This window comes from Salvelinus alpinus, chromosome 10 (genome assembly GCF_045679555.1).
Source record: "Salvelinus alpinus chromosome 10, SLU_Salpinus.1, whole genome shotgun sequence".
In the NCBI taxonomy this organism is placed as follows: Eukaryota; Metazoa; Chordata; class Actinopteri; order Salmoniformes; family Salmonidae; genus Salvelinus; species Salvelinus alpinus.
Window position 1 is genome coordinate 32879405 of NC_092095.1, and position 65416 is coordinate 32944820.

At 42.5% G+C, this 65416-nt stretch overlaps 3 protein-coding genes across 13 annotated transcripts; 1 reads left to right on the forward strand and 2 right to left on the reverse strand.

Moving 5' to 3' along the window:
- Positions 1 to 1693: 1693 nt before the first annotated feature.
- On the reverse strand, positions 1694 to 3609 carry LOC139531931 (transcriptional regulator Myc). Its single transcript, XM_071328946.1, has 2 exons — positions 2967 to 3609; positions 1694 to 2650 (listed from the first exon to the last, which is right to left on the reverse strand). The coding sequence occupies exons 1-2, from the start codon at positions 3607 to 3609 to the stop codon at positions 2067 to 2069; spliced, it is 1227 nt and encodes a 408-aa protein (XP_071185047.1). The 3' UTR covers positions 1694 to 2066.
- Positions 3610 to 12887: 9278 nt separating this feature from the next.
- Positions 12888 to 60690, reverse strand: LOC139531929 (uncharacterized). 11 transcript variants are annotated; one of them, XM_071328934.1, is made up of 12 exons: positions 60562 to 60690; positions 59303 to 59389; positions 58969 to 59221; positions 57872 to 58534; positions 57552 to 57746; positions 55168 to 55455; positions 54950 to 55035; positions 54718 to 54824; positions 54304 to 54447; positions 53885 to 54007; positions 52940 to 53209; positions 50352 to 51419 (listed from the first exon to the last, which is right to left on the reverse strand). In XM_071328934.1, the coding sequence occupies exons 3-12, from the start codon at positions 59121 to 59123 to the stop codon at positions 51204 to 51206; spliced, it is 2247 nt and encodes a 748-aa protein (XP_071185035.1). In that variant the 5' UTR covers positions 59124 to 59221; positions 59303 to 59389; positions 60562 to 60690; the 3' UTR covers positions 50352 to 51203. The 11 variants fall into 11 exon arrangements, with proteins under 11 accessions (XP_071185045.1, XP_071185043.1, XP_071185035.1 ...); XM_071328936.1 differs by having other exon boundaries at positions 60550 to 60672; XM_071328935.1 differs by lacking the exon at positions 60562 to 60690 and adding an exon at positions 59957 to 60194.
- LOC139531930 (progressive ankylosis protein homolog B-like) lies at positions 23584 to 50316 on the forward strand. The gene is made up of 12 exons (XM_071328945.1): positions 23584 to 24169; positions 29371 to 29587; positions 29840 to 29958; positions 30404 to 30487; positions 32905 to 33075; positions 33381 to 33515; positions 34330 to 34422; positions 34550 to 34642; positions 41222 to 41351; positions 41797 to 41920; positions 48946 to 49045; positions 49480 to 50316. The coding sequence occupies exons 1-12, from the start codon at positions 24074 to 24076 to the stop codon at positions 49588 to 49590; spliced, it is 1473 nt and encodes a 490-aa protein (XP_071185046.1). The 5' UTR covers positions 23584 to 24073; the 3' UTR covers positions 49591 to 50316.
- Positions 60691 to 65416: the final 4726 nt, after the last annotated feature.

A 65416-nucleotide genomic window follows, 5' to 3' on the forward strand; every position in this document is an offset into this window, starting at 1 on the left:
AACACTATTATTGCACAAAGAGTGAGTCCAAGCAACTTATGTTAAGCACATTTTTACTCCTGAACTTTTTTAGGCTTGCCATAACAAAGGGTTTGAAAACTTACTGACTGACATTTCAGCTTTTCATTTTTTATTAATTTGTAAACAATTCTAAAAACGTAATTCCACTTTGACATTATGGGGTATTGTGTGTAGGCCAGTGACACAAAACCTTACTTAAATACATTTTAAATGCATGTGTGTCCATATGTTACACAGGGCCAGTGGAATGGATATAGGAATGACAACTCATATGATGGTCATTGGTGATGAAAGAACTAAGGATAGTAAAGATTAATTCCTGCAAGAATTAAGAGAATGCTGTGGATGTCACTAAAAGTCAATGTATGCTTAATCCAAAAATGTGGACGGAATCTCCATATGGAGGTTGTGATGCAATTGTGACGCCTCCGGAGGCATGCAGAGGCCAAACTGGGCTCCGTACAGCATCTCCGATCACCTCCCAAATTTTGAAACAATGCGGAGGGCTCCGTATAGCACTGCATTGACATGATTGGTCAACGGTAGGTAGGGGCGGGAGGTCCTGCATAAACAATTCCTTCCCAACAGCTATGCGCTGCTCTGCGAAACGCAAGAAGTATGAATGACCTGACTTCGGCAGATGCCATATCACCGTAAATGCTGCACGGCCAATGCAGATTTTGGATTGACCATGCAGGGCCTTTTTGGCTACACTTCATAATTTAATCAGTTATAGTGATTATCTGTCATCTGCAATATGGCTACGGCATACCAGCTAAATCAACTGCATCTTGTGATTAGTCGTGTACTGAAATATAGAAAAATGGAATTGTGATGAAAGCGGCCAATCCTGAAGATACAACCATTACCAGTGAGTGACAGCAAGAAAAATGGTGTGTTGAAGATAATTTTGGCAACCCAGAACAAAATCTCACGTAACGTTTTCGGTCACAAGAGACTAGTCAAAGATGATTTCAGGCCTATCTTGTAAACTTCAGAGGTCAGCAGGTTCAAGGCTTTAGTTAATGAAGAGGGTTGCATCCCAATTCTCCACCCCAATTCTGTACTACTTCTTACATGGATTTAACAAATGGTTGAAAACTCCCTCCAGCCAATGCTTACAACATTCCTATGCTTTTGAATCCATAACAGGAAGTGTGCAAGTGCACAATTCTAAAAGGGTGGAGAATCATGACAGCCCAGGTCCTTTTTCAGCTTACCTTGGTTTTCTTCCATCTGGACCATGCAGGTTAAGACATCACTAATTCTTGCAAGGACTACACTAATCTAATATAGAAATAAGGCATAAAATACCAAATTGCCTTCAATAAGAAACTGGTTCACCCTAAATGTATTTTACCCGTGACTCTTAAAATGTCTGTTGGTTTTGCTAGTCACCTCTGGATAGAAATAGTTTATATTTTTTTTGTCAAATTCCTGACACATGTGAATGTGTAGGCAAATAAAGGTGATTCCGATTCCATTGGTCTTTTATAAATTAAGACTTCAAAGAGAATAGTGGTGCAACCTGTGTCCCATTTAACAGTTTGACACCATCTGCACCTTATAATAGGTTCATCTATTTTATAGGAGTGTATTTATGCTGTCATCAAGTGTTAATGCAAACAGAGCTCATTCAAGTGTCTCCATAAGTAAAACAGACCGAGGCATGTTCAAAAAGAAATGCATTTATATTTCAAATGAACCTAGGAACATAATATGGAAAACCATACAGTGAAAACAAGTGTCAGAACTTCCAGACAATTGTGATCCAAAAATACATTTCAAGAAATATGCAGTAATTATATACAAAACATAAAAATTCATATTTTAGATCAGGCATGCAACATGTGTAGCCCTATTTTTTTTTATATTTTATTAATAAAAATAAACTTTAAATATTTTACTGCCCATAACTTCAATTGAGGCAGTTTAACATTGAAATCAGACAGCATCCCCCCCACCCCCCAAAACATACTTTCGCATTTCAATATCAACTATACACACCAAGTCTTAACTTGCATAAAAATGTGGAACCCAATAAGTCAATGCCGCTTTGAGCTCAAACATGAGTTCTGCAGTTGTGCCAGCTTCTGTTTCAAATGTTCACTTTTCCTCCTTAGTTGCTCTTTGAGGTTGACTAGTCTCTGCTCATCTGTCTGCATGCTGTAAATGCACTCTGTAGCCTTCTTTAGGATGACCACTTTGGCTGCCTTCTCATTGTTGGCCACATCCGGTATCTCGTCCCGTAGAGCGAAAAAGCTCAGCTTGAGCTCGTTCCTCCGCTGGCGCTCCAGTACATTATGAGTCCTTCTTTTGTCGTAGTCCTCCGTGTCCGACGTCCGGGGACTTGAGCATTTGCGGTTGCTGCTGATCTGCTTGAGGACCCGGCTGCTGCTGCTCTCCAGCCTCAGCCTTTTGACAGCTGGCTGCTCGTGCCGTGTGGAGGGGTGGGCGGCGTAGTTGTGCTGGTGGGTGGAGACATGGCACCTCTTCAGCACAAGGGGACTGTGATGTCTGGTATCTGACGTGCTGGGGTCGGACCGCTTCACCGCTTGCCTCTTCTCCACAGTCACGACATCTATCTCCTCCTCGTCCTCCTCCTCATCATCATCATCTTCCTCATCTTCTGCAATGATATTAAATAAAACTATTCAGCATTTACATTCTTTTTGAGGAGAAACAGTAACCACAAATAACACATCATGCCCTAGTCAGAAAAAAAAAATCACTGCATTCCACCCCACCCCCTTTTCCACATCAGCTGATTTCTCAACATTGCAGCCTGAAACCCTCCCCCTCAACACAGACTAGTCCTTAGGCATATTCGACAGCATCATAAATCTAGGGAATGCATTTTGCTCAAATAAAAACTGCCATTACACAAAACGGTCATGTCATAAATCCTAAATAGCAAGAAATTATAAAACTGCTATTCAGCTTACCGGAGTCACTACCACTGCTGCTGCTGCTACCACTGTTGGGTGGGGTGTCCAATGCCAAATCGGTGGGTTGTGCCACCTTACTTGGTTTGGGAGTCTCAGTTATTGGGTAGGGGAAGACCACTGAGGGATCAATGCATTCTGATGCGGAAGTGTTCGGATCCTGCAAGTAGTTTGCGTTCAACCGAGTAGGACACTCTGCGTTGTCGCCAACAGCTGAATCTTTCCTAGCAGCCTGGAGCGAAGCGAGTCTTTCAGACACCACTTTCTCCAACTTGGCTGTAGCAGAGAAGCCGCTCCACATACAGTCCTGAATGATGATTGACTTGAGGAAGGTTTGGGAGTAGTCGGCATCGCAGATGAAACTCTGGTTTACAACATCGTCCCCGAGAAACTCGGTCACCATTTCTAGTTGGTCAGCAGTCGATGGGAAAATACTAGACAGTGATGGTCGGCTCGGGGAGAGTGGAGGAGTGGGGAGCAACTCAAATTTCTTCCAGATGTCCTCGCTTGGAGCCGGTGGCTGAAGCTGTCCTGGCTGCTGGTGATAGAAATCCTCATCTTCGTTGTCAACATAAAAATATGGCTGGATAGAATCATAGTCGTAGTCGTAGTTTTTACTCGCCAAACTTGAATTCAGCGGCATGGTGGCTCTTTTCTGAGTGAAAAAGATGGTTGAGGTAAATTAGTTGCTTAAAAAAACTAATTCTAATGCATTGCATGCAAACTGATATTGGTGCATGCACATAAAATGCCACAGTTCATAAAAGCTCTGTCAGACAGTTAGCAAGCATGCAAAACCAAACAGCAGCAGCTGATACAAGTACTAAGTAGTTAGTCGGTGTGTGGTGCCCAGGACATTTAAACCGAGCAGACATCGCAAAAATACAGAGTAAAAGTGCATTTATTATATAAGACATCTGCAAACATGTAACATATCTTAAAGTTCACGAAATCTTTACCAGATAGATACCAAGCAAGTCTACTTAGCCAACGGTCATCTACACGGAGAATGCAATGTCATCAACACCTTCCTTACCTTAATTTTGAAAACAAAGTGGAGAGTACTTCACTCCGAGATGTCGAAGTCGAAAACGCGAAAAATGCAGCTTGTAAGAAGTATTCCAACAAGATAGTTACGTTAATCCCTGCCAGCGTGTGTGGCAGTGAGATGTTGTTTTCCTAGTAAAATGATTGCTGGCTGAGAAGCATTCATAAAGCGCTCATGCTTGGTCGGTCCGCGATGTAGAAAGATGCGTTGCCTATCAATTGCTGCATGAGAATCACAGCTGAGTATTCCGCGGGGTTCAATAAAAAGGTTGTTGTGCTCTACATTCGACGTATCCCTCCGCCACAATTTTCCCGCCAAACACCTATTGCATTTTTAAGTAAATAATGAAGAGTACCGTGTTGACTCTATCGATGATAATTATCGTTACAATCTTCAATATATGTTCGAATTCACATAATTCAGTCATCGGAATTTATTTCAGGAGATCCTCATTCAACTGGAACTATTTGTTGCGGAAGGAGAATTAAGTGGGAGGAGTTTCAAAAGTGCATTATTCCACAGTGCATTCATTATACACAAAATCAGAAGTAGATGAGAAGTAAAAGAGTGCTTATTGGAAATTGGATACATGCATAAAAGTACAGATTGTACTGCCCACTGCTGACCTAAAATTTGGCATTTACAATTTTATGGAGTTATTTAGCATACTTACCTTGCCAAAGTTGAGCTAAATCTGATGCGAGAATGAGAAGATGCACGACCAGTTCACGTGCACAACACTTCAAAGCCTGTCATCAAATATATCAAAATAAATGTTTCAAACAGGGTTTTCAGTAGGCCTACATGTTTCCCCCTGTTAATTCCCAAAAGTAAAGGTGACTATAGAGGGGATGAAATATTTTGCCTGTGGTGTATTCATTACCTTTTGCAACAAAACCGTTTGCAGTTTAGGAAGGAAATGGGGGGGGGGGGGGCTACCTGAATTTGTCAAATATGAACTATTTTTCGTTGCAAAACGTTTTCCAAGACCAAACGTTTTGCAACATAATCGGCATAATGGATACACCCTTAATTGACAAGACATGCAACATACAGCAAGAAGACATGCTTGTTTAGGTAGGCTACTGCTGCAGGTGAACCCAGTTGATAATTTCTGATATGTGTTGGGCATGAGCTTTGCCTTTGGCCACACCAAGGTTAATATAATCAGTAGTGAGGAGATAAGATGTTGGCTTCTAACAGGCCAGTTATAAATGTACTGCTAAGTTTCGTTTAAAAAAATGAGCACCGACACAAATAGGCTAATAAGCACATTGAAGGAGAAGAACGACATTGGAATGTCCTCAATGAAAACAGGCGGTTGTTCGATTGACATGGCACTGTAGCCTACCTCTTATCCATGCAGCTTCGCTACTGCCATGCTGCGGTCAAACAGACGTGGTAGTGATGTGCTAGATATGAGAATGGTTCCGTTAAATTGATAGAACGCACCATTGGTGCGTACTGTGAGAAATAAATTGTACGGTTGTAGAGCACCCCCTGGCATCTAAAATTCGACAGTGCAACACCAGAACAGGTGGTGTTTTAGATTTTATTTTATGAATATAGAGACAAATGGTCTTAAAACACGATTTTAAAAAGGTGTTTATGATGAAAATCGATAAACAATGCATGGAAGATAGGGGCTATCTAATAAATGCAGGTGGAGTCAGGGCCAGTTGATGCTACTGGATTTGGATTCTTTTAAATTCCGATTTAATAAAATGTGTATACAGACAATGTATACAATCAGTCATGTCCATTGATAATGCAGGTGGTATACAATATATTTGACAGAATATTTTTCAATATTCATAAATGAATGTGCTTTTATTTTTATTAAATCAAAATACTATTCTAATATTACAGAGCAAGCCGTGCTTTGTAGCACCTACGGATACAACATTATGGACTCTTAAAGGAAGCCCAGGTAAGGCCAAAATGTAATAAATATGGCAACTATTATTAATTACTTCTCAATTATGCTTTTAGATAAACAATTCTAATAAATGTCAACAATCCTTGCTCCAAAGGACCATTAAATGACTTCCTTTTGTGAGAAAAAAAAAGTTTGGTCCTGGTTTCATATGGAATCACTCATATCATTCAGCTTGGGACCTAGTCCTTGCAGAAGTAAACATAGCTCGTTACATAGGTTCCAACTACCCAGGGGCCCACACAGACTCTTTTTTAACTCACTGCCACTGATTCAACAGTTGTTTAGGGCCATTTCACAACTCAGTGGCCTTGTGGTTAGTGTTAGCCCTGAGATTAGAATGCTTGGGACTGCCCTTACTGAGTTCTTGTCCTTGGGATACAATGTTGTAAGTTTACAAGTATATTATTGCACCAATTTCCTATTTAGGTTCCTGACATATTCATTTTGCTGGGTTTTTTTCTCTCCAAAGGCAACCATTTTTTTACTGCACAACCCCCATAAAAAGTTGTGGTGGAGGATACTGTCAAAACATTTTATGTAGGCTAGTAGTGTGTTTTAAAGTTTATTCAGCTGACTAACTTCATCCTCCTGAGACCGAGCAACAACAAAAAAAAGGTTTTGGATTATGATAAAACATGTTTTTACATCATAAGTGTTGGGGTGAAATATTTATTTATTTTTTATTGAATGTGCACTGAATTTGCCATTTGGACTCGGTTGAGGGTACATATGAAAAATCAAACATTACAGTAAATGGGGACAATAGAAAAAAACATATCCTGATGTCCACTACAGAGGACATTTATTAACAAGCTCTTATTTAAAGTTTAAAACAATATTACACTGGTCTGCAAACTCACCAAACTATTCCTGAGATATTTACCTATTAGAAACAATTTGAATATCAAACTCACAAAAATTATCATACACAATTACACACACTTACCATAAAATGTGCTAATTATGATGGTAATTGTGATGGTAGCCATTTTGAAGAACCAGAAAAAAAACATTGGGTACGTTCGAGTGGATCACTTGTCAAGTCAGTGACCATCATTGGTCACATCTTTCAAAGTGTGTTGCATTATGGAGCTAAAAATTGTCCGACTTAAGCCTACATGTCGAATGAACGTTACAAAAAATCCTGTGATCAAATGTCATGAAGTTTTGACTGCAAGTTTCTGCAATTGCTCTTCACCAACTTCATCCTGCAGCCAGAAAATAAAAAAATAAAAAAATGGCAACACTGCCATGTTGATCTGAGCCTTGCTGTTGGAAAACCACATTAGTGTCCGACTTTCGACACGCAGGTTGAAATATCAAAACTAACTCTGAACCAACTATATTAATTTGGGGACAGGTCGAAAAGCATTAAACATTTAATGGCAATTTAGCTAGCTGTTGCTAGCTAATTTGTCCTGGGATATAAACATTGGGTTGTTATTTTACCTGAAATGCACAAGGTCCTCTACTCCTACAATGAATCCACAGTTAAAAGGGTAAACTGAGTTTGTTTCTAGTAATCTCTCCTCCTTCAGGCTGCTTCTTCTTCGGACTTTATATGGCGGTTGGAAACCAACTTTAAGGTACATTAACACTACTAACTGGATTGGAGTGTGGACCTCAGTGTGGACCTCTTTCAATCACCCACGTGGGTATTTGCTCCTAAAAAACTATTAGGTAATGGGAGAAGCGCGACTTGCAGTGAGTCAAGCATCACAAAGAACAGAGTTCTATTTTTATGCTGACCAGACCGGACACGTCACAAAATAAATGTACACATACATGTTATTTAATCATTGCACCCAAACTGCTTGCGCGTGCCAGCGAGTGTCTGCGTGGCCAGCGCTAAAATAGAACTTGATTATTTTTGTGCAAGTCCTGCCTATTTTCCTGCAAGTCCTGCCTCTCCAATCTCCTCATTGGCTTTTAGGAGCATATACTCACGTGGGGAATTGAAAAATAAACTGAGGTCCACACTCTGGTCAGATGTGGCATTTCAGGTAAAATAACCTCCCAATGTTTATATACCAGGACAAATTAGCTAGCAACAGCAAGTTAGCTAGCTAAATTTGCCATAAAATGTTTGTTTTTCAACCTGTCCCCAAATTAATATAATTGGTTCAGAGTTTGTTTTGATATGTCAACCTGGGTGTCCTGACTGTGTCTGGTGTGGGGGGACAAAAATCAACCTACGCGCGTGTCCGGTTTGGTCAGCATGTACCACATCTGTGTGCATGTTGATTTTGTTCACCCACACCAGAATCAATCTGTCAGGCCTGCTCCTGCTCCTCCTCTTTTGCACTCGAGGGCGCCAGGCTGCCCATCATTACACACACCTGTCACCATCATTATGCGCATCAGCGCTCGCTGGACTCCATTACCTTGTTGATTGCCCCTCCTATATCTGTCTGTTCCTTGGTTAGATCCCGGTGTCGGCATTATTGTCGTTTTTGTTTTCCCCTGTCCGTATTCTGTTCCTGTCCGTGTTTCATTAAAATGTTTGCTCCCTGTACTTGCTTCTCGTCTCCAGCGTCTGTCCTCACACGATCAGGACATGCAGGTTGAAATATCAAAACAAACTCTGAACCAATTATATTAGGTTGGGGACAAGTCAAAAAACATGAAACATTTAAGGCAGGTTAGCTAGCTAGCTTGCTGTTGCTAGGTAATTTGTCCTGGTATATAAACATTGGGTTGTTATTTTAACTGAAATGCATAAGGTCCTCTACTCCGACAATTAATGCACAGATATTCGGTTTACCGGTTTTAGTTTCTCGTCATCTCTCCTCCTTCCTTCAGGCTTCTTTTTCTTCTTTGGACTTTATATAGACAGCATTACTACAACTGACCCGAGTGTGGACCTAAGTTCATCTTTCAATCACCTACGTGGGTATATGCTCCTAAAACCAATGAGGAGTTGAGTGAGGCCGGACTTGCAGTGTGTTGAGCTCACATATAGAAACAATTTCTATTTTAGCGCCTGGCCACGCAGATGCTTGCTGAGGCGCGCGAGCAGTGTGGGTGCAATGATTGAACAACATGTAGGTGTACATGTATTTTGAGACACTCGCGCACGCGACGCCAGCGGCGTGTTCAGCATGTTACCGTTCAAACGCGCTCATCATCAAGGTGACACCCTCACACATGTAGAGTCATTGAAAAGCCGAGAATGTTCTGTCCTCTCAAACGGACATGACCTAAAACAGTGGCATGAATGGCCTTAGCGATACGGACCAAAAACTAAAGTCCATTAGAGAGGACAACAATTAATTGCTGGAGGATATAGTTTTTGAAAAGTCGTATACATAGACCTACAAACTGCCCACCTAAGAATAGAATGAATGACGTCAGGAGTCGGCAGAGGGAGGGGGCTTTAATGTGCCGACCCACGTGTGGCGCGATTTGGTTGTGTGTGTCGTGAACAACATTAGCGTGAACAACAACAGTAGAATTGGCGGTTCGCATTCAAAATAAAAGTCCCCCATTGAGCCTGCCGCAAATTTATAAAAATTGTGGAATCATGACAGAATTGGATTAGATCATGAACAAGTTTGGAATGTTGTTATATAAATTCAACAAAAGACAAAAATTAATTAAGTTGACACAAAAATAACAATAATCTGTTGAAATCAGACTTCAGAATTGCATTGGGGTTATCCTTTTATGCAATGTTTTGGCCACTGAGAAAATTCAGTGCAACTTCCAGCGTTTACTGTGAACACTGAAGCTGTACCCACTTTAAGTTACAGTTTTAACAGTGGCCATTTGATCATAATGTAGGCCTACCAGAGTGGCTTACCATCAAACACAATGGAGAAAATGCATCCCATAACATTTTAACATGGAAGTAGCTGTTCTACAGCTCTACAGTAGCAGCCAATGTGTGGTGTTCATTGTAGGCCTACATTCCATTACGGTTTACACTTTTGAAGAAAAAAGATGCAGGGCATGCATTAACCTGAGATAAACAAGGAGACAAGGAGGAGACTGAAAATGTTGTTGTGTTGTTTGATGCAAGAAACCATTTTACAAAATAAAATGCATTATTATTCCCATACCATTATTACAGAGATTCAGACAGATTATGCTACCCTCTGCCTATTGGCTACTTAGCTTATTCAAGCCTGTCTCAAATTACAACACTGCCCCTTTAAGACATAAAAAAGCTCTTCAGCTGACTTAATTTTCACAGATGTACATGTTTTGTGCTCTTGTAGGAAGCAATCACTCCCTTGTTGCTTACTACAAATGATATATAACTGGGCTAATAACTCACTAACTAGCAAAGGATATGAACTAAATGGCTACATGCAGCTCTCGCTTTGATTTCAAAACAAGTGCATCTCCTCACGACCACTCATGCTGTAAACACAGTGCAGTTCAAAGTAAATGGCATAGATCCATATATGGCAATTGTCTATTTGCATATAGCTCTACTGCATCTCTGATTGTTTATGCCACACTGGTCTGTGTAAAGTTTGGGCTGAGTAGTATTTGTATTTATTATGGATCCCCATTAGCTGCTGCACTCTTCCTGGGGTCTGGCAAAATTAACGCAGTTATACAATTTTAAAAACATTACAATACATTCATAACAGATTTCACAAGTCAGTAAGTGTGTGCCATCAGGCCCCTACTCCACATATCTACAACACAAGATCCATGTGTACGTGTGTGTATAGTGCATATGTTATCATGTGTGTGTATGTGTGCCTATGTTTGTGTTGCTTCAAAGTCCCCGCTGTTCCATAAATGGTATTTTATCTGTTTTTTCAATCTGATTCTACTGCTTGCATCAGTTACCTGATGTGGAATAGAGTTCCATTTAGTCATGGCCTATGTAGTACTGTGCACCTCCCATAGTCTGTTCTGGACTTGGGGACTGTGAAGAGACCTCTGGTGGCATGTCTTGTGGGGTATGCATAGGTGTCTGAGCTGTGTGCTAGTCGTTTAAACAGACAACTCGGTGCTTTCAACATGTCAATACCTCTCACAAACACAAGTAGTGATGAAGTCAAGCTCTCTTCCCCTTTGAGCCAGGAGAGATTGACATGCATATTATTAATATTTGCTCTCTGTTTACATCCAAGGGCCAGCCGTGCTGCCCTGTTCTGAGCCAGTTGCAATTTTCCAAAGTCCCTCTTTGTGGTACCTGACCACACGACTGAACAGTAGTCCAGGTGCGACAAAACTAGAGCCTGTAGGACCTGCCTTGTTGATAGTGCTGTTAAGAAGGTAGAGCAGGGTTTTATTATGGATAGACTTCTCCCCATCTTAGCTACTATCAATATGTTTTGACCATGGCAGTTTACAATCCAGGGTTACTCCAAGCAGTTTAGTCACCTAAACCTGCTCAATTTCCACCTTATTTCTTACAAGATTTAGTTGAGGTTTAGGGTTTAGTGAATGGTTTGTCCCAACTACAATGCTTTTAGAAATATTTAGGACTAACTTATTCCTTGCCACCCATTCTGAAAACTAACTGCAGCTCTTTGTTAAGTGTTGCAATCATTTCAGTTGCTGTAGTAGCTGACGTGTATAGTGTTGAGTCATCCATATACATAGACATACTGGCTTTCCTCAAAGCCAGTGGCATGTTGTTAGTAAAGATTGAAAAAAGTAATGTGCCTAGACAGCTGCCCCAGTTATTTCCTGATTCTACCTGGATTATGTTAGAGAGGCTTCCATTAAAGAACACCCTCTGTGTTCTGTTAGACAGGTAACTCTTTATCCACAATATAGCAGGGGATGTAAAGCCATAACACATGTTTTTCCAGCAGCAGACTATGATCGATAATGTCAATACCAGCACTGAAGTCTAACAAAACAGACCAATCTTTTTATTTTAAATTGCTCTCAGCCAATCATCAGTCATTTGTGTAAGTGCTGTGCTTTTTGAATGTCCTTCCCTATAAGTGCGTGTCGATGCAATAGAATCCTACTCTGGTGCGTTCTGCCTACAACAAACTCTTTTACATAGTTCGTTTTGTTTCAGTATGTTGCATTGAAAGTGGCTAATATTGCATTGATTCGATCACAATTGCCACAGTAAAGGGAAACGTTGACAGTGTTAAGAGAAAACCACTAGAACAGTGGTCACCAACCTTTTCTGTGTCAAGATCACATTCTGAGTCAAAATGCAAGCTGAGATCTACTGCTCAGATTTTTTTTTTAATATGACTTAAAAAATGTAAGCCTATGCAACATTAACCAATTAAAAACAGTACTGTAGCAATTAAGTTTGTGCAGTAAGCTACAGTGTAACGGCAGCCTTCCTTCTCTTCAAGAGAAGGTGTAGCAGGGATCAGACCAACACGCAGCGTAGCCAGTGCTCAACATGTTTAATTAAACTATAAACAGAAAGCACTTACAAATACAAAATAACAAAAAGTGACAAACCGATACAGTCCTAGCTGGTGCAGCAAAAACACAGAGACAGGAAACAACCACCCACAAACCCCAACACAAAACAAGCCACCTATATATGATTCCCAATCAGAGACAACACAAAACACCTGCCTCTGATTGGGAACCATATTAGGCCAAACACAGAAACAGACAAACTAGACACACAACATAGAATGCCCACCCAGCTCACGTCCTGACCAACACTAAAACAAGCAAAACACACAAGAACTATGGTCAGAACGTGACATACAGGCCCAATACATTATTACCGCATATTGTCTTTACTTGAATTGCCCTGCCAATGCATTGTTGTTCAGGCAATTTAGAGACAATTATATTTTCAAATTTGAGGTAGGCTATATGACCACATCAGTAATTGATCCGTTATTGTATTACTTGCGAAGCACATCTGAGTTAGCATACATTTAAATAATTTGCTTTTTTATTTTACTGGGCTGATGCTGCCTGAATCTGATGGTCAGTCTCAGTGGAGGGCGAGAGCAGCAGACTGAGGGTCCGCCTCTCAACATCCCCCACTCTCCCTTTCCTCCACTGACACTGACACTGACCAAAACCGGACACCGTCTTCCAGCTGATGGCGAAACTCGAGTTGCATCCCATTATTTCTGCCTCGTGCACAAATTCATGTTGTTACTCCTATGAACAGAGAAAGTGAAATATTCCTCAATATTAAAAAAGACCCAAGCCGCTAATAATAACAACAATGCAAGCCTATAGATACACTTGCCTACTCATTCATTACTGCCTCGTTTCTTGTTATAGCGCTGAGTGGAAATAGGAAGAACCCGCATTTTATGGCTTATAAAAATGTTGAATACAAAGTGTTGACAGTGCTGAGTAAGAACTTAAACATGAATTCACTCATAAAAACAGCATTGCTTTGTTGTATTGGTTGACAGTCTCTCTCTAGTCATGGTATAAAACGATTGAAATCTCACAGTATCAACTTTTCTGTAGCTTTCTTTCATGCCTGCCACTTCACTGCAGACATGTTCATCTGAGTCAACCGATTGGCCAGCGTCAGACCTATAGTGCACTTGATTTGCTCACTGGGCCCGCCAGGAAGGCATAGTTTGTACCTTCAGACACATGAAATGGAACAAAATGGCAACAGTTTGCCTACCAGGCGCGCAGGGCAACTGAATCGGGTACACCTACGGTCAAAAGCACGTGATGATTACAAAAAATAGGAACACTATCGCTGGGTTTTTTACAGAAATGTTTGGCGATCGACTAGGAATGCCACTAATCTAGAAAATTGAATGAAATTATATTTTGTGCTTCTCTCTGTGGGCGGATATTTCTGCACGGCAGTCCCGGGGAGCTGGGGATATCGGGGCTCACGCGCATTTCAGAGGGAACATTGCTTGTACGCACTGCACTGTACAGCCTTACCTATGGATATTGGTGACAATTCTTAAGAGTTTACGTTGTAGCTCTTATTGCGGGACTAGCTGTAAGAAATCACCTCACTATTCAGCCTATTGTGCATATTGAAGATTCATATTGCAATGTACAGATCTTGGGTACATGAAATGGGGCATCAGCCCGTTTCATATAATATTTGTGTAAACTCCTCACAGTTGTGTTCTGTGGGTGTCATTGAGTAGGCGGATACCCCAAGAAGACAGTGAATGAATCTGAGTGGCCTAGTTACAGTTTTGACTTAAATCGGCTTGAAAATCTATGGCAAGACTTGAAAATGGCTGTCTAGGAATGATCAACAACCAACTTGACAGAGCATGAATATTTTTTTAAAATAATAATGTGCAAATATTGTACAATCCAGGTGTGCAAAACTCTTAGACACTTACCTGGAAAGACACAGTAGTAATCGCTACGAAAGGTGATTCTAAAATGTATTGACTCGGGGGTATGAATTCTTATGCAAATCAATCAAATGTTGTTTATAAAGCCCCTTCTTATATCAGCTGACGTCTCAAAGCGCTGTACAGAAACCCAGCCTAAAACCCCAAACAGCAAGCGATGCAGGTGTAGAAGCACGAAGAAGAATTCTAAACTAAGGGACCAGCTATTGTCACGTTCTGACCTTAGTTCCTTTTTTATGTCTTTATTTTAGTTGGTCAGGGCGTGAGTTGGGGTGGGCATTCTATGTTGTTTTTTCTATGTTTTGTTCTGTTGTTATATTTCTATGTGTTTGGCCTAGTATGGTTTTTAATCAGAGGCAGGTGTCAGTCGTTGTCTCTGATTGGGAGCCATATTTAGGTAGCCTGTTTTCTATTGTGTTTTGTGGGTGGTTGTTTCCTGTGTTAGTTTTTGCACCATACGGGACTGTTTCGGTTGTTTGTTTGTACGTTTGTTTGTTCAGTGTTCTGTTGATTTATTAAATATCTCATTATGGACACTTACAACGCTGCACATTGGTCCGATCCTTGCTACTCTTCCTCAGACGAAGAGGAAATCCGTTACAGAACCACCCACCAACAAAGGACCAAGCAGCATGGGAAAATGGACTCCTGGACATGGGAGGAAATTTTGGACGGCAAAGGACCATGGGCACAGCCGGGAGAGTATCGCCGTCCGAAAAAGGAGCTGGAAGCAGCAAAAGCGGAGCGGCGACGCTATGAGGAGTTGGCTCGAGGAGAAGTACACGAGAGGCAGCCCCAGATTTTTTTTTTGGGGGGGGGGAACACGGGTAGATTGGCGGACTCAGGTAGGAGACCTGAGTGAACTCCCCGTGCTTACCGTGGCGAGAGAGTGACTGGGCAGGCACCGTGTTATGCGGGGGAGCGCACGATGTCCCCAGTGTGCACGCATAGCCCGGTGCGCTACATCACAGCTCCTCGAATCGGCCGGGCTAGAGTGGGCATCGAGCCAGGAGGGATGATGCCGGCTCAGCGCATCTGGTCTCCTGTGCGTCTCCTCGGCCCGGGGTATACTGCACCAGCCCTACGCACGGTGTCTCCAGTTCGCCAGCACAGCCCAGTGCGGCCTGTTCCAACTCCCCGCACTTGCCGGGCTACAGGGGGGATCCAGCCAGGACGAGTGGTGCTAGCTCTGCGCTCGAGACCGCCAGTACGCTTCCACGGTCCAGTGCATCCGGTGCCTCGGCCAAGGACAAGGCCTCCTGCATGTCTCCCCAGCCTGGTGAGTTCTGTGTCTGTGCTAAGCACTAACCCTCCTGCATGTCTCCCCAGCCTGGTGAGTCCTGTGCCTTCTCCCAGAGCCAGGCCTTCTGTGTGTCTCTCCAATCCAGTGAGAATCCATGGCACGAAGCCTCCAGTGATGATCCATGGCACGAAGCCTCCAGTGATGATCCATGGCACGAAGCCTCCGGTGATGATCCATGGCACGAAGCCTCCGGTGATGATCCATGGCACGAAGCCTCCGGTGATGATCCATGGCACGAAGCCTCCGGTGATGATCCATGGCACGAAGCCTCCGGTGATGATCCATGGCACGAAGCCTCCGGTGAGGATCCATGGCACGAAGCCTCCGGTGAGGATCCATGGCACGAAGCCTCCGGTGAGGATCCATGGCACGAAGCCTCCGGTGAGGATCCATGGCACGAAGCCTCCGGTGAGGATCCATGGCACGAAGCCTCCGGTGAGGATCCATGGCACGAAGCCTCCGGTGAGGATCCATGGCACGAAGCCTCCGGTGAGGATCCATGGCACGAAGCCTCCGGTGAGGATCCGTGGCACGAAGCCTCCGGTGAGGATCCGTGGCATGAGGCCTCCAACGAAGGACGTCAGTCCGGGAGCCTCCAGCGACACCCTCTAGTCCGGGAGCCTCCAGCGACGCCCTCTAGTCCGGAGCCTCAAACGCCGCCCTCTAGTCCGGAGCAGCCAGAGTCTCCCTCTAGTCCGGAGCAGCCAGAGTCTCCCTCTAGTCCGGAGCAGCCAGAGTCTCCCTCTAGTCCGGAGCAGCCAGAGTCTCCCTCTAGTCCGGAGCAGCCAGAGTCTCCCTCTAGTCCGGAGTAGCCAGTGTCTCCCTCTAGTCCGGAGCAGCCAGAGTCTCCCTCTAGTCCGGAGCAGCCAGAGTCTCCCTCTAGTCCGGAGCAGCCAGAGTCTCCCTCTAGTCCGGAGCAGCCAGAGTCTCCCTCTAGTCCGGAGCAGCCAGAGTCTCCCTCTAGTCCGGAGCAGCCAGAGTCTCCCTCTAGTCCGGAGCAGCCAGAGTCTCCCTCTAGTCCGGAGCAGCCAGAGTCTCCCTCTAGTCTGGAGCAGCCAGAACCCCTCCCCGTCGCTCCCCCGGGGTCAGAACCCCGCCCCGTCGCTCCCCCGGGGTCAGAACCCGCCCCGTCTCCGTAGGGTCAGAACACACTGAGATATTTCTGTTTTTCATTTTCAATACATTTGCTAAAATTTCTAAAAACGTGTTCACTATTGTGTAGATGGGTGAAAAAAATTAATACAAAAACATTACATTTTGAATTCAGGCTGTAACACAAGGGTTCCCAAACATTTTTGGCCCACGACCTCATTTTGAAATCTGAAAATTCTAGCGACCCCAACCATGTGAAAAATGTAATTAACAGCCAATGTTTACTTTTTTTGGGGGGGGGTGCTATGGCAGTCAATTGAAAAACATTCAAACAGTATTTCTGATTGTCTTCTCAACTCACCATCACATACTTTTAACGTGGGGCTATGACAGTCAATTGCAAATTAGTCTGACATAATCTTATCTCACCACTACTACTAATGAGATGGCTGTTTTTGATAAATGTTGCGCCAGAGCTTCTCAAATTCAGGGGCCGTGGTCGACAGTGCACACCTCATCTCTGCTGTCACATCCAACCTGGATCGATATTTGGTTATAATGCAGACGAGAGCACTGAATCCAGCTTCACACAGATATGAGCTGGCAAAGGGTAGGCTACCATGAGTTTTATGGTGCTTTCAAGACAACTAAGAACTCAGAAAAATACGAGGTCAAATCATGACGTCAGTGATCTTTAGGTCGGAAAGTCGGAGCTCTAGAAAGAGGCCCGAGTTCCCGAGTTGGGATTCCTAGTTAGACGACCATTCAAAACGTTTTTCCCCAGCCGAAGCTAGTTTTTTTCAGAGATCCCAGTTGTCTTGAACACACTCAAGTTGGAAGTCTGAGTTTTTAGAGTACCAAGTTGTTTTGAACACGGCATTAATGCTCAGGAACCAAAACTCCTCAGTAGTGACCCATGAATGCGTTGTCTGCAGCATTCGGTCACATGACAGCTCGATCAGCTGTTCGATTTGACTTACCGGCATGTCAACTGAGCCAGGATCACAGTCACACGGATCGGGAAGTAGGTCCCAAAGTGCTCTTCCAAGCGTTGGATGGGAGTAGTCATCACTTGTGTGGGACACTTACTGAGGCTGTTTTCTGTTAAAAACATGCACAGCCGAGGGAAGGGGGCATGGTTCGCTTTTGAAAGAGCCTATCCAATAAGAAGTCTTTCCTCTGAATCGGTAACTCATCTGTAGAATGTTTTTGTATTTCCCCTGCATGCTTGCGCTCAGTTCGTACAGTTTCCCAAATATGTCTGTTTATTTGTATTGATTAAGGATCCCCATTAGCGGCTTCCAGGGCAGCAGTTACTCTTCCGGGGGTCCAGCAACATAGGCAAGGAGACACATTTTATTTTAATTACACAGAAAGTCAACCGAGTCTTTATTTTATTACATCCATTGTGAGTGACAACACACCTCTCAATGCGAAAAATCTTTCCAACACTCCCCCTCGATAACCACCAAGCCTCGGTGTGAAATAGAACATTGTCATGCGCCAATCCCATATCTCCACATAGTTTTGCGAACAGGCGTGCGCACGGTGGATGTGTTTTTTTGGTATTTCATTAAGATCCCCATTAGCTGTTGCAAAAGCAGCAGCTACTCTTCCTGGGGTTCACACAATATTTTTATTTATTTAACCTTTATTTAACTAGGCAAGTCAGTGAAGAACAAATAATTATTTACAATGAGGGCCTACTCCGGCCAAACCCTAAACCGGATCACGGCCAGTTGTGATACAGCCTGGAATCAAACCAGGGTCTGTAATGACGCCTCTAGCACTGAGAGTCAGTGCCTTAGACCATTGGGCCGCCCGGGAACCATGAAACATGACCTAATACATAAGATTAATAGACAAGAACAGCTTAAGGACAGAACTACATCAATAATTTAAAAAAGGCATATGTAGCCTACATATCAATACATACACACAAACTATCTAGGTCAAATAGGGGAGAGGGATTGTGCCGTGAGGTGTTGCTTTATCTGTTTTATTATTTGAGCAATATGAGATGGAACGGAGTTCCATGCAATAATGGCTCTATATAATACAGTACGCTTTCTTGATTTTGTTCTGGATTTGGGGTCTGTGGGGTCACAGCTAACGTCCATTTGGAGAGCATAAGCTGTGGAGTTTTTGAGTCGTTCAGTCAGAGTTTCCTCATGATTGTTAGCAATAGCTTTAATTATTTGTTTAACAGTGTTATCTGACAAAGGTATTGATGTGAGTTTCTGTAACTCTCTCCCATATCAATTGCGGCCGGTAATATCAAAGTCTCTGCAATAGTGTGTGGTTTCATAGGTTAGCGGGCCTAGCCATTAACCATGGGAATGATTCAAGTGCAACAGTCAAGTGTGGCTTTTCCCATGAGGGCGAATTTGATCTTTTAGATTTTAATAATTTTCATTTTTAAGGTTAACCACATTACAATGATTTTGAGATACAAAGACAATATTATAATATATATATATACAGTACCAGTCAAAAGTTTGGACACACCTACTCATTCAAGGGTTTTTCTACATTGTAGAATAATAGTGAAAACAACAAAACTATGAAATAACACATGGAATCATTTAGTAACCAAAAAAGTGTTAAATTAATCAAAATATATTTTAGATATGAGATTCTTCAAAGTAGCCACCCTTTGCCTTGATGTCAGCTTTGTACACTCTTGGCATTCTCTCAACCATCTTCACAAGGAATGCTTTTCCAACAGTCTTGAAGGAGTTCCCACATATTGTTGGCTTCTTTTCCCACACTTGTTGGCTTCTTTTCCTTCATTCTGCGGTTCAACTCATCCCAAACCATCTCAATTGGGTTGAGGTCAGGTGACTGTGGAGACCAGGTCATCTGATGCAGCACTCCATCACTCTCCTTCTTGGTTAAATACCCCTTATACAGCCTGGGGTGTGTTGGGTCATTGTCCTGCAGAATGCTGTGGTAGCCATGCAAGTTAAGTGTGCCTTCTAAATAAATCACAGACAGTGTCACCAGCAAAGCACCATCACACCTCCTCCATGCTTCACGGAGGAAATCACACATGCAGAAATCATCCGTTCACTTAAAAGAAATCTCACATTTTGACACATCAGACCAAAGGACAGATGTCCATTGCTCGTGTTTCTTGGCCCAAGCAAGTCTCTTCTTATTATTGGTGTTCTTTAGTAGTGGTTTCTTTGCAGCAATTCGACCATGAAGGCCTGATTCATGCAGTCTCCTCTGAACAGTTGATGTTGAGATGTGTCTGTTACTTGAACTCTGAAGCATTTATTTGGGCTGCAATCTGAGGCAGCAGTTAACTCTAATTAATTTTGTCGTCTGTAGCAGAGGTAACTCTGAGTCTTCCTTTCCTATGGCCGTCCTCATGAGAGCCAGTTTCATCATAGCGCTTGATGGTTTTTGCGACTGCATTTGAAGAAACTTTCAAAGTTCTTGAAATTTTCCTGATTGACTGACCTTCATGTCTTAAAGTAATGATGGACTGTCGTTTCTCTTTGCTTATTTGAGCTGTTCTTGCCATAATATGGACTTGGTCTTTTACCAAATAGGGCTATCTTCTGTATACAACCCCTACTGTATCACAGCACAACTGATTGGCTCAGACGTATTAAGAAGGAAAGAAATTCCACAAATCAAATCAACGAAAGGTGATTGGCAGCTTCATTAAATAGTACCCACAAAACACCAGTCTCAACGTCAACAGTGAAGAGGGCGACTCCGGGATGCTGGCCTCCTAGGCAGAGTTCCTCTGTCCAGTGTCTGTGTTGTTTTGCCCATCTTAATCTTTTATTTGTATTAGCCAGTCTGAGATATGGCTTTTTCTTTGCAACTCTGCCTGGAAGGCCAGCATCCCGGAGTCACCTCTTCACTGTTGACGTTGAGACTGGTGTTTTGCGGGTACTATTTAATGAAGCTGCCAGTTGAGGACTTGTGAGGCGTCTGTTTCTCAAACTAGACACTCTAATGTACTTGTCCTCTTGCTCAGTTGTGCACCGGGGCCTCCCACTCATCTTTCTATTCTGGTTAGAGTCCGTTTGCGCTGTTCTGTGAAGGGAGTAGTACACAGCGTTGTACGAGATCTTCAGTTACTTGGCAATTTCTCGCATGGAATAGCCTTCATTTCTCAGAACAAGAATAGACTGACGAGTTTCAGAAGAAAGTTATTTGTTTCTGGCCATTTTGAGCCTGTAATCGAACAAACAAATGCTGATGCTCCAGATACTCAACTAGTCTAAAGAAGGTCAGTTTTATTGCTTCTTTAATCAGAACAACAGTTTTCAGCTGTGCTAACATAATTGTAAAAGGGTTTTCTAATGATCAATTAACCTTTTAAAATTATAAACTTGGATTAGCTAACACAACGTGCCATTGGATCACAGGAGTGATGGTTGCTGATTATGGGCCTCTGTACGCCTATGTAGATATTCCATTAAATATCAGCCGTTTCCAGCTACAATAGTCATTTACAACATTAAAAATGTCTACACTGCATTTCTGATCAATTTGATGTTATTTTAATGGACAAAAATTTAGATTTTCTTTCAAAAACAAGGACATTTCTAAGTAACCCCAAACTTTTGAACGGTAGTGTACGTGGTTCAATGCACTAAAGAGGAACAATGGGTACATCTTGAAGATGTGCAAGCTCATCCCCAGAATCATTTTACATGTCTATTTTCTAAGGATAAAGATAAAAACATCAACAACTTCATAGTTAAGAACACTATAACAATATGAAAGAAAATGAAACGTATTCTACAGGAACCAATATCACCCCCTAAAAATATAACCCTATGGAACACTCCTTGGATAGCTTTTCAGAATTCATCAATAAATTGGTCTACATGGAAAACTAAAGGCATAGAAGCGGTTTTAAAAAGGCCCTACTGCTCCCCTCCTCTCCACCTAAATTTCCCTCACAGTCCCTTCAGTGTCCCTTGAGTGCCGTTAGTTTGGCTGTTCAGCTTACCTTAATTATCTCTCACCCATCATAGCCCTGCCTTTCCCAACCAATCAGAGCGCATCTGGACACTGCACCCACCCATTCAGGTCAGTGTTATTGTTGAAGAAAGAAGACACATTTCTGAGGACTATTTTTATTGTGGACAGTAACAAGAATACCCGAATGTGGTGCGTGCATCGAAATGTAAGATGCCGGGGGGGTTTCTTGGGTTTCTTTTTACATGTTGTTTAATAATGGGTAATTACCACAAATCACTTAGTAACTTTGATCAGTTTGCAGCCATATGTTCTATTGTACAGCTATTTTTTTGTGTGTGTATTTTATTGTCTCATCGCTGCAACTCCCCAAGGGTCTCGGGAAAGGCGAAGGTCGAGTCATGTGTCCTCAGAAACATGACCTGCCAAACCGCGCTTCTTAACACCCGCCCGCTGCCTGCTGCACTAATGTGTCTGCGTAAACACTGTTCAACTGAAGATCAAAGTCAGCCTGCAGGCCCGCCACAAGGAGTCACTAGAGAGCGATGAGTCAAGTAAAGCCCCCCGGTCCAACCCTCCCCTAATCCGGACGACACTGGGCCAATTGCGTGCCGCCCTATGAGACTCCTGGTTACAGCCAGTTGTGACACAGCCTGGGATTAAACCCGGGTCTGTAGTGACACCTCAAGCACTGCGATGCAGTGCCATAGACCACCGCGCCATTCAGGAGGCCCAGGAATTACTATTCTTTAATATTGGAGTTGCCAATACTGCTTGGCATATTGTTTATAGTATGTAGCATTGTGCCCGTTGCCATAGATGCCATTGTTTTATTGGTAAACATAGTTTTCATATGAGCATGATACTGTAGCGCTTTCCATAGTGGCCTTCCTTAAAGTGGTTGTTGTGCTGCCATGGGCGACCTTCTAGAACCCTCCCAGACGGGTCTTGGAGCTCACGCATGTACAGTGTAATTTATGACCCTGTGGTGCTGGGGCAGATCAAATAAGACCTCAGCACGGCAGGCTCTCGCACTAGGCCAGAGAGCGAGAGGGTGCCATAAATCTTTATCTTGTCAGTCTCAGTAATTGGTTTCTCTCTCTCCAACAAGAGGTTCATCTCATCTTTAGGTTAATGTTCATGCTGCTAAGTTTATAGCCCTGTTTATAGCTGTGTTGTAATAGTGTACTATTATGCTTATTCATTCATGTTTATATCTATATTGCATAATTATGACACTTTACTGTTATGTTGTGCATGTTTTTGCCTTATAGAACCACAATTCATTCGGAGTAACTCAAGTACTATTCCACCAAGATTCACTCCCAGTTAAGATTCATGTTATATGACCAAAAGTGTGTGTGTGTGCGCTTAATGTGTGTTGGTAAAGAAAAAAAAAATCTTGAAAAGAGAAGCATCAGCATTGTTCTTACAGAACATCCTGTGGAGGGTCAAATCACAGTCAGCATAATTGTACTATCGTATGATAAATACGATATACAAAACCTTGCAGAGAGCCTTTCCAACTGATAATCTCTTAGAAAAAAAAAACTACTGTAACCAAGACTTAAAAAGAACTGATATTGGCATATGTATGCTTAATCGATTATAAACTAATGTAATTTATTACACAAGAGACAAAATTCACGAATTCTACAGCACACTGGCTGAGTCATGTCTTAAGTGTAAAACTAACAATGCCTCAATAATAGATGCCTTGGGTTTCCTAATAAGATCTAAGATGTTAATATTTCTGTACACTTTAGAATTGTAATCTGTGGGTGTCACTGAGCAGGCTGATACTCCATTTCATGGACCCAAGATCCAGAGGTAAGGCTGTCCCCAATGCAATTCTAAAGTCTAACACATCCACAGTGCGATTTCAAAAAAAACAATTGTGTGTCAAATTAAGTCATTATTGTCTTTTGTTGCATTTATATAACAACATTCCAACCTTGTTTAGCATTATCTAGTCCAATTGTGACATGTTCCACTATTTCTATCCGTTTGCATCAGTTTCAATGGGGGGAACCTTTACTTTGAAGGCGAACGGTCGATTTCACTATTGTTGCTCACGCTAATGTTGTTCACGACACACACGTGGTTTGACGCCAGTCAAGGCGGGATGGCAGGCTGTCGAACGCTCAGAATATTATACTACAAGAGCTGTCTCTGGAATTCCCGATTATTGTTATGATTCAAGTCGAGACCTTATCGCTGGATTTTCTGTCTAATTTTCATGCAGCTAGCTGTCATTTTCTCCTTCACCGATGTCGAGCAATGGAGAAGCGCCCATCTGCAATTGCTGATGACCTTCTCCTCTGCACACCGAAGCATATTTCTTGGAAACTGCGATGCGGGGAGCGTTCTGACTTGTAACGTACAGTATCGTCAATTGAATTGACATTTATTTCACGAGAAGTGAAGTGCCTACAATCTATTCTACCAACACATTTTTTTTTAAATAGTCAAGACAGAGGCAGATGCCCCTCGTTCTGTCACCCCGGCTACACTATGGTGGAATTTCCATCTCTCATTCCTTATTGGCCTCTCATCCGCTTTCTGGTGCCTTTGGCTATTACCAATGTAGCCATCGACCTCGGCGAACAGGTAGGTTTGCGACATCAAATTGACATGATACAACCTAGTTTGCGTAGGATATGTGTCAGTAGCCAACATTGGGGGTGAGGCAAGGCGATGAACGTCAAGCAGCTAACTAGCTACCTGGCACGGTCAAAATACTGTCGCGCTAACTAAACCTTGCTTGCTTGATTTGACTACTATGTTGACTTGAGCTAAGCTTTCAACATGGTACAGAATATTTTTATCTATCCACAAGACCACCACCAATACTAGTAGTAGTGGCCAACAGTTACATCATTTGACCATTCTAAGGCTAGAGATTCCAAAACAGACGCGTGCATAAATGTATGTTAATGCGACTAGATATTTTGATGTTGGTAAACAGTAAACAAATTCTGCTACAGAGAAATTATCTAGCTAGCAGCTGATGTAACACATATTTAGACAATGGCTGCTCTTCTGTGTTTATACCAGTGGAGGCTCATCAGAGGAAGGGGATCATCATCCTCAGTGAATTTCATAAATAAAAATATTTTTTGATAAAACTATGCTAAATATATTCACATGTCACCAAATAATGGATTAAAACACACTGTATGCAATGAAGGTCTACAGTAGCCTGAGCAGCACTCTAGGGTAGCACCATGGTGTAGCTGGAGGACAGCTAGCTTCTGTCTTCCTTTGGGTACATTGACTTCAATACAAAACCTACGAAGCTCATGGTTCTCACCCCTTCCATAGACTCACACAGTAATGACAACTTCCGGAGGACGTCCTCCAACCTATCAGAGCTCTTGCAGCATGAACTGACATGTTGCCCACCCGATCAAAGGATCAGAGAATGAATCTAGTACTGAAAGCACAAGTTACAGCTAGCTAGCACTGCAGTGCATAAAATGTGGTGAGTAGTTGACTCAGAGAAAGAAAATGGTTGAACAAATTGATTTCTTCCGAAATTACGGAGAAGCGAGAGCTAGCCATATTTCGTAGTATATATTTTTTCACATTCAATGTCTTAGCTAGCATCAAATGCGGCTAGCTAGTTTAGCCTACTCAAAAACCCAGATCAAACGGAGAGGGAGGCTATATTAGCTAGCTGGATATGGCTATCCAACACTGGAACTCTTCCAAGTCAAGGTTTTTATAAATTTATTGCCACTAAGGCCTGCGGTGTATTTGCTAAACTGCTTGCTGCTGACTACACTGTACTGCATGATTGTAGCAGGTTTACTAACATGTTAGTTATAGTAGCTATGGTGATTGACTATAATGTGACTGATGTAGGCTGTGTGTAGCAGTTAGCAGTCATGAAATGAAGGTTTGGCTTGGAACGTTTTTTTCACCTGGTCACAGACAGCTGATGTGTTGTGCACTGAAGTCCACAAGCTAAGGAAAAAGGTGAGCGGAGTGCTCGTAGATAGTTGGGAGAAGGAATTACAGTATATATATATATATATATATAAATATAAATAACAAGCTGTTTGTATGTGACTGCTATGAAAGTGAACTGTGGTTAAGTGTGATCAGGGGTGTATTCATTCCGCCGATTCTGTTGAAAAACTTTGCTTAAACGGAAGCAAACAAAACGGGGATAAACACCTGAATTTGTCCAATAGAAACTTTTTGTAACTTTTGGACTAATGATTACACCCTAGATTTTATGAATGACAGTCATCCAATATGCTGTAATAGAAATAAGGCCATGCTCGTGAAAGAAAAAATAAATAAATACTCCTCCCTCATCTTAAACATCACCAACCACCACTGGTTTATACGATGTAGCCTAGCCTTCATTGGTGGTTAGGAGGGATTGGGCTATATATGCATCAGTGATATCTAGAGCAGTGAATGTAAATATTAAATAAATAAATAAATTGTCATAGGGATCTAGGGCAGTGATCAAAGTGAGGTCCGCTAGATATAACTGGGAAATAAGAGTAGATTTTGGTTTAATAAACGCTGTCACTGATTTAATCATTAGTAGATGTACTGATACTTGTGCATCTTTGTGGCTCGTGAAAATGCCATAATGCATGCAATACTAAAGCACAGTTCAGTGGAGATGTTATGAAGGTCCTTCCCCTGCCATAGCCCCACACCAGTGACCCACAGCTCCCATTCAGGCCCAGTCATATGACAGATGACAGGCCTAGCATTCTAGCTGGTATTCTTGCCTTGTGGACAGTGGGAGTCCAAGCGGCACAGTGTGTCTCGGAAGAGGTTAGGATTATGCTTATGTAATGGCCACGTGAGCAGATATAAATAGCACCCGGCTCCGTTCTATGGAAAGAGGCAGCTGTGGATGCTCTCTGGAGGCAAAGCTAAATGGAAGTCTTATTTAGTTGAATGACTAGTTCAGTGGTTCAGGATCACGACAGTGTGTAACGGAGAACAATGTTTTTGCATCCTGGCTGCCCTAGCTGATCATATTTCCAAACATCCATTATGTTAAAGGTCCAATGCAGTCATTTCATCTCAATATTAAATCATTTCTGAGTAACAATGAAGTACTTTACTGTGATTGTTTTCAATTAAAATGTTCCACACAAAAAAAACTTGGCGAAGAGCAATTTCTCAAGCAAGAATTTTGCGAGGACTGTCTGGGAGTGGTGTGAGTGGAAAAGGGAAAACTGAAAATGAGCTGTTATTGGCAGAGAAGTTTGGAACTCTCTTTCTCATTGGCCTATTAACCAATTTACCGCATGGTGATGTCACCATGGAAGGCCAAAACTCCATCTCATCAAAACACGGTAACATTTCAGGCGGCCTTTTCAAACAGCTCTTAGACTAAAAGGGCATTATCATAATTTTCAACATTTCACAGTATTATTCCAAACCTCATATTGTGGAAATATTTATAAAGCACAGAAAAATCGTGTTTTTGACTGCACTGGGCCTTTAAGGGCAATTCCGCGCTGAGACTCAGATTTTTCACTTTAAAATGTATGCCAAATAAAACCCATTGATTTCAAAGTTTAACAAATCATACAACTCTATGCACAAGGACTACTTTGAACAATTTACACAAATGTTCACAAAAACACGACCACGTTTTCCAAAAGCTCTGTTAAATATCTGCTCCGAATTAATATTCAAATATGTGTAGAAAGAAGGGTGTGTCAGCTATGACATGACACCTTGAGTTTGAAAAAAATCTGTTTTGGTGTTTGAAGTACGGTAAGCGAAGTAGAATTACATCATGGGTCCCTGATCTGCACTACATTGACATTCATATCCATAATTGTGCATTTCTTTCTTTTTCATGGTGATGTATCCTGTTTAGGTACACAAAGGTAGAAATATGCAATTGCATCCTTTGCATATATGAGTCCTTTGCATATAAGTATTATTCTACACTCTGGCTATTATTCAAATGAGCTCCGACCGCAAACAAGACCAAATTTGGTTGGTCCAGACCAGACCAAATCTGAACCAATCATAGACGTCTGTTTCACAACTGCGCCATATGATATTTTGGCCATATCGCCCAGCCCTAGCTTAGACCCTTTTTTACATCATCTAAGGTGTTTGTGTAATGCCCGCCATCGGCTGAGACACAGCGTGCTCTTGAATATAGGGCGGATAAATGTACTAAAAGGGGAATGACATGGACATTTAAACTTTAAAAATGGTACCACAAAGAGATCCACGCATCAGAGAATGTTGACTTGAATGGGAATATCAGTTGTTTTAAATAACTGTCAATCTTCCATAGGAAACCTATTGAAATATAGATGACAGAATAGACATTCCCATTTAAGTTGACATTCGACGGTGGGTGGACCGGCGGCCATATTTGTGGTACTTATTGCAAGTTAACATTTCAATTTCAATGGTGTACAAGCTAAATTGCAGTCGTCTGAAGGGATATGTCCATTCTATTAATTATATTTCTATGATTGAAATGACACCCACCCTGTATTCAAGAGTATGCTGTGTCAACTGATGGCGGGCACAACATAAACACCTCAGATTATGTTTTTAGATACGTTTTTAGATAATTGACGTTAAAAGTTAAAAATACTTTTTTTCTAACATTTTTTTTCAAGAAATTATTAAGCAATTTGACAACCTTGTTTGTAAGCTTTTAAATGATGTAAAAATCAACCGTTAATCTTTTCCAGTGATTAAGACATGGATGTCTCATGGTATAGTGGGAGATGCAAAATGGGTGAACTTTGAGCACCTCTATGTTTTGGGATTCCGGTCCAAAAAGTCACTTTCTGACCACTTCTACCGACCAGCAAGAATAGTTTCATTCAAATCAAAAGGGGTGCAGTCAAAAAGTTATTGAAATCAAATGAAACAACAAAAAACAGTTAGAAGCTTAACATAACAATATGCCAGTGGAAGGGAGGACAGTAGTAGGTAACCCAACTGTGGTTTGTGACTACTATAATTTCCCATTGTAGCCAATTCAGTTGCAGTAATTCCGTTAAAGATTTTTCAGTAGTTCTGTTACCGATTTGTTAGTTAGCATTGGCTGGCGAAACTACCTCAAACTTCCTTCATACTCAGCACAGAGACATAAAAATGGTATCCACAAGTTCATTTGACTCTGGGGAAGTAGATGCAGTTCCTAATTACCAAAATCCCGATATGTCAATTTTTGGTAACGGAATTACAAGGCAATGTTTCTTAAACTTATAGAAAGCAAATCCTTTCTCCAAAACCAAATAAGTGTCGATATTAGTTGGCAGGGGTCTTTACTTCAACATTATTATGTTGTCATGTATTTCTAATACCTTCTGTTACATGGTTTTCTAAATTCCCTTTTCCATCCGTTTCACCAGAAATCCAAGCCATTACTTAGGCCTAATTTTTATTTTTAGATGGAAAATGATTGAAAAATGCATCTAAACTCTTAGCTTTCATTTGACACCCAATTTGATGTGTTCCTAATGAGCTTCACGTCAGTGCTCATGGGTCCTTTTTTTTTTTTTTTTTTTACATGGAAATTACCTTTACAAAGTATGTCACTGCTATCTTTTCACTATATACAGTGTAAACCTGCCATTTGTTTACTAGTAAATCGCAGTACTAGCCTGGTCCCAGATTTCTTTGTGCTATCATGTCAGCTAACATGTTTGGTATGACAATGAGTGACAAGGATTTGACATGATAGCACAAACAGATTTGGGACCAGCCTAGCGCGGCACTGGTATAAATGATGATGGTATGATGATGAGCCTAGTGGGGCTAATAAGTTCTCTTCTGGTCCTTGGCAGGCTCTTAACCGGGGTTTAGCAGGCTTTAAAGAGGATGCAGTTGAGATGCTAGCCAGCTACGGGCTGGCTTATTCGCTAATGAAGTTCTTCACTGGGCCCATGAGTGACTTCAAGAACGTGGGCCTGGTGTTTGTCAACAGCAAGAGGGACAGGGCCAAGGCTGTGCTTTGCATGGCGGTAGCAGGCACAATAGCATTCATCCTTCATGTTCTCATAGGTGAGGCTTTAACGGTGGTTTTATCCCAAATTATTACATTTTAATAGTAACTACCCATATTTCTTATTAAGTCCAAGTTATTATTTACAATCCAATGATATGTGTCAGTTGTAAACTGCTTTTGGGTGAGCTTTTATTTTTTGGGGCAAACCTACTACTGTTTTTCTTATATCATGTTCAACTTTTCTAATCGATTTAGTTGTGTCATCTCCTCAGTTCTCATAGTATCCTGACTGTCTTCCCCGTCTACAGCCCATACAGACTTAGGCTACTACATCATCAATAAGCTCCACCATGTGGACGACTCCGTGGGCAACAAGACCAGGAGGGCTTTCCTCTACCTGGCAGCTTTCCCTCTGCTGGACGCCATGGTGAGCGCTGAGTAGAGTATACGGCTTGGTTCAAGGTTGCGTCCCAAATGGCACGCTACTCCCTATAGGGCCCATAGGGCTTTGGTCAAAAGTAGTGCACTATGTAGAGAATAGGGTGCCATTTGGGACGCATGCCAGCTCTTCCATGACCCAAAGTATGGCCAGTTAGAGAGCCATAATCATGGCAGAGGGAAGCTTCAAAACACCTGACCTAGAAAAATGATTTGTAATCCTCTGCTCATCATGCTGGGTCTTAAAATGGACAGACGCCTGTCCCTGTATTTCAACGACTGCATATCTTCTCTTTGCTTGGTCGAAATCAGATTTCAATGTGGGCCTTTGGCTTGCTTTTATTAAACAAGCCAGACAAGAACAATGGGTACTTGGTGTTCTGAAATTCTTGGGTGGAGAAGCATCAATTGTCTCTTTGTTTATTGTTTTGTAGGCTTGGATCCATGCTGGAATTCTCCTTAAGCACAAATACAGCGTCATCGTAGGCTCTGCCTCCATCTCTGATGTTATCGCTCAGGTACTCAGCAGATTGCTTCCTTGTTTTTCACTAATCTCCATTACAGTGAAGATTGGTCCTTGTTGCCAAGACTAATGCAATTGACCTCAAAAGTGGACTTGGCAGTATGCCTTGCTCTGATAGGTTGTGACAGTGATGTGGTCTTAAGGGAGTGTCTAAGTTTTAATGTCACGTGAAATGCCTTTCTTGCAAGCTCTAAACCCAACAATGCTGTAATCAATATCAATGTAGTACTACAAATAACATAAGGTAGAACAAAAATACTTGAGAAATAAAATACGAAATAAGAAGAACACAAGAAGTAAGTAAGCTACAGTTGAAGTCGGAAGTTTACATACAACCTTAGCCAAATACATTTAAACTCAGTTTTTCACAATTCCTGACACTTAATCCTAGTAAAAATTCCTGTTTTAGGTCAGTTAGGATCACCACTTTATTTTATGAATGTGAAATGTCAGAATAATAGTGATTTATTTCAGCATTTATTTCTTTCATCACATTCCCAGTGGGTCAGATGTTTACATACACTCAATTAGTATATGGTAGCATGGCCTTTAAATTGTTTAACTTGGGTCAAATGTTTCAGGTAGCCTTCTACAAGCTTCCCACAATAAGTTGGGTGAATTTTAGCCCATTCCTCCTGACAGAGCTGGTGTAACTGACTCAGGTTTGTAGGCCTCCTTGCTCGCACTCTTTTTCAGTTCTGCCCGAAAATGTTCTATAGCAGGGGTGTCAAACTCATTCCACGGAGGGCCTAGTGTCTGCAGGTTTTTGTTTTTTCCTTTCAATAAAGCCCTAGACAACCAGGTGTGGGGAGTTCCTAACTAATTAGTGATGTTAATTCATCAATCAAGTACAAGGGAGGAGCGAAAACCCGCAGACACTCGGCCCCCCGTGGAATGAGTTTGACACCTGTGTTCTATAGGATTGAGGTCAGGGCTTTGTGATGGCCACTCCAATACCTTGACTTTGCTGTCCTTAAGCCATTTTGCCACAACTTTGGAAGTATGCTTGGGGTCATTGTCCATTTGGATGACCCATTTGCGACCAAGCTTTAACTTCCTGGCTGATGTCTTGAGATGTTGCTTATATATATCCACATCATTTTCTTTCCTCATGATGCCATCTATTTTTTTAAGTGCACCAGACCCTCCTGCAGCAAAGCACACCCACAACATGATGCTGCCACACCCGTGCTTCACGGTTGGGATGGCGTTCTTCGGCTTGCAAGCACCCCCATTTTTCCTCCAAACATAACGATGGTCATTATGGCCAAACAGTTCTATTTTTGTTTCATCAGACCAGAGGAAATTTTTCCAAAAAGTACGATCTTTGTCCCCATGTGCAGTTGCAAACCGTAGTCTGGCTTTTTATGGCGGTTTTGGAGCAGTGGCTTCTTCCTTGCTGAGCGGCCATTCAGGTTATGTCAATATAGGACTCGTTTTACTGTGGATATAGATACTTTTGTACCTGTTTCCTCCAGCATCTTCACAAGGTCCTTTGGTGTTGTTCTGGATTTAATTGGCACTTTACGCACCAAAGTAAGTTAATTTCTAGGAGACGGAACGCATCTCCTTCCCGAGCAGTATGATGGCTGCGTGGTCCTATGGTGTTTATACTTGCGTGCTATTGTTTGTACAGATGAATGTGGTACCTTCAGGCGTTTGGAAATTGCTCCCAAGGATGAACCAGACTTGTGGAGGTCCACAATTTTTTTCTAAGGTCTTGGCTGATTTCTTTTGATTTTCCCATGATGTCAAGCAAAGAGGCACTGAGTTTGAAGGTAGGCCTTGAAATACATCCACAGGTACACCCCCAGTTGACTCAAATGATGTCAATTAGCCTATCAGAAGCTTCTAAAGCCATGACATAATTTTCTGGATTTTCCAAGCTGTTTAAAGGCACAGTCAACTTAGTGTATGTAAACTTCTGACCCACTGGAAATGTGATACAGTGAATTATAAGTGAAATAATCTATCTGTAAAAAATTGTTGGAAAAATTACTTGTGTCATGCACAAAGTAGATGTCCTAACCGACTTGCCAAAACTATAGTTTGTTAACAAGAAATTTGTGGAGAGGTTGAAAAACGAGTTTTAATGACTCCAACCTAAGTGTATGTAAACTTCCGACTGCAACTGTATATACAGGGTCAGTTCCAGTACCATATTTACAATGTGGAGGGATACTGGAGTGCTAGAAGTAGATATGTATAGTGGTAAGGTGACTAGGCATCAGGATATATGCTTAACAGAGTAGCATCAGCGTATATGATGATTGTATCTAAATGCGTGTGTATAGAGTCAGTATAAATGTGTGTGCATGTTATGTGTGTGAGAAAATGCAGTGAGTCGTGTGTGTTGGGAGTGTCAGTGAGTGTGTAGAGATCTGACTGTGGGTTCCCTCCTCGCCGTGGCAGATTGTGTTTGTGTCCATCCTGCTGCACAGTAACCTGCCGTGTGTGGAGCCCCTGCTCATCCCCATCCTCTCCCTGTACATGGGAGCCCTGGTGCGCTTCACCATCGTGGGCCTAGGCTACTACTACAACATCCACGACAAGATCCCGGACTCCAGTGGACTTGACGTGGGGGTACGTCGCTTCCTTAGTCGCCCTACTGGGTCATTTTTTAAATGACACAGATGGAGTTCAACATGTAGTGTATCTTTACTGGGGCATCAATTCATCTTGGTCTTCCAAAACTGTCTTTGTTGCAGTTGCAGACTACCTTTGTAATAGTAGCTTATGTCCCAAAAGGAACCAGGTCAATGGCCCCTATTTTATCTAGTAATCAATACTACTGCCCTCACATGAGGAGCTAGTGCTACAACTACAAAGCACCCAGATTGAACATACCCTTGTTTCCCCCTCTCGTTCCTGTTAACTTCACTTTGCAGGGAGATGCCACCATCAGGAAGATGTTGAGTTTCTGGTGGCCTCTGGCCCTCATCCTGGCTACCCAGCGGATCAGCAGGCCCATTGTCAACCTCTTTGTGTCCCGGGACCTCAAGGGGAGCAGCGCAGCTACTGAGGTGAGTTTGTAGACTACTCAGTCCACTCCCCAATAATAACCCATTTAGCTCAGTCCCACTCACTGTTATTCGGCAGCTGCCAAACACAATGTCCTTTACCAGAAGTGGTCTGGATTCTAATCTAATGTTTTGTTGTCTGAAGAGAGAGGCTGCTGGCTCATGGGAGGAGGAATTTCTAATGTCAACTGTGTGGGTGGGGGGTGGGGGGGGGCTTTTGACTGCCAGTGTTCATTACCATGCTTGTACTGTGACACTAAGGTGACTTCATACAGCTGAACTCTTAGCATCAGTTCGGCCTGTAGTACAGGCTTTGCATTTATCCACTCGCTAGGTTGATTCCCTTCTCATGATATCACAGCTGAAAGGCCCAAATGAATTTGAACAATCTGTCTGGACCTTTCGTGCATTCAGAGACCTAACCAGAGGCAAAACAATAAGCTGTTTACCAGAATGAACTGGAAATAATCAACAGCACAGTGGCTGCCAGTGGTGTTTACGTGATTCAACCTGAAACTCAGAGGGTGACCTCACATGGACAGTGACTGAAAACATTCCTAAACGTCTCTACCCTGTCTGTGCAAAGACTGTCACTGCCTGTTTTTATTGGTTACACACAATGCTGACAAGCCCGAGGCACTTGCCCTGGTAGGAACATGGGAAAATCCTAATGCGATTACTAACTAAGCTAATTGTCTTTGCTGACAGGTTTTGGCTAGTCAGTCATGTTTTAACATCTTGGCTACATTGCTGTAAGCTGTCCAAAAAAGGAAATTAAATGTCATGTGAATCCTAATGACTCTTTTTGCTTGGCCAGGCAGTGGCTGTGCTCACTGCCACCTACCCTGTGGGTCACATGCCCTATGGCTGGCTGACTGAACTGAGGGCTGTCTATCCCGCTTTCGACAAGGTAAACCAAGGCCAGTCTAACAATAGCCTCTTGTTGCAGATCATAACATATTATATATCTTTGGGTACTGAGTCCAGGTGGCATGCATTTTATTTCCCACTAATGATAATGTTCTCTTCTTCAATAGACCAATCCCAGCAATAAGCTCATATCCGGCACACCGGTCACAAAGACTCATATCAAAAAGTTTACAGCCTGTTGTTTGGTGCTATCGCTCACGGTAAGAAGCATATATGGCTCTTTTTTTGTTTTTATTCCAATACTGTCACACAATCGAATACTATTGGGAAGTATACTAACTATAGAGAGAGAAAAAGAGAATCCAGAGTGTAGAATTCAGAGCCAAAACCCAGACGATCTTAGCTCTTGTGTTCTGTTTGTCAGTTATGGCACAAAAGCGTGCCACAGATCAGAGAAAAACAGTTTTGAGACTCACGCAAGCAGAGCGGAACATCCTTTCAGTGTTCTACGTGGGCATTCTTGGCATTTGTTCCTGTCAATGCTTCTTACATAATGATCTAGTCAGACGGGTAATCCTACTTAATAATTTTCTGAACTGTAGCCTATTTTTTAATTTTTTGTTGTTGTCCTTGCTGAAAACGACTCCTCGTGTGAAAAGGAAGAAGTAAGGCAAAGATGACACTGGATGGATAAACACTAGGCCATAGATAAATATATACTTAGGCTCTGGATAAGCCCTGGAGCTTGAAGCGCTAAGCCACCAAATGAGCAGGTATAGAACCAGCTATGCGGAATAAGTGGTTTCAATACCTGTATGTTTTTATATAGCAGTGTTTTTTTTGTTCTATATCTGACTTCAGGAGTCAGGTTGCAGTGTGTGAGTGTGTCAGAGCGAGAGAGAGAGAGGCACACCAGGTTGGTGTACTGTCGTTTCCCCGAACACTTCTTCTCCGGGTTTAAAGGGCATAATACAATTGTGGCATTTCCATAAACACATGTGTTTCACATAACATATCCGTTTACATATGCATGTGTATTTCAGAGCAAAGTAATGAAAGCTGACTCCTATTTTTCATCCAGCTCTCTTGATAATAGAACAGAGCACAACAAGTTGGTCTTGTAAAAGCACTGTTGAGAAAGGTATAGTTCCGCCTTGTCATAAATCAGTTTTTTCACGGTTTCGGTATCGGGATATGTGGTAAATACAGGGTAGAAATGGGAACAGAAAAAAACCCCGAGACTGATTTGATGGGGTGGAAAAAATGTGTCCCTAATGACTTGGGATGTGAAAAACAGGAAGTTGGAGGAAAAGCTAAGGCCTTGGAGCCACAGAGAGGAGTGGCAGTAGCATGCCAACCAGATGTGGAATTCCACTGTTATAAACAAGTGGGTGTGGGCTCAAGCCTGGCAACCAGGGTTCTGTGGTTGCCATGGTGCCGTAAGGCAGCCTAAACAGAGATCTCTGTCAATTGTGTACATATTTTAGATGTATCAGCTATTGACTTGTTGATTTGATATCTGGTTGTTTTAACCCACATAGTTGCAGGACTGATTGCAGGTTGACTTGATTAACGTTAATGTTTGCATTTAAAAGATCCATCAGCAGCACCGGCTGCTTTTTGATCAATGAGACCTGACTGCATTATGGAAATGGAAGAGTGCTCGTAGTGAGGATGACTACTGGTCTGGACTGATGTTTAGTGGGCTTTTTTTGCGCTGTAGCAGCAGCATCAACCAAGTGGGTGCTACACAGTTGTGGAGGAGTACGAAATCCATGCTACAGAGTGGCTGCGAGTCTACTCCAAAATAATCGATTCCTCGACTCCTTGCCCGTCTATTCCCGGTGTCAAGCTTCGATTATGCTAAGAATCAACTCCTCGACTCCTAAGATTCAGTAGTTTTGCAACGGAGGAGACGAGTAGACTAGTTGCCGTAGGCTACTTTCGAGAACAAACTCTCGCATCTTTCACAGTAAAGAAAGAGCAAGCTGGAGAGAGGGGGGAGGGGCACATCCAGGCAGGTCAGCCACCAGGCATACCATGTATCGCTAATCAAAAGCTGTATCTCACAAAATGTCTCGCAAGTTCACTAAAGTAAGGGCTATTAATTATTAGGCAAAGCTATTCAAAGTATTCAACGCCTTTGTTATGGCGAGCCTAAATAAGTTAAGGAGTAAAAATGTGCTTAACAAGTCACATAATAAGTTGCATGGACTCACTCTGTGTGCAATAATAGTGCTTAACATGATTTTTGAATGACGACCTCATCTCTGTACCCAAGACATACAATTATCTGCAAGGTCCCTCAGTTGAGCAGTGAATTTCAAACACAAATGTCACCACCTGGGAAGTTTTCCAATGCCTCGCAAAGGGCACCTAAACTCAGTTCCTTTTTTCAAGACCCTCTCTTTCAAAGATAATTCGTTAAAATCCAAATAACTTCACAGATCTTGATTGTAAAGGGTTTAAACACTGTTTCCCATGCTTGTTCAATGAACGATAAACAATTAATTAACTTACACCTGTGGAACGGTCGTTAAGACACTAACAGCTTACAGACAGTAGATAATTAAGGTCACAGAGGCCTTTCTACTGACTCTGAAAAATACCAAAAGAAAGATGCCCAGGGTCCCTGCTCATCTGCATGAACGTGCCTTAGGCATGCTGCAAGGAGGCATGAGGACTGCAGATGTGGCCAGGAAAATAAATTGCAATGTCCGTACTGTGAGACGCGCTACAGGGAGACAGGACGGACAGCTGATCGTCCTCGCAGTGACAGACCACGTGTAACAACACCTGCACAGGATCGGTACATCCGAACATCATCCTGACATGACCCTCCAGCATGACAATGCCACCAGCCATACTGCTCGTTCTGTGCGTGATTTCCTGCAAGACAGGAATGTCAGTGTTCTGCCATGGCCAGCGAAGAGCCCGGATCTCAATCCCATTGAGCACGTCTGGGACCTGTTGGATCAGAGTGTGAGGGCTAGGGCCATTCCCCCCCCAGAAATGACCGGGAACTTGCAGGTGCCTTGGTGGAAGAGTGGGGTAACATCTCACAGCAAGAACTGGCAAATCTGGTGCAGTCCATGATGAGATGCACTGCAGTACTTAATGCAGCTGGTGGCCACACCAGATACTGACTGTTATTTTTGATTTTGACCCTCCCTTTGTTCAGGGACACATTATTAAATTCCTGTTAGTCACATGTCTGTGGAACTTGTTCAGTTTATGTCTGTTGTTGAATCTTATGTTCATACAAATATTTACACATGTTAAGTTTGCTGAAAATAAACGCAGGTGACAGTGACAGGACATTTCTTTTTTTGCTGAGTTTATTGGTATATGGGTTAAAACAAAAAATTGAATATCCCTTTGAGCATGATGAAGTTGTTATTAATTACACATTGGATGGTGTGTCAACACACCCAGTCACTACCAAGATACAGGTGTCCTTCCTAACTAAATTGCTGGAGAGGAAGGAAACCGCTCAGGGATTTCACCATGAGGCCAATGGTGACTTTAAAACAGAGTTTAATGGTTGTGATAAGAGACAACTGAGGATGGCTCAACAACATTGTAGTTACTCCACAATACTAACCTAATTGACAGAGTGAAAATAAGGAAGCCTGTACAGAATAACAAGGCACTAAAGTAATACTGCAAAAAATGTGGGAAAGCAATTAACTTTTTGTCCTGAATATAAAGTGTTGTTTGGGGCAAATCCAATACAACACATTACTGAGTACCACTCTATATTTTCAAGCATAGTGGTGGCTGCATCATGTTAAGGACTGGGGAGTTTTTCAGGATCAAAAAGAAAGGCAAAATCCTAGCGGAAAACCTGGTTCAGTCTGCTTTCCACCAGACACTGGGAGATTAATTCACCTTTCAGCAGGACAAGAACATAAAACACAAGGCCAAATTATACACTGGAGTTGCTTACCAAGAAGACAGTGAATATGCCTGAGTGGCCGAATTAGAGTTTAAAAAAAACTTAAATCTACTTGAAAATCTATGGCAAGACCTGCAAATAGTTTGAAGAATTTTGAAAATAATAATTGTGAAATGTTTCACAATCCATGTGTGGAAAGCTCTTAGAGACTTACCCAGAAAGACTCACAGCTGTAATTGCTGTCAAAGGTGTTTCTACAAAGTATTGACTCAGGGGTGTGACTACTTATTTAAATTATAAAAAAAAATATATATTTTTCATTTGACCTTTTATTTAACTAGGCAAGTCAGTTAAGAACAAATTCTTATTTTCAATGATGGCCTAGGAACAGTGGGTTAACTGCCTTGTTCAGGGGCAGAACGACAAATATTTACCATGTCAGCTCGGGGATTCGATCTTGCAATCTTTTGGTTACTAGTCCAACGCTCTAACCACTAGGTTACCTGCCGCCCCAAATAATTTAACTTTTAAATAAATTAGCAAAAATGTCTACTAACATGTTAACACTTTGTCATTCTGGGGTATTGTGTGTAGATGGGTGAGGAAAAAATAATCTATTTAATCCATTTTGAATTCAGGCTCTAACACAACAAAATGGAATAAGTCAAGCAGTATGAATACTTTCTGAAGGCACTGTATGTTGGTGTTTCCTTTATTTTGGCAGTTACCTGTATATAGCATACTGCACATTGGGCCAGATAGCCATGGCCTACGGGCTTGATGGAAACCAAGGCTCAGCCTCTGACAGCCCACATGCCAAGACTTGCTCTGATTGCGTCTGACTCTGTGGGAAAGAGAACAGTGCAGAGAGAAGACGGACAAGTGTACAATAAACACCACAAAGGAAAAGTTTCACTGCCAGTTTAGACTGTAAACAGAGCAAATGGGTTTTAAATTATTTTCTTTATAACAAATTGACTTTAGATGGCTTTAGAGGTTTAGACAGAGTGAGGAAGTCTGGTGAAAAACCACTGATTCAATGATGACTCAGTCACAATACTGTATACAAATAGACAGGTCATGCTGACTAAACATAGACATTCAGCAAAACATCCGAGATTCATCGGCACGACTGCACTGCTACATTTTCTTTGACAATTCAAATATTTCTAACCAGAACCAGAGGAACACATCATATACACTGAACAAAAATATAAACACAACATGCAACAATTTCAAATATTTTACAGAGTTATTTCATATAAGGAAATGAATCCATTGAAATACATTCGTTAGGCCCTGATCTATGGATTTCACATCTGTTGGTCACAGATACTTAAAAAAAAGTAGGGGCGTGGATCAGAAAGTCAGTCAGTATCTGGTGTAACCACCATTTGCCTCATGCAGCACGACACATCTCCTTCACATACAGTCGATCAGGCTGTTGATTATCGGCTGTGGAATGTTGTCCCACTCCTCTTCAATGGCTGTGCGAAGTTGCTGGATATTGGCAGGCACTGGAACACAATGTTGTACACCTTGATCCAGAGCATCCCAAACATGCTCAATGGGTGACATGTCTGGTGAGTATGCAGGCCATTTCAGAACTGGGACAATTTCAGCTTCCCGGAATTGTGTATAGATCCTTGCGACATGGGGCTGTGCATTATCATGATGAAACATGAGGTAATGGCGTCAGATGAATGGCACAACAATGGGCCTCAGGATCTCGTCACGGTATCTCTGTGCATTCAAATTGCCATCGATTTAAAATGCAATTGTGTTCATTGTCCGTAGCTTATGCTTGCCCATACCATAACACTACCACCACCATGAGGCACTCTGTTCACAATGTTGACATCAGAAAACCCCTCGCCCACGACGCCATACACGCTGTCTGCCATCTGCAGGGTACAGTTGAAACTGGGATTCATCCATGAAGAGCACATTTCTCGGGGCATGCCAGTGGCCATCGAAGGTGAGTATTTGCCCACTGAAGTCAGTTACGACACCAAACTGCAGTCAGGTCAAGAGCCTGGTGAGGATGACGAGCACGCAGATGAGCTTCCCTGAGACGGTTTGTGCAGAAATTATTTGGTTGTGTAAACCCACAGTTTCATCAGCTGTCCAGGTGGCTGGTCTCAGATGATCCTGCAGATGAAGATGCCAGATGTGAAGGTCCTGGGCTGGCGTGGTTACACGTGGTCTGCGGTTGTGAGGCCGGTTAGACATACTGCCGAATTCTCTAAAACGACGGAGGCAGCTTATGGTACAGAAATGAACATTCAATTCTCTGGCAACAGCTCTGGTGGACATTCCTGCAGTCAGCATGCCAATTGCGTGCTTCCTCAAAACTTGAGACATCTGTGGCATTGTGTTGTGACAAAACTGCACTTTTTAGTGGCCTTTTATTGTGCCCAGCATAAGGTGCACCTGTGTAATGATCATGCTGTTTAATCAGCTTCTTGATATGCCACACCTGTCAGGTGGATGGATTATCTTGGCAAAGGAGAAATGCTCACTAACAGGGATGTAATCAAATTTGTGCACAGCATATTTGAGAAATTAGGTTTTTGTGCGTATGGAACATTTGTATTTTTTTTTCTCTTTCAGCTCATGAAACATGGGACATGCGTTTATTTTTGTTCTGTGTAGTTTATAAGTTGTCTTTTACCTCAGTGATTTTGAGTTGCAATATTGTGTTATGTACGGTATTATACATTGTTACTGCAATTAGAATGAATTATATTTGGGTTACACGCCTGGCTTGTGTTAACTTCAAAAGGGACTAAGGTGAACCTAAACTCACGCGCCTTAATGATCTAGTAAATTCCAACGAGGAATGTTTTGGCAAGGTTATGTAACTGAGTTAAATAACTTTGTTTTTGTTTGCCCGGCTACGTGTGGTGTATAACACCTCTGTGTGTTTTTGTGCGGCCAGCTCTGCTTTGTGGTGTTCTGGACCCCTCACATCTCTGAGAAGATTCTAGTGAATGTGATTGGTGTGGACCTTGCTTTCGCTGAGCTCTGTGTGGTTCCACTAAGGATTTTCTCCTTCTTCCCTCTGCCAGGTAAGGAGTGCACAAAGTGCGTAATATCTGTTGTTTGCAGCACTAGAGTTGTGAGTTTGATTCCCCCATGACCCACACATACTTGCTATATATAACAGGAAGTGTTACAGGAAATGTCTGACCATTTAGGATTAGTCACCCAAATGAGCCTCCTAGTATGTAGTGTCCTGACGTGTTCCTATCTGAGTACGAGGGTTTTCTGTGTTAACACAATGCTGAGCCCGGAGTCATGGGCTGTGGCCCAAATGGCACCCTTATTCCCTATATAGTGCACTACTTTGGACCAAAACTCCATTAGCTCTGGTCAAAAGTAGTGCACTATAAAGGTTATAGGGTGCCAGTAGGGCACTACAAAAGGAATAGGGGGCCATTTGGGATGCTGCCATGGTCTGCTGAGACAGCAGTCTGATGTGACGTTTCCACTGACTCTGTCCCGTGTGTGTAGTGACAGTCCGGGCCCACCTGACTGGCTGGCTCATGACCCTGAAGAAGACCTTTGTGCTGGCCCCCAGCTCTGTGCTCCGCATCATCGTCCTCATCACAAGCCTGGTCGTGCTGCCTTATATGGGGTAGGTGGACACCTCACTGAAATGGCACCCTATTCACTACTTTTGACTGGGTGCACTGTAAAGGGAATAGAGTTCCATTTAGTACACACGGTCTGTTTCCTTTAGCTAACATGTATGAGTTCCTGATTCACCAGTCTCATAAATGTAAGCTATGATGTGGCCTAATTTTGATGTGGTATGAGAGATTTGATATTGTAACGAGCCTGTATGGCCACCAAAACTCACATGTAGTTTAACTAGCATAAACAGCCCATGACGATAATTTCCCATGAAATAATCAAGTTGTCGTTTATTTGGATCAACAGCGCGCACCGACCTGACGCACATAAACGCCTCTAGAAATGACAGACCCAGCATGCCAAAGCGTCATCAACTACAGAAACCAATTTGCATAACATTGTGTGATATGCTGAGAGTGACGAAATCAGCTTCTATCTCCAGGCTATCAGACTGTTAAACAAACAGTCACCACTAGCCGGCCTCCGCCCTGTGCTCTGCACCTTAGAGACTCCTGTACATAGTCATTGAACACTGGTCAGTTTAATAATGTTTACATAGTGCTTTACCCACTGTGTGTGTGTGTGTATATATACACTAGAGGTCGACCGATTAATCGGAATGGCCGATTAATTAGGGCCGATTTCAAGTTTTCATAACAATCGGAAATCGGTATTTTTGGACACCGATTTTTTAAATACCTTTATTTAATCTTTATTTAACTAGGCAAGTAAGTCAGTTAAGAACACATTCTTATTTTCAATAACGGCCTAGGAACGGTGGGTTAACTGCCTCGTTCAGGGGCAGAACGACAGATTTTTACCTTGTCAGCTCGAGGGATTCAATCTTGCAACCTTACAGTTAACTAGTCCAATGCTCTAACCACCTGATTACATTGCACCCCACGAGGAAGCCTGCCTGTTACGTGAATGCAGTGAGCCAAGGTAAGTTGCTAGCTAGCATTAAACTTATCTTATAAAAAACAATCAATCATAATCACTAGTTAACTACACATGGTTGATGATATTACTAGTTTATCTAGCGTGTCCTGCGTTGCATATAATCGATGCGGTGCGTATCGTTGCTCCAATGTGTACCTAACCATAAACATCAATGCCTTTACACAGAAGTATATATTTTTAAACCTGCATATTTACCTAAAAGAAATCCAGGTTAGCAGGCAATATTAACCAGGGGAAATTGTGTCACTTCTCTTTTGGGCCACCTAATTTGCCAGAATTTTACGTAATTATGACATAACATTGAAGGTTGTAACATGTAACAGGAATATTTAGACTTATGGATGCCACCCGTTAGATAAAATACGGAACGGTTCCATATTTCACTGAAAGAATAAACGTCTTGTTTTCGAGATGATAGTTTCCGGATTCGACCATATTAATGACCTAAGGCTCGTATTTCTGTGTGTTGTTTAGTTTATTAATTCGACCATTTAAAAAAACAAGCACACATAAAACTTAAAAGCCATACATGCACATGAATAAAATCATCGAGGATAACACACAATAAAGTCTGGGACTTATTTCCATTGTGGTCCTCTTGAGACAAGAAGGCTATACAAGATCGAACACAGTACGGCAGTGAAATAATAAAACAAAAACATAAAAGAAGAACATCTCTCTCATCATTCCAGTTACATCATAGGGGTTATTCATATGGCACAGAGGACATCAAACATATTTTTACTTTATTTTTAAAGCTGTCCAGAGAGGACATTGTTTTAATAGGCAGAGGCAACTCATTCCATTCTGAGGCTCCAGTATACAAGAAAGTACCTTTCCCAGCATTACTCCTGAACCTGTATAAGCACACATCAGCAACACCTGATCTGGTGCTGTGATCGTGTTAGGGATGCACACAAGGAAAGTAATCACTTAAATATCTGGGCGCAGGACCATAAATACTCCTGTAAACCAAACCTAGTCTAATCTGGGACACCCTAGCCTCAACAGGCAGCCAGTTTAGTTCCTGAAAGCAGCTCCTGCCTATGTGAGTATGTGGACTCACCTTAAAAACTACCCTGATCAACTTATTCTGGACTATCTGGAGCTTCCCCTTCATAAGTTTAGATAAGCCCCCAAACCAGGAAGTACTAGCATAGTCAAAATGGCATTGAAAGAGGGCAGTAGCTAGCACTTTCATGGAGTCCTTTTCAAGCAGCTTGGACTTTCTAGCCAAAAACGTAATCCTGGCATTAACCTTCCCTAGCACCGTATTGGCCATGCTCACACCTCCCAAGATTCCATCAAGGATACATCCCAAGTAGCTAACAGAGGTTTTAGTAGTCAGCACCTCACCCCCTAACTCCACTCTGATTTCAGACAACCTACACAATTTAGGCCTGGATCCCAAAATAATTGCTTCAGTTTTCCCTAAGTGCAGAGATAAGTTATCTCCAAGCCATTTGCTAATGTTAGTAAGCTCTGTACTAAGTATGCTCTCCAACATAGTTTTACTTTTGTGAGACACCAGAAGTGTAGAGTCATCCGCATAAAGAAAAAGACGGCAAGAACAAGCATCTTTCATATCATTAATATACAATAAAAACAGCAGAGGCCCAAGCACGCTCCCCTGCGGAATGCCACAACTCATTGGTTTTGCCTGAGACAGTGAACCATTTACCTCTACTACTTGCTCCCTTCCTGATAAATAGGACTTTACCCAGCCTAGAGGGATACAGCTTAACCCCAGTGCCTAAAGTTTGGAGATTAGGAGACAGTGGTTAACTGTATCAAAGGCCTTCTGTAGGTCAAGCAGTACCATTCCACACAGGTTTCCCTCATCAATCTCTTTCCTGATGAAGTCAGTAAAGTAGACATGAATCAGTGGAGTATGTTTTTCTAAAACCCGACTGAAATTCATACATTAGACCCTGTTTGTTAACATATTCATACATTTGCTCATGTACAATTCTCTCCAGGATCTTTGATGTTACACAGAGGATAGATACAGGCCTATAATTCCCAGGGTCAGACTTGATCCCCTTCTTATACAGAGGTATAACTTTAGCTTGTTTCATGTCCCTGGGTAAGGTGCCTTGTTCAAGAGAGAGATTAACAATATGCGTAATACAAGGGCCAATTTGCTCAGCAGAATCTATTAGAAACCTTGCAGGAATATTATCCAGGCCTGTGGCTTTGGAGCATTTAAGCTCTGCCAGCATACTGACTATTTTGGCTGTTGCTACCTTTGCAAAAGAAAAAGAGTTTTGCTGAACCCCTAACTCTACATAATACTTCTTGACTTGGTTGCTTCCATACACACCAGAACTGGTGGGCAGCTTGCTAACCAGCTTGCTGGCAACAGAAGTAAAAAAAAAAAAAAGAGTTGAATTCATTGGCAACCTCTGCCTTTTCATATACCATCTCCCCTTTGATGTTCAGTCCAATACTGTTTAGTTTGTTTTTGGTAGTACTACTACAGCCTAGTTCCTTAAATTATTTCCAAAGCTTTTTAGGGTCATTTTTGTTTTCAATTATTTTCTCAGCAAATAATGTTTGCTATGTTATAACTAAGTCTATGATTTGATAGAGCAGTCTGACTGAGCGATGGTAGGCAGCAACAGGCTCGTAAGCATTCATTCAAACAGCACTTTCGTGCGTTTTGCTTCAAGCATTGCGCTGTTTATGACTTCAAGCCTATCAACTCCCGAGATTAGGCTGGTGTAACCGATGTGAAATGGCTAGCTAGTTAGCGGTGTGCGCGCTAATAGCGTTTCAAGTCACTCGCTCTGAGACTTGGAGTGGTTGTTCCCCTTGCTCTGCATGGGTAACGCTGCTTCGAGGTTGGCTGTGTTCCTGGTTCGAGCCCAGGTAGGAGTGAGGAGAGGGACGGAAGCTATACTGTTACACTGGCAATACTAAAGTGCCTATAAGAACATCCAATAGTCAAAGGTTAATGAAATACAAATGGTATAGAGAAAAAGAGTCCTATAATAACTACAACCTAAAACGTCTTACCTGGGAATATTGAAGACTCATGTTAAAAGGAACCACCAGCTTTCATATGTTCTCATGTTCTGAGCAAGGAACTTGAACGTTAGCTTTCTTACATGGCACATATTGCACTTTTACTTTCTTCTCCAACACTTTGTTCTTGCATTATTTAAACCAAATTGAACATGTTTATTTATGAGGCTAAATTGATTTTGATGTATTATATTAAGTTAAAATAAGTGTTCATTCAGTATTGTTGTAATTGTCATTATTACAAATACATTTCTATTTTAAAAATCGGCCGATTAATCGGTATCGGCTTTTTTTGGTCCTCCAATAATCGGTATCGGCGTTGAAAAATCATAATCGGCTGACCTCTAATATATACACACAATTTATATTCTGGTCTGACATTGATTGTTTTGATATTTCTTAATTAAAAATGTTATGGATTATGTGTGTAATGTTTATTTTTGTGTTTTACTGCACTGTTGGTGCTAGAAACAAGCATTTCGCTGCACCTACGACAACATCCTCAAATCGGTGTATCGAACAATAAACTTTGATTTGACACATTACAATATGATTTATGTCCTATTCTAAAACGGAATATCTAAAGATGGTCTATTTGAATTCAGCAAACTTTGTTTATTGCTTAGTGTGAAATTTTGATTGGACTCCAATCTGACACGGAGTTGAGGAGCTGCTCTCTGTTTCATGATAAGCAAACATGAATAGAAATGTAATCAGGAATATGTAAATTGTTACCGTTCACCACATCACCTACCATCAAATGCAGACTTTGCAAATTCAGTGTGAGGGTATGAGTTGATGGGTTCTCTGCGGTTTTATATTTAGCCAATAGCCTCATTAAATCTTTAGACCGGTTCTTTGTGCATGGTTTTGAATTAAACATAAGGTAGCATAATATACAGTAACAGTGAAAAGTTTGGACACCTACTCATTCCAGGGTTTCCTTATTTTTACTCTTTTCTACATTGTAGAATAATAGTGAAGACAAACTATGAAATAACACATATGGAATTATGTAGTAACCAAAAAAGTGTTAAATCAAAATATTTGAGATTCCTCAAAGTAGCAACCCTTTGCCTTGATCACAGCTTTGCACACTCTTGGCATTCTCTCATCCAGCTTCATGAGGAATGCTTTTCCAACAGTCTTGAAGGAGTTCCCACATGCTGAGCACTTATTGGCTGCTTTTCCTTAACTCTGCAGTCCAACTCATCCCAAACCATCTCAATTGGGTTGAGGTCAGGTGATTGTGGAGGCCAGGTCATCTTATGCAGCACTCCATTCTCCTTGTTCAAATAGCCCTCACACAGACTGGAGGTGTGTTTGGAGGGTCATTGTCCTGTTGAAAAACAAATGATAGTCCCACTAAGCGCAAACCAGATGGGATGGCGTATTGCTGCAGAATGCTTTCGTAGCCATGCTGGTTAAATGTGCCACCAGCAAAGCACCCCCACACAATCACACCTCCATGCTTCATGGTGGGAACCACACATGCAGAGATCATCCATTCACCTACTCTGCGTCTCACAAAGACACAGCGGTTGAAACCTTGGTAGGCCGTCATTGTAAATAAGAATTTGTTCTTGTCTGACTTGCCTAGTTAAATAAATATTAAAAACAAAATCTCAAATTTGGACTCATCAAACCAAAGGACAGATTTCCACCGGTCTAATGTCCATTCTTCTTATTGGTGTCCTTTAGTAGTGGTTTCTTTGCAGCAATTCGACCATGACGGCCTGATTCACTCTGTCTCCTGTGAACAGTTGATGTTGAGATGTCTTACCTGAACTCTGAAGCATTTATTTGGGTTGCAATTTGAGGTGCAGTTAACTCCAATGAACTTATCCTCTGCAGCAGAGGTAACTCTGGGTCTTCCTTTCCTGTGTCGGTCCTTATGAGAGACAGTTTTATCATAGCGCTTGATAGTTTTTGCTCGTGCACCTGAAGAAACTTTCAAAATTCTTAATTTTCTGGATTGACTGACCTTCATGTCTTACAGTAATAGACTGTCGTTTCTCTTTGCTTTTTTGAGCTGTTCTTGCCATAATATGGACTTGGTCTTTTACCAAATAGGGTTATCTTCAGTATACCACCCATACCTTGTCACAACAACTGTTTTGGCTCAAACACGTTAAGAAATTCCACAAATTAACTTAAGGCACACCTGTTAATTGAAATGCATTTCAGGTGACTACCTCATGAAGCTGGTTGAGAAAATGCCAAGTGTGCAAAGCTGTCAAGGCAAAGGGTGGCTATTTTGAAGAATCTCAAATAACATATTTTGATTTGTTTAACACTTGTTACTATGTGTTCTTTCATAGTTTGTCTTCACTATTATTCTACAATGTAGAAATAAAAATAAAGAAAAACCCTTGAATGAGTAGGTGTGTCCAAACTTTTGGACTGGTACCGAGTTAATAAAACATGCATCTATGTGCTATGCTCAAAGCGAGTGTTTTTGTTGCACAAGAATTTGACCCATCGACAATACTAGCTGCCCTTTTACCCTACCTTATCTGTAAATGCAAGTGAATGTGTCACTGCCATTTCTGTCTGAACCACATGCGACAAAGCGGTGTCACTTCAAGATGGTCATTTCACTGTGGGCAAATGGTATCTGAGCATAAATCACTATAAAAGACTGACCATAATAGAGAGGACTTCCATCGCTTAGCAACGCCTCTCATCCGGACTGACAAGCCGAAGCCAGTACATCAGACCTGCTGCTATACTTTCTTTACCCCAGAAAAAAACATCCGTGTTTGATAGACGCCAGGCTATTTCACAACAAGACATCTAGGATGACTTGCATTCTTCCAGAACTAATTCGCACATTTTTCACTTGCCACACACTAAATGGCCATTTTGCTTTAGTTTCTTTGGAGGAAGGGTGAAATGGGCTTATTTTAGTCTATACGGCCCCCCAAAATGTATCCCAATAGGGTAAGTCTGTACCACATAGGCCTACGGTATATCCTGTATTCTGAGCCCTACTGTCAGTTGTTCCAGTGTTAATGAAAGCTGGGGTTTGTCTTTCAGTGTCCACGGGGCCACACTGGGGGTTGGGTCCCTGTTGGCTGGTTTCATAGGGGAGTCTACCATGGTGGCCATTGCTGCCTGCTATGTCTATCGAAAACAGGTGAGAGAACCCCTACATAAAGGAAGAGTAAGAAACTGTATAGCAGGGTTCCCCAGCTGGCGGCCCACGGGTGATTTTCATTTGGCCCCCCAAGTTGAGCAATTTATTGTTGGACATACGACTGTAAAAACACCAGCAAGTAAGCTCCAAGTTATTTTAATTTAGGAAATCTGTTCCAAAGTATTCCCACACGTGAGATATGTGACCCTTTACAAATGCAAGCATGATTGTTGTAGTCATATGTTTGTGCTTCTTGCGGTCAATTTGTAGTCTACAACTTATTTGTAGTTATGTTCCGGCCCCCTGACCATCCGCTCAAGAAAATATATTGTCCCGTGCCTGAATCTAGTTGATGAGCCCTGCTGTATAGCCTTAACAGTGAAGTACAAAATAACAAGAAATTGCTCTTCATCTCTTTCTCTCCTTTCCCACAGAAAAACAATGAGATGGCCAGCGAGCTGGTGGTGGAGGGAGAGGACTCGGCTCCTATGAGCGAGGTGTGTTCCAGAACTCAGATGGATGCCATTGAGGAGCTCCAGGAGTAGAGGCACTTGGAGAGAGAGGAGAAATTGGAGCTGAGCTCCATTAGAAAAAGGGAATTCCAGTGGAAGTAGGCTCTAATACCGGACCTGAGAGAACACAGATCGCTTAATAGGCTCCTTGAGTGGATGATCTGCCATGATGAGGAACACGCACTGTACAGACAAGCCATGCACTGAAATCCATGTAAATACCTTCCAATCCTCTGGACAATTAATGTATTCATGAACTGCAGAAATAGGATAAGTATTAATCACTTTCATCATCGTGTTACTGCTAATTGAGCATGGGAAATAACTGATAGTAGGAAAACCGGTCCTCAGCTAAGGGAAATGTGTTGGAGAAATTGAAACATTATTTTACTTGGATAATCAAGTAAAAGAAGCACAGCTTTATTTTAATGCCGGAACATTTTAAAAGGACCTGTTGAGTTGGGCAAGTGTATTTTACATTGAATGGTGTTCAAGAACTATAGTTCTGTTTTATATAGGCGACGGGAATTTGCAAAGTGTATATTAACTTGCAGAAAGGGGTCGGGAATCCCTCAGTATCTTAGTGGGTGTGTGTGACTGTGTTTGCATCATTATGCTCGTCCACTTTATGCAGTCTGGGAATGTTTCATTTTATTTTGACAAGTATAGCTATTTTCTTAATAGCACATTCTGACTGTTCGATGTACATATTGTAAAGGCATTATATTATTTGGCAAATAAATTGTTATTTAAAGAGCCCATCTGACTATTGAAACATTGACACATAGTGAGAATTTATTTTGAAAATATTGATTTTATTTCCTTTAAAAACTCTGCAATCATACTGCACAAATTGAACACTGTAGAAAAGTGTTTACCCAAGTGGTATAATCAGTGTTAGCTTTTTTTTTCAACCTTTTCTTCCAAAATGGTCTCCAGGCAGCAACCAATGTTCACCCATATTGTGCATAAATGACTTAAGGCAACATGTAGAACCCAACTCAGAGGCTGCTGGTTTGACAATGAACCAGGAAACTGTTGCCAGTATCTGGATTTTGCAACAACATTGGCACAATGCATTTTCTCCAAGACCACCTTGGTTAAAGTCAGCATGTTATATTTTGAAATAATACCACACCTTTACTCGAGCGTATGGCAGCAAGCAGAGACCTGGCATGCCACTGATGCAGGGACAAATGATCAAACAAACTCCTCCCTTCTGTACTCCAGTTACTGCTAACCTTACCAGTGCCTTAAAATTGTGTATTTCACGAGTTACATAAAATAAATCTTCTAAATTTAAGTACCAATAACTAACTGGTAGCTAAAATTGATTCAAGGTCATGGTTTCAGTGTCAAACAATGCTAAAATGTGCTGTGAGGAATCGACCTCTGCATACTGTAGCCTACTCTGCTCTCACCCTTTATGGGTGTTTTAGTACCCATTTACACCTGCCATTAAAAAAAATGCATCCCATCATCAGTTCTAGTCAGATTCCAAAAGCTCTTTTTCCAACAGGTGTAAATGGGGCCATAATGTCAATAGGCAGGAATATGTTCAGTGTTCACCCAGTCAACATGAGTGCTTTCTGTTCTGCCTGCCATGAGCAGCTTCTTCAGTGGCAAATCAGGGACTTTGAGTCCAATCAGCTTGCATTGAGGTCTTCTGGGACCTGGAGTCCATTGGGCTGGCCCACTGGGACATTGTAGTGCCGGTCATCCTCTGTGACCAGACATACACAGGGCCAGTCTTCCTTATGGTCGTCGGGAAAATAGGTGACAAACTCCTCTGTGTTTGCCATGTACAGCCTGTAGACTTGGATGGTGCACTGCAAGGCATACCCCAGCAGAAACATCTCCACCTACACTCAGGAACCAATGAGATAGGGAGTTGACGCTTTATACTTAGAACATCATTATGGTATTGAGAGTTAGTGGGAGTATTGGATCCATTGTCTGAGGACTTTGAAAATTAAGTTCTGTACAAGCCTCTTAAAAGTACTAGGGCTCGAATATTGGTTTATTCAGATCAGTTGAACGCTATAGCGCGAGTTAAATCAAAGTCATTTCCGATTGAGCCGACATATTGCAGCACTTAACGTGAATGCAGTCTCCGAACGCGGGAACATTGCCTTAAATTCTATTGCGCTATAGCTCGGAATTGAATCGAGCCCATACTATGTTATACATTCTTCCCTGAGACACTGCTCTGTCATTGATACTAAGCTTCAAATCCAAACTCGAATGTTAATCTCTGGCCTGCTCTGACCTTCCCAAGAGTCACTGAACAATCCAGAAAGACCCTGAGGCTTAGGCTGAACTGCTGTTGAGGACATAAGAACAGATGGTACAGTGCAAGTGTGTGCATGTTAGACTTCAAGGTTTGGTTTGTGGGAAAGCTAAAACACACCCATCCTATTGTATCCTCTTGTTTTGCTCAGCACTGATTATGACTACCGGTTAAATGGTACCTCTACTATGGGTTTGGATGGGAAAAGTCCAGCTAAAATACCAACTTAAAAAGCAAAAAGATCCTGGTTTACCACCATTTAACTGCCAGGAAAGGCTGCAGTGTTGGAAAATATATTTTACCAAGCTACCCTTAAAAAGGAAAATTCCACCCCAAAACTATTTTGGTATTTGTTTCATTAGTCCATTGTTGATAGTCCCAAAATGTCAGCAATCAAAGTTTCAAGAGATGCAACTTTCAAAATACAGAAATCTGATCCGTTTGATGATGCAAAACGCAGCATCATACGGGTCAGACCTCTGTAAGTTGACACTTTGATTGCTGACAAGCAAAACATTTTGGGACTCCATCAACCATTTCTCTATGAATTTGGTCAGGTCACCCAAAAAAGGTACATATTGCAGCTTAAAAATATATAGTTAATTTTAAAAAGTACTTTGTGAAAAATTATAGTATGAAAATCTGAAATGTCAGAGTACAAATTGCGAGAACAGAATTCTCAGATTAGTCTATTAAACAAAAAAAACTGTTTCAAGAGAATTAGGCAGGTCTGATGATGAAAAAGAGAACGTCAACTTCATCCATAGTTTTTCTTTTTGCAAAAAAAAGTGTGTAGTTCCAGTAGATAGCTACACATCTAAATGGCAAGAAAGTCCTTAACTACTGAAAAAAACTAACATTTTTATTTAGGTCAACTACCACCAAGCTACTGAAAAATGTAGTTAAATGACTAGTTGAACTACATTTAGTTCACTACTCCAACACTGAAAGACGTTTAATTGATGCCTATGAAAACTCCATTAGAGACAGTGTTTGGGCTTATGTATATCTAGAAGTATTAATGCATGTTCATTTGAACAAGGGAGGGGACCATGTTTGTGTGTTACGTCTCCACAGCAACCTGCTGCTCACCTGCTCCAGCCCCCCGCTGAATCCCACTTGGCTCAGGTGGTTGGACAGGAAGCTGCGTGGGCAGTCGGAAGAGTCGCGTGCGTAGAGAAGCCAGCAGAAGACGGGCACGTCTCCTCCCTCTTGCATGGTGGTGTGGAGCTCCACGGCCCGGCCCAGCATGAGGAGCTTCAGGGCTTCCAGCAGGCCCAGCTCCTCCTCCCCTCCCTGGAACACACGCTCACACAGACACAGTCTCTCCTCCGCACTGGAGCAGCCCACCGCCTCCTGCCACTGGGCACAACACACACGCCACATACTGTCAACATCACCATGGCTGGAAATCATATACTGCATGTATATTGAATTATTGCTCTTTTCTCAACCACAATTCACACACAGTCAACATTTTATGGCTGGATGTCATACTGCTCTTATCTTGCAATTCATGACTTCAGTGTCAGTCAGTTGTCACCATAATATGAAGGTGACAGTATACACCATTTTCCCATTAGTTGGTGATATTAGGGTACAGCTACCAACCATCTAACGGCAGAGGGAGAAGTCTTTGAAGTCTAATCAAGAACAGAATTCCTCCAGAGGTGGAATAGGCTGTTTGATGCCAGCCAGAGGTCTCACGTTGCGATACAGTCTACTTTCCACAGATATGTATTAAACTGTTTCCTGAAGACTGAGGATCAATCTGTCCTGTCTCCTCCTGTTTAATATCAGGCTGCTTCAATAAAACACAGCAATCCACAAGGGAGGGTACAGTCAGTGCAGTATACCACAAACTACTCTAAAACTGCCATTAAAACCCTCTCCCATGTGGTCATAATTACAACCATAAGGTTTGGGAATCAGCTACGTCTCCATTGAAAGTCTGAGAAAAGACATTGGTGTTTCCGTCTTAAATACAGTACAACGTGTACAGTACATAGGGCTGGGTAAAGAAGGCATGGGCGGTACCCTGTTCTGGAGGAGTTCCATGTAGCGTTTGAGCTGTTGGGCGGCGTCTTCGCTTTCCTCCCTCGGTCTGCACTCTGAGGGGAACATCCACTGGCCAATCAGGCCCTCCAGCTCCTCCAGCCACTGTGGAGAAGAAACCGGGTTGTATTCATTATGCACCAAACTGAAGAAAACTGATTAAAATGGGGAGGGACATCCTTGAACTTGTCTAATAGGAAATGTTTGATTTCCATTGCAAAATGTTTAGCTACGGTGCACACTAATGAATGCGACCAAGATACAACAGATTATAACGGCAAGCCATACTGACCATCAGGCAGCTAATGTCCATGGTACTGGGGTCGTAGGTATAGACAGTATGAGGGCTAATATACACGTTTTAGAGTGTACACAGCATTAGTTATGCAAGCCTGGCGTACCGTGGAAATGTGTTCGTCCTGCAGCCATACAGGCAGCTGGGTGCTGGTGGAGAGCACCTGGAACAGAGTGGATCGGAGGGCACAGTAGTTATCTCCTCTCACCCGTCTCAGGCTCCCAAACCTCTGAGACAGCTCAGTGTAACCCTGGGACCAGACAGGAAGAGCAAACTAGTATGACTCATCTTGTAAGAATGTCCTAAATATTCATCTTAAAATGGGACAATCTGGTATTTGAAAAACAACAACGCAGTCGCTCCTCTGCTCCGCAACAAAAACAGCAGTGGTGGGGGCGGTCAGTGGCGCCGTTTCACCCTACTCCGGATTCCATCTTTAAAAAGGTCCATAAATGAAGGAACCAATCCCATATTTCCTTTTTTTAAATATAAGATCATAGTAACTGGCTAATCAACTGACCTTTCTAATAAGGGTACTTTTGGCAGTGTTTCCCTTCCACTCTCTCTCACTGTAGGACGTAATATCCACCATTGGCTCCAGACTGCATCGGTCCTCAACCTTTGGAACTGAGATAGGGAGAGAAGAGAAAGTGAGAAAGAGAATACTAAATATTGAATCAAAATATTTGTGGGTATACCATTAAAGGAGACACTGGTGTTCTGGGAAAAAAGGTGATCTGAAAGTGACTGACGTGTGATTTCAAACAGTGGCTCCGGTCCTGCATGTTTGACTGGCCCCTGGGGGAGCTCTTCAGCTCCTCGATACAGGTCTTCCTCGCTAAAAAGCGGATGATAGTTAATGATGTTATTATTAACATGTCAAATAATAGAAGATCATTTTGGTTCAATTATGTGACATTGACACTGATCTGCAGTCAGTTCTAAGGTACAAAGGGAGACATTGACAAACCTAACTCCCAGATCCTCCCCAGCAGGACCATCTTCTTCCCTCACTTGTAACACCTCCAAATCAGCTGAGGTGCTGGGCCCCTGATGGGCCTCTCTTTTTTGGACCTCCTCCCCTCCAGTCTCATCCCCCGTCATGGCCCCTGCAGCAGCACTCTCCATCTCCTCATCCTCCTGTTCCTTTGTTTCTGGCACTTCTTCCTCCGCTCCTTCATTTAAGAGGCCTTTCAAAGATGGGACTTCAACCAATCCACCCTGGATACCTTCCTTCGCTTGTTCACAGGAGTTTTGACTGGAGAGAGAAGTCGATAAAGCCATTCTATGAATTGCATGCATTTGCACTTCACGTACTACAGGCAGGCATCACACTCTACATTTCATGAGAAGAGCATCTCTACTGTCATGGTCTTATGTTCTTACACCACATTTCTCTTGTACAGTCTGGCCTCAGGCGAGGCACAATGTTAGTGCCATTCTAATGTTCAACTGTAGAAGACGACACTTTGATCTACCTTTTGAGGAATCATCTAAACTCAGCAACAAAAAGAAACGGCCCTTTTTCAGGACCCCGTCTTTCAAAGACCATTCGTCAAAATCCAAATAACTTCACAGATCTTCATTGTAAAAGGGTTTAAACACTGTTTCCCCATGCTTGTTCAATGAACCATAAATAATTAATGAACATGCACCTGTGGAACGGTCGTTAAGACACTAACAGCTTACAGACGGTAGGCAATTAAGGTCACAGTTATGAAAACTTAGGTCTCTTTATACTGTCCTTTCTACTGACTCTGGAAAAACACCAAAAGAAAGATGCCCAGGGTCGCTGCTCATCTGTGTGAACATGCCTTAGGCATGCTGCAAGAAGGCATGAGGACTGCAGATGTGGCCAGGGCAATAAATTGCAATGTCCATACTGTGAGACGCCTAAGACAGCGCTACAGGGAGACAGGACAGACAGCTGATCGTCCTCGCAGTAGCAGACCACGTGTAACAAACACCTGCACAGGATCGGTACATCCGAACATCACACCTGCGGGACAGGTACAGGATGGCAACAACAACTGCCCGAATTATACCAACAGGCTTGTAGGCCTGTTGCAAGGCAGGTCCTCACCAGACATCACTGGCAACAATGCCGCCTCTGTGCACAAACCCACAGTCGCTGGACCAGACAGGACTGGCAAAAAGTGCTCTTCACTGACGAGTCGCGATTTTGTCTCACCAGGGGTGATGGTCGGATTCACGTTTATCGTCGAAGGAATGAGCGTTACACCGAGGCCTGTACTCTGGAGCGGGATCGATTTGGAGGTGGAGGGTCCGTCATGGTCTGGGGCGGTATGTCATAGCATCATCGGACTGAGTTTGTCGTCATTGCAGGCAATCTCAACGCTGTGAGTTACAGGGAAGACATCCTCCTCCCTCATGTGGTACCCTTCCTGCAGGCTCATCCTGACGTGACCCTCCAGCATGACAATGCCACCAGCCATACTGTTCGTTCTGTGCGTGATTTCATTCAAGACAGGAATGTCAGTGTTCTGCCATGGCCAGCGAAGAGCCCGGATCGCAATCCCATTAAGCACGTCTGGGACTTGTTGGATCGGAGGGTGAGGGCTAGGGCCATTCCCCCCAGAAATGTCCAGGAACTTGCAGGTGCCTTGACGGAAGAGTGGGGTAACATCTCACAGCAAGAACTGGCAAATCTGGTGCAGTCCATGAGGAGGAGATGCACTGCAGTACTTAATGCAGCTGGTGGCCACACCAGATACTGACTGTTACTTTTGATTTTGACCCCCCCCCTTTGTTCAGGGACACATTATTCAATTTTTTTGTCACATGTCTGTGGAATTTGTTCAGTTTATGTCTCAGTTGTTGAATCTTGTTATGTTCATACAAATATTTACACGTTAAGTTTGCTGAAAATAAACGCAGTGAGAGGACGTTTCTTTTTTTGCTGAGTTTATGTTCACAGCAGGAAACAGTATGGAACATAGATCAAATTACACTCAAAATAACGCTGAGACGGCAAAGGTGTAGAGACTTGAAAGGCCTTTCCAGGAGAACAGTAATGTGGACCACTCAGAGTAATTCATTCCTATCACTCAAACTCATTTCACTATTAATCATGGTTATTTTTTGCTTAACTTTTAGGAAATTAAGGACTGCATTCTTTTCATATTACATCATAGAGATAGATGGTTGAAAGCACACCTGCACAATTCCGTTGTGTGATATTCTTTTTATGGTCTTTGGATGCCCCCTAATGGTGGCAAAGGAAGTTACAACCCAAAATATATTTTTACACAGTTTATATCATTCAGTTTATTTCAACAAGTTGTGATAAGTTGATAAGTTGTACATTTCCATTGTAAATATGAGTCTACTCACCTCTTGCTGGTCCCAGAGGAACTCACTCTCACTGGTTCCTTCACTAGTCCAGTGAGGTTTTGGGGAACCAGACCATTCTGTGTGGGCTCCGTAGCTCCTGTTAAAGCTGGAGAAGCCTCAGGATCCTGTGGACTGTCATCCAGGTGCGCTACAGAGCTCCTATTCTCTTTACCATCAACCCCCTTCATCACAGTGCTATACACGAGGGGACAGGGAGGAAAGATGTATGTAATGCACACTGAATACACAAAGAGTCACCCAGAAATCCCAATGGTTTGAACTGAAGCTACAGCCGTTTTAGCCATAGACATTTGACTTACATAGTGGGAGATGGAGATGAGGGCAGGTGAGGGACACTGTCGGTAGATGCTGCCTTCTCACAGGCCTCTGGTGGGGTGAGCTGGGAGTCTGGGAGAGATGTGACCACCACAGTGCCAAGACAACACTTCTCTGGCTCCGCATTGTGGAGGGGTATTGTTGAATCCTCATCCACAGTTTCAGAGGTAATGGATTCTACTGGTATCTCAGCTTTGAGGGCAAAGGCATCAGGTATAATTGTTATATTATCTGAGTGTTCATTCTGGACCACAGTGGAGGTCTGCTCAGCAAGTAGAGCTACATCTATCTCAGCCGGGACTTTCTCTGCATCTCCTCCTCCTTGCGCATCTTCCTTATGGGGACCCTGGGGAGGATCTGAAGTGCATATCTGAGCTTCTACATTTGTGCTCTCTGTGGCTGTATCCTCAATGCTTTTGTCCAGTGCTGTAAGGATGGAGTTTGCTATGAGTCCAGTGCCTGTGTTGGGAGATGGCTCCTCAGCCTGTCTGTCTTCTGTCTGGAGGAGTCCATTCTTCTCTATAGTCTGGGGCTGGGCAATGTCTTCCTTTCCATTGGTTTTGGGAGGGACACTACACCACACTTGCACAGTCACAACAGCCACCTCTTTGTCTTTCTTTTCCTCTGCATCGTCTCCTCCCGTTTTCCTGCGATAAATCATCCACGGAAACAAAACTAACATGTTTCAAAATACATGTACTACCAGGCAAAACTATGGAAGATTACAGGTGCTTCATGTGTTTGCCAATGGTTTGACTTGTTAATTCAAGTGGTGTGTTCCCACTGGGCACAGACGTCAGTTCAACGTCCAGTTTTGATTTACATTTGGTTGAGTTGTCAACTAACTATTTAGGTTAAAAGTTGGGTGAAATAGAATACAAAATGTCCTTATGTTGATGATTTTTTGCAAATCCAATCAGTTTTCCACATTGATTCAATGTCATCACATTGTTTATGGGGGTTGAAATGACCTGGAAACAATGTTGATTCAACCAGTTTTTGCACAGTGGGTTTTGATTGCAGTCCAACCAATGACTGATTTAATTAGGTAACCAACGGCAGTGTTGAGTCATAATCTTACCTCACTTCAGAATCTTCCTTGGAACCATTGTGGAATCCAGAGACCTCTCCACATTCTGATGAGGATTCTGGAACCTTGACACCCCCATGAAGTAACCCACTTATTTCCTCCACATTGTCACAGGGACTAGCACCAGGACAACACCAGTTTCCCATTCCCACTTAGACAATGCACACTCTCTGCCTCTTGAAAGTAGGTCTTGGGTAAAATGGCGTAACGTTACTCTGAAATCCACAGGGTCTTGGTTCCTACCCTGGTGAATTGGAGGAGCTTATTCAGAAATATATATTTTAGGTCCATTACAAACTGTTCAGAGCATTTGTAAAAACCTGACCTAAAACTCTAGAGGACAGAGAGAGGATACCAATTCCATGCTGTGAGAGCCCAGGCCATACTGTAGCGTCAGGATTTATTGTTGGTCCTATGAGCAAAAGAGAACATACAGCAGAGGAAGCTGGTGAGATGGGCTATAGGAGGACGGGCTCACTGAAATGGAATATATGGAACGTTATTGAACACCTCAAACATATGGAAACCACATGTTTTACTCCGCTCCATTAACACTATTCCAGCCTTTACGATGAGCCCGTCCTCCTTTAGCTCCTCCCACCAGCCTCCACTGACATGCAGTGAAATTCAACATTAGATTCCTATTTATTTCACCCTTGTATGAAGTAGCCTATATCTTTATACTGACTGGAATATATGTATACTGAATAAAATTACTGGAGGAGCAATGGCATGCAAATCACTTTTTAAAAGGAGTAAAAAAAAATATAATTACACAAAAAGAAAGAAAAGGCGCATGCGCTATTAGGACTCGTCTCCGCAGGCGGCTGTGGGAGAGAAGATAAACGGTCGGTGCAAATCCTGGATCCTTGGGAGGTCCATACCCCCCCCTTACCATTTTAAACTTCCACTTCAAACGAGTAGGGCCGTCCCAAGGATCCCGTATAGCAAACACCGAAGAGCAATAGCGGCACCTCACCTTGATGTTGCTTGTTTACCACAATACGGTGCTGCGATTACCCTTCGGTTTCGATTCATTTTCGGAAAAGACACAACATACTGTATCATTCACGGCTGGGCTGTCATAGACGCTCCTCGAAACGTGATAATGTTGTTTAGCCAATTCTACTGACTGGCGTGATCAACGCTTGTGCCACCCCGTCCGATGCACGGAAGTGCAATAAATAAACGTGGAGGGTGTGTCTTCCAACAGCAAGAAATGTGTAGTGTGGCGAGCCATTAGATTTAATGACAAATATTGTGACGTAGATTCTTGGAAAACGTTACATATAATTTGTTGTGAGAACGCTAGGATAAGGGTTATCAGTTATTCCTTCCAACATTGTAGCACAGCTAAGCTTGCAAGCTAATAATAACAGTTTGCTACAATGTTACAAGCAGCATGCGCTCAAGACAAAACAGCTGCATACGCAGGAAGTTTAGCGCACGACAGTTTCATAATATGGTCTGAAACTCTTGACAGCTCAGGTCTGAAAAATGTGATTCTTGGCCAACATACACACAGCATAATGCTAAGGATATATACATGAACGACGTACATTCGACACTCACATGTCTACTTACTTTCAACGCTGACTGCTGCTGTACACGGTTCCAAAATATAGTTTTACAGTTGTCCCACTTGTTGTGAAATACAGCCACCAGTTGATAATCGTCGTTCTGCTGGAATGGGGGTGTGTTTGACAGTTCAACATAAACAACAAAGATGTTTGATATATGAAGATGTCATACTCAGCATTTTACCATTGAAAAAAAAGGTCACAGTTCCGGTCTGCTTAAAGTGCAATATGCAGAAATCGCTCCGCCTTTTCCTGGTTGCTAAAATTCAAATAGTTCGCCTAATTTCATGTGACAAAAAAAGCAGTCATTGCGTAGAGAATCATTGTACCATTTAAACCGCTGTGAAATATATGATCCATAACCCAAAATATTGTATTTTTAGTGGTTTGAAGCTGGTGTACAAAACCGAAAGTAAAAGCAAAAACGACACTTTTTCAACCTGTATTTAACTAGGCAAGTCAGTTAAGAACAAATTCTTATTTACATTGACGGCCTACACCGGCCAAACCCGGACAACGCTGGGCCAATTGAGTGCCGCCCTATGGGACTCCCAATCACGGCCGGTTGTGATACAGCCTGGAATCGAACCAGGGTGTCTGTAGTGACGCCTCTAGCACTGAGATGCAGTGCCTTAGACTGCTCCACTCGGGAGCCCAACTTCAGAAGGGGGCACATAGAAATAGCTCACATAGAACCTCTACCTCTTCTTAGACTTGCTTTCAATGAGAATGACAGATGTATAATTCTATGTGAATTTGGTTGGGTCTAACATTAATTTGACAAAAGCTGGATCCCTTCTAGCCATGACCCTTGTTAATCAATGACTGTATGAGTGGAGGCTGGTGGTAGGAGCTATAGGAGGATGGGCTCATTGTAATTGCTGAATTGGAATAAATGGAACGTTATCACGACATAACACAAGTTGTTTTGTCGAGATCACGAGATCACGAGATAATAAAAAGTATCATGCATCATTAATTAATTTGTTCAAATGCATGATAAAGCACCACTTCAAGGAGCCCTGTGATCTCGTGGGGCATTTAAGCACTGAACGATGCCTGACAGGCAGCTCTGTCTCCCAGGCTGCGCTCCCCCCAAGACCTCAGCCAATCGCATGCAAGGAACAACGCAGCATAATTGGCTACTCTTGTGAGCTAGCTCCCCAACAAGCTCTTTAGCTCAAGGTAAGGGACATTTATCTTGCTAACGTTCTAATATATAAACTGGTAATGAGCTCCAAACACAAATGAGAGCATTATGTTAGTATGAAACTTATAGATGACCTGGAGCCAGTGGGAATATGTAGCGAGGGCCAGCCGACTAGAGCGTACAGGTCGCAGTGGTGGGTGGTATACGGGGCTTTGGTAACAAAACGGATGGCACTGTGATAGACTGCATCCAGTTTGCTGAGTAGAGTATTGGAAGCTATTTTTTAGATGACATCTCCGAAGTCGAGGATCGGTAGGATAGTCAGTTTTACTAGGGTAAGTTTGGCGGTGTGAGTGAAGGAGGCTTTGTTGCGAAATAGAAATTCAATTCTAGATTTGATTTTGGATTGGAGATGTTTGATATGAGTCTGGAAGGAGAGTTTACAGTGTAGTTGTCCACATATTCTAAATCAGAACCGTCCAGAGTAGTGATGCTGGTTGGGTGGGTGGGTGCGGGCAGCGAACGGTTGAAAAGCATGCATTTGGTTTTATTAGTGTTTAAGAGCAGTTGGAGGCCACGGAAGGAGTGTTGTATGACATTGAAGCTTGTTTGGAGGTTAGTTAACACAGTGTCCAAAGAAGGGCCAGATGTATACATAATGGTGTTGTCTGCGTAGAGGTGAATCAGGGAATCACCCGCAGCAAGAGCGACATCGTTGATATATACAGAGAAAAGAGTTGGCCCGAGAATTGAACCCTGGGGTAGCCCCATAGAGACTGCCAAAGGTCCGGACAACAGGCCCTCCGATTTGACATACTGAACTCTGTGAACCAGGCGTGGCAGTCATTTGAGAAACCAAGGCTATTGAGTCTGCCAATAAGAATACGGTGATTGACAGAGTCGAAAGCCTTGGCCAGGTCGATGAAGACGGCTGCACAGTACTGTTTTTTATCGATGGCGGTTATGATATCGTTTAGTATGTTTTGTTTATTCCATGTGTAACTCTGTGTTGTTGTATGTGTCGAATTGCTATGCTTTATCTTGGCCAGGTCGCAGTTGCAATCGAGAACTTGTTCTCAACTAGCCTACCTGGTTAAATAAAGGTTAAAAAAAAAAAAAAAAAAGAATAGTACCTTGAGCGTGGCTGAGGTGCACCCATGACCAGCTCGGAAACCGGATTGCACAGAGAAGAATGTACGGTGGGATTCAAAATGGTCAGAAATCTGTTTATTAACTTGGCTTTCGAAGATTTTAGGAAGGCAGGGCAGGATGGATATAGGTCTATAACAGTTTGGGTCTAGAGTGTCACACCCTTTGAAGAGGGGGATGACCACAGCAGCTTTCCAATCTTTAGGGATCTCGGACGATACGAAAGAGAGGTTGAACAGACTGGTAATAGGGGTTGCAACAATGGCGGCTGATAGTTTTAGAAAGAGAGTGGGTGGTTGTCTAGCCCAGCTTGTCTAGCCCAGCTGATTTGTACGGGTCCAGGTTTTGCAGCTCTTTCAGAACATCTGCTATCTGGATTTGGGTGAAGGAGAAGCTGGCGAGGCTCGGGAAAGTAGCTGCGGGGGTGCAGAGCTGTTGGCCGGGGTTGGGGTAGCCAGGAGGAAAGCATGGCCAGCCGTAGAGAAATTCTTATTGAAATTGAAATTTAGGTAACCTGCCTAAATGACTACCGATCCGCACATCTGTAGCCATGAAGTGCTTTGAAAGGCTGGTCATGGCTCACATCAACACCATTATCCCAGAAACCCTAGACCCACTCCAATGTGCATTTTGCCCCAACAGATCCACAGATGACTCAACACTGCCCTTTCCCACCTGGACAAAAGGAACACCTATGTGAGAATGCTATTCACTGACTACAGCTCAGCGTTCAGCACCATAGTGCTCTCAAAGCTCATCACTAAGCTAAGGACCCTGAGACTAAACACCTCCCTCTGCAACTGGATCCTGGATCCACATCCGCCACGCTGATCCTCAACACGGGGGCCGCCCAGGGGTGTGTGCTCAGTCCCCTCCTGTACTCCCTGTTCACTCATGACTGCATGGCCAGGCACAACTCCAACACCATCATCAAGTTTGCCGATGACACAACAGTTGTGGGCCTGATCACAGACAATGATGAGACAGCCTATAGAGAGAAGGTCAGAGACCTGGCCGTGTGGTGCCAGAACAACAACCTCTCCCTCAACGTGATCAAGACAAAGGAGATGATTGTGGACTACAGGAAAAGGAGGACCGAGCACGCCCCCATTGTCATTGACTGGGCTGTAGTGGAACAGGTTGAGTGCTTCAAGTTCTTTGGTGTCCACATCACACTAAGAAAGTTGTGAAGAGGGCATGACAAAGCCTATTCCCCCTCAGGAGACTGAAAAGATTTGGCATGGGTCCTACAGCTGTACCATCGATAGCATCCTGACTGGTTGCATCACTGCCTGGTATGGAAACTGCTCGGCCTCCGACCACAAGGCACTAAAGAGGGTAGTGCCTATGGCCCAGTACATCACTGGGGCCAAGCTTCCCGCCATCCAGGACCTCTATACCAGGTGTTGTCAGAAGAAGGCCCTAAAAATGGTCAAAGACTCCAGCCACCCTGGTCATTGACTGTTCTCTCTGCTACCGCACGGCAAGCGGTACCGGAGCGCCAAGTCTAGGTCCAAAATGCTTCTTAACAGCTTCTACACACAAAGCCATAAGACTCCTGAACATCTAATCAAAGGGCTACCCAGACCCCTCTTTTACGCTGCTGCTGATCTCTGTTTATTATCTATGCATAGTCACTTTAACTATACCTACACGTACATATTACCTCAATTACCTTGACTAACCGGTACTCCCTCGCTATTGTTATTTTACTGCTTCTGTTAAATGATTTGTTACTTTTATATTCTATTTTTTACTTATCTATTTATTACTGAACACTTTTTAAAAACGTCTTAATGCATTGTTGGTTAAGGGCTTGTAAGTAAATATTTCACTGTAAGGTCTACTACACCTGTTGTATTCAGCGCATGTGACAAATAACATTTGATTTGATTTGTGATCACCTGAAAATTATCTTGTTATCTCAACCAAACAACTTTTTCATGTCGTGATAATGAGATAAATAAGTTGTGATCTCGACATAACTAGGAAATGCTTGTTTTATTCATATGTTCTCTCTGGACTTCCATACCTATCGACTTCTTGAAGCAGAGATCTCTTTGTCGGAGTTTACCCAGAATGCCCCGCTGACAACGTACAGTCAATGTAGACAGTCAGTGTTAATACGATTTCAATGGCGTTTCCCATCTCCTCAAAAGTACAGTATCTCTGAGGTTACTCTCCCGCAAACGGGTTGGCTGACAACTTTATGAAAATTATGCATGTGCATGGATGAGGCAGAAGGCTGGTCAGATAGCTAGCAACAATGACAAGAAGCTGGCATGAGAGGAATCATAGGTGGCTCGTTTCAGCTCAGTGTACCTTGTAATTGATACCATGTCTTGTTTTGACTCATGTCATATCTATGCTAATATGTATAACATACGCTAGCTAGCTAACCAACGACTGTAATGACTAACAATGTTCTAACAAGTGCTCATTGTGCAAATGTGTTTATGATTTTACTAAACATTTGGAGAATAAATAGTTTAGATGTTGTTCGCAATCTAAGCCTACCCTGTCTGTTTTGTCCCATGCACACGTCGGTTTTGTTGCTATT

What these genes read in the sequence shown, in the direction of transcription:
- LOC139531931 (XM_071328946.1), bottom strand. Translation starts at nt 3,609, where the DNA reads ATGCCGCTGAATTCAAGTTTGGCGAGTAAAAACTACGACTACGACTAT. An exon ending in CAGCAGTGGTAGTGACTCCG is followed by an intron (nt 2,651 to 2,966) that starts GTAAGCTGAATA and finishes ATATCATTGCAG; the next exon opens with AAGATGAGGAAGATGATGAT.
- LOC139531930 (XM_071328945.1), top strand. Translation starts at nt 24,074, where the DNA reads ATGGTGGAATTTCCATCTCTCATTCCTTATTGGCCTCTCATCCGCTTT. An exon ending in GGAGCAGCGCAGCTACTGAG is followed by an intron (nt 33,516 to 34,329) that starts GTGAGTTTGTAG and finishes TTGCTTGGCCAG; the next exon opens with GCAGTGGCTGTGCTCACTGC. An exon ending in GCTATGTCTATCGAAAACAG is followed by an intron (nt 49,046 to 49,479) that starts GTGAGAGAACCC and finishes CCTTTCCCACAG; the next exon opens with AAAAACAATGAGATGGCCAG.
- LOC139531929 (XM_071328934.1), bottom strand. Translation starts at nt 59,123, where the DNA reads ATGGGAAACTGGTGTTGTCCTGGTGCTAGTCCCTGTGACAATGTGGAG. An exon ending in AAGGAAGATTCTGAAGTGAG is followed by an intron (nt 58,535 to 58,968) that starts GTAAGATTATGA and finishes GATTTATCGCAG; the next exon opens with GAAAACGGGAGGAGACGATG. An exon ending in AGGACGAACACATTTCCACG is followed by an intron (nt 54,008 to 54,303) that starts GTACGCCAGGCT and finishes TCTTCTCCACAG; the next exon opens with TGGCTGGAGGAGCTGGAGGG.